This window comes from Peromyscus leucopus, chromosome 7 (genome assembly GCF_004664715.2).
Source record: "Peromyscus leucopus breed LL Stock chromosome 7, UCI_PerLeu_2.1, whole genome shotgun sequence".
NCBI lineage: Eukaryota > Metazoa > Chordata > Mammalia > Rodentia > Cricetidae > Peromyscus > Peromyscus leucopus.
The window spans coordinates 33734292-33806380 of NC_051069.1; the positions used below are offsets into that span (position 1 = coordinate 33734292).

General features: G+C 38.6%; 3 protein-coding genes across 8 annotated transcripts; all 3 read left to right on the top strand.

Moving 5' to 3' along the window:
* Positions 1 to 14023: 14023 nt before the first annotated feature.
* LOC114691126 (von Willebrand factor A domain-containing protein 5A-like) lies at positions 14024 to 37103 on the top strand. Of its 6 annotated transcripts, none has more exons than XM_028866266.2 (21): positions 14024 to 14149; positions 14296 to 14475; positions 15452 to 15558; positions 18233 to 18290; positions 18409 to 18611; positions 18911 to 19133; positions 19250 to 19425; positions 19805 to 19919; positions 23651 to 23820; positions 24053 to 24141; positions 24525 to 24669; positions 25058 to 25137; positions 27429 to 27543; positions 28247 to 28411; positions 28689 to 28789; positions 29030 to 29283; positions 31328 to 31426; positions 31534 to 31641; positions 32119 to 32249; positions 35427 to 35556; positions 36069 to 37103. In XM_028866266.2, exons 4-21 carry the CDS (start codon positions 18248 to 18250, stop codon positions 36152 to 36154), a joined length of 2433 nt encoding a protein of 810 aa, XP_028722099.1. In that variant the 5' UTR covers positions 14024 to 14149; positions 14296 to 14475; positions 15452 to 15558; positions 18233 to 18247; the 3' UTR covers positions 36155 to 37103. The 6 variants fall into 6 exon arrangements, with proteins under 6 accessions (XP_028722099.1, XP_028722103.1, XP_028722098.1 ...); XM_028866270.2 differs by having other exon boundaries at positions 15483 to 15558; XM_028866265.2 differs by lacking the exons at positions 14024 to 14149; positions 14296 to 14475 and adding an exon at positions 15124 to 15234.
* A 9973-nt stretch (positions 37104 to 47076) lies between these two features.
* LOC114691259 (olfactory receptor 149-like) lies at positions 47077 to 48012 on the top strand. Its single transcript, XM_028866520.2, has one exon. It carries the CDS (start codon positions 47077 to 47079, stop codon positions 48010 to 48012), a length of 936 nt encoding a protein of 311 aa, XP_028722353.1.
* A 19394-nt stretch (positions 48013 to 67406) lies between these two features.
* LOC114691258 (olfactory receptor 958) lies at positions 67407 to 68339 on the top strand. Its single transcript, XM_028866519.1, has one exon. The coding sequence runs from the start codon at positions 67407 to 67409 to the stop codon at positions 68337 to 68339; it is 933 nt and encodes a 310-aa protein (XP_028722352.1).
* Positions 68340 to 72089: the final 3750 nt, after the last annotated feature.

A 72089-nucleotide genomic window follows, 5' to 3' on the forward strand; every position in this document is an offset into this window, starting at 1 on the left:
CCAGTTTTCTTCCTTTTTGTTTCCTGTTATCCTCTCTTTCTGATGCCACTTGACCTACATTTGAGGCAAGTTGTTCCTAACTGTGGAAGCGAGGTCACAATGACCACTGGGTGGCTCACCTGCCACGGATCTCTCTGCACAGCCTCCTGGAAGGTTTCTGAGCAACTGCAAGTAAGCTTAACGGAGACTAGTGCACACCAAATAATTGCCATTTAAGTGTTTAGTATTTGAACACATTCCTAGGCAAGCACGTCTAAACATGTGGTACAGAAAACTTTGGGGTGGGATATGTGACCTTTAAACTGTGAAAACTTAAGGAATAAATTAAAGTAATATTTTTTGCAGTCAGAAATCAATATGAATTAAAGAACTAAACTTAAAACTGTGGAATGTTCCTATTATTGTGGTTAGTACATCAGTTCCTCACTAAATGCTCATTATTGATAAACTCATAAAATATCCTCATCCTAGGAATGCTGTGAAGTTTAAGTATCACAATATTCATGAAATAACTTTGAGAGTGATAGAAAATTCTATTGCTAGCTTCTGGGAGAGGAGACCATGAGAGAACAGAGATAAGAAAAACACAAGGTTTTTAAGATTTTTGTCTGAGTTGGCTCTTATTTAATGAATCTGTGCCTTTTATATGCCCCCAGTTTCTAATCTCTGAAAGAATAAAAAAAAAAAAAACAGGTAATGCAATAACAAGACTTCTAAGATCTGAAGATGCTTAGCAAAAGTTGTTTACTCCCTCAATCTAGGTGAGTAGAAATGCTCTTGTTGGGCTGGGGTGTAGCTCAGGGCAAAAGCTCTTGCCTACCATCTGAAAGAATTTAAGTTCTATTTTCAGCAACAAAAGACAAAGACATCGGGGGCTGGAGAGATGGCTCAGTGGTTAAGAGCACTGGCTGCTCTTCCAAAGGTCCCGAGTTCAATTCCCAGCAGCCACATGGTGGCTCACAACCATCTATAATGAGATCTGGTGCCCTCTTCTGGCCTGCAGGGACACAAATAGGAAGAACACTGTATACATAATAAATAAATAACTCTTTTAAAAAAAAAGACAAAGACATCAAACAAGGGTACTTACAATGCATGGCTTGATATTCCCATGAACATCATTAACTCTAAATAACTCAGAATAAAGAGAAATCTTTATAATGTGTTCTTGAACCTCCATTAAGAATACTTAACTTTTTTAAAGGTGAAAACTAACATATATAATGGAAAAGGTTGAAATCCATGATTTAAGGGTTAACTGAATCATTTACTGTCCATATGTAAGCTCTCTTCCAAACCACTCAAAACAGAGTGCAAATATGAACCATGTGGTACACCTGATCAGTGGTGTGCAAGTGGGAGCCATTGCATGACTCTTAGTGCTGTAGCCTCTGATTTCCAGAAACATTAAAATTCCCAACAAGGAAATCTATGAGAATTCTCATGAAATTCATCCCATTGCAGCCTGAGATTAGTTTCCATCATTTAAAGATAATTTAGAGCCAATGAAGTGACTCAGTGGATCAATACAATTAACACTAGGCCTGAGGACCTAAAGTAAATCCCCAGGTCTCCTTTGGTAGAAGGAATTAACTGACTTATTCAAATTGTGATGTGACTTCCACAAGAATGTTATGGCAGGCATGTACCACCACACATGCACACTTACACACAAAATAAACAAATGTAATATAATGAAAACTTTAAAATGAAATCAAATTTCCCTTATGATTTTAAATGTTGCTTTTTTCAAATCCTGAAGATTAACGTATATCACCTTTTTCTACTCATCACCAACTACTCTTGTAGACATCATAGATACATGGACTCAAGAATAACAACTAATTTCATAGTGGTGCATGCCTTTAATCCTGGCACTCAGAAGGCAGAGACAGGAGATCTCTGTGAGTTCAAGGTCAGCCTGTCTACAAAGAGAGTTCCAGGACAGGCAGGGCTGTTACATAAAGAAACACTGTCAAAAAATAAAACAGAAACAAAACAAAAAGAATAACAATTAATTGACAGTATATGTTTTCACCCATAATTGAGGTTCATGCAGCTTCCCTAGAAGATTGAAGTCAAACTCAACTGTACTGAGGAATGAGATAGCAGTGGAAAACTCATAGAACTTGGTCTACAGATCTAAAGACCCACTTTCAAGGTTTGGTTTCTGGTGATAGGACTAAGAGCTGGTCATTTATAATCTCTGAACCTCAGTTTCTTATCATTAAAGAAACTGAAAGAATTTCTCACAGTAGTAACCTCAAACTTAACTAGCCAGCTAAATTTTATTATCCAGTAGTTTACAGGATTAAGGGGTCATTTTTAATAATGGCAAAAAAAAAAAATAGGGTAGAAACAGGAAAGTCCCTCCCATGCCAGTAGAATATTCTCCTTTGCTTTTCAGTCTTCACTTGTGTCCCAGACACCTGTAGTTCAACAATTAACATTGTAACTGCTCAGTGAACACACGGAATGTTGTCATGATTGTGCTTGTTATAGAGTAGGGAGCACATTGTGCTCGGTTTTGGCTAACTGATAATAGTTGCTTCACAAAGTCACTGTCAAGATTTCACACAACAATGGTTTTGGAAAGTGTTGATATACAGTAAGATGTTATCCAATCATTTACTGTGATTATACTTATTATAGGCAGCTTTGCACTAGTGATGTTAAGAAGATACCTGTGTGAAGGCAGCACTTGAGACTTCCAAATGGGATCATTCAGAGAAGCAGGGTTTGGCCAGGATCAAACAAGACTGGCATGCAACTTTTAGAGGAAAATCACACTGTAGGAACAGATGAGAGAAAGTGAGCCACACTACAAAAACTGTTCTCATTCTTCAGAGAGTCAGGGAACTGTCTTTTATACACCCTTTTCTCATAATTATAATTTTCTCTGTGTAAAGAATACGCCCAACTAATTTTTATTCGTAAGTCACTTTTCTTGGAACAGGAACCCAACAGATGTTGAATTAACTGGCAAAGAATAATAATGGTCTGCATTCCCACACACTGTATGCGAGACAGAAAATGGGGAAAGGAGCCCGGCCATCTTTCTGCAGGAGAAGGAAGCCTCCACAGTTATTATTCCACTGAATGAGAGAAACAGTAAGAGAAGCAGTGGGCACTTACATGGATGAGGGATCTTGAGGGACTCAACAAAGAAAGGCTGATTCCCCCTCCTGCTGTTATCAGTTTCTTCTATGGAGTTGTGAGCTCTCCATCCCACACTTTTCTTTTCCCATAGAACTGAGCATCTATTCTGCAGCATCAGATCCCAGGTGGTATTCATTCAGAATCACACTGAGAGGGGGCTGCATATCTGATGGCAAGCAGGGTGATGTCCTTAATGGAAATGAAATCATCTTACTTCTGTGGAACTTCAAATAGTTTCTGGGTCCCTGCAGAGCCTCATCCCCAATCTATCCAAAGTCTCAGAGAGCCTAAGCCCTCTGAGTATAGGGAGCAATTAAATGCAGTGTTAAGAGTTTCACAATAATCAAGGTAATTTTTTTTTTTTTTTTTTTTTTTTTTTTTTTTTTTTTTGCCTATCTGAGGCAAGTATTCTTTGACTCTTAATGTTCTCCACAGACCTTAGGGATTTCATCTGTCTATGTCCAATTTCTCTTGTTTCCAGTTTCTGCCTGATCTTATCTCTTGTCACTTTATTTTCTTCAACTGGTCAGAAATCATTCATAAGGATGTACCTGTTTAATGGAGGCAGGGAATTTTTTGAACATAAACTTACTTCAAGCTGAAGATTCTACTAGTCTGAAAACAAAGGTAAAAAGCCAATATTTTAATATACTAAGTAATGGTATATATCAGAAGGACAGACTTTTGGGTTGAGATATCAAATCTGAAGTAGCCTTGATTTGTTCTCTATTATACTATAGTAATTCACAGAATAAAGATAATTCTATCAACCAACAACCAGACTACACCCTTGAGAGGAGTTGCAGAAAATTATTAAGTAGCTGAAAAATGAACAATTCCTATTACCTAGTGATGTCATAGAAATAAAAAATCATAAAACAACATGTTTCCTATTTGTACTGGTAATAAAGAAATCTTCTGTACTGCCAGACATGTACATGTTTAGTACCATGTTTTAAAATGGAAAAATAATTAATAGTGTAGTAACTACTTTATTTTTAGCTTATATATTTTTATACATTTGTCATTAATCTAGACTGCATTCCTTTTATTTATATAAAAATGAAGCATGCTGGGGAAAAAGTATGCTATCATTGGGTTCATACACCTTTCTTTCCTCTGCCACAAGAGTCCATTGCAAGTAATGGGCTGATATCATCTGAGTTGTGTAAGTACACAAAGTTCTAGAAGAACTTGTGAAGGACCTATTTTTCAGACTGTACTTAGAAATTAAGGTCCATGATAGTATTTTGTTTTCTTTAATCACTTTGCTACCAATATTTTCTTTTTCATTCATTTATTTTTATTACATTTTATTTGTATGCCAAGGTGTGACTGTGGAGTCAGAAGACAACTTTCAGGACTCGGGCCTCACGTTATGTCATTTGGATCTGAGGATTGAATTTAGGCGAGCAGTCTTTGCAAGACTGCTGGATCATCTTCGTGCCCCCCTCATTTATTTTATCCCATTACAGTATAAGGTTCAGTTGGTGGTTTTGTTATGTGTCTAGTGCTGTGATGAACACATTGATGAAAAGGAACTTGGGGAAGAATGACTTATTTGGTCCACATATCATGATCATAGTCTACAATCCAGAGAAGTCAGCGCAGGGACTTCAGGGAGGAAAAGATGCAGAAGGCATGGAGCAGTGCTGAATATTGACATGCTCACTATGGTCTCTTCATCTTGCTTTTTGATACACCTAGGCCACCTCTTCAGGAGTGGCATGGCCCACAATGGGACAGATGCTCACACATCAATCACTTATTAAGAAAATGTTCTATAAATCACAGTCCATGTCTGCAAGAAAACCAGGTAGGCTGCCCACAGACCTTTCCCCTCTCTCTGCTCTCCCAGAGCTAATCTCCAAATCTAGTCCCTAGCACTGCAACAGAATACCAGCTAGGGCTTTGCTTAATCCCTGCCCACATCTCTTGTAGATCCCACAAACCATCACAGCAACCACACTCTCTGAAAACACAGAGGGGAAACACAGAGTAAAGAACAAAACACCCACCCAACAAAGAAAAATCAAGAAACTGATAACTAGATCTTTAATCATCCAATCCCAGATACCTAGGCTACTGTGGATGATTAATTGATAAATAAAACACTGATTGGCCAGTAGCCAGGCAGGGAGTATAGGCGGGACTAACAGAGAGGAGAAGGCTGGGAACAGGAAGGCTGGGGGGAGGAGAGGCTACCAGCTGCTGCCATGAGAAGATGTTAAGATACTGGAAAGCCACGAGACATGTGGCAACTTATAGAATAATAGAAATGGGTTAATTTAAGATATAAGAACAGTTAGCAACAAGCCTGCCACGGCCACACAGTTTGTAAGCAATATAAGTCTCTGTGAGTTTACTTGGTTGGGTCTGAGCGGCCGTGGGACTGGCGGGTGAGAGATTTGTCCTGACTGTGGTCCAGGCAGGAAAACTCTAGCTACACTAGGCCAGCATAAAAACACAACCAACAACAACCAGGGCAATATATCTCTACTAGAGCCCAGCTATCCTACCTGGAATATTCCAACATAGCTGAAGCACATGAAAAAGATCTTAAGACAGCTTTTGTGAATATGATAGAGGTCCTTAAAAGGAAATAAATAAATCCTTTAAAGAAAAACAGGAAAAGGAAAACACAAATAAATAGTATAAGGGAATAAATAAAACTGTCCAAAACATAAAATTGGAAATAGAATACATAAAGAAAACCCAAACTGGTGGAATTCTGAAAATGAAAAGCCTAGGAATTTGAACAGGAGCTATAGAGTCAAGGTTGATCAGCAGAATACAAGAGGTGGAAGAAAGAATCTCAGGCACTGAAAATACAATAGAAGAAATGGATACATAGGTCAAAGAAAATGTTAACTCTAAAAAAATCCTGACAGAAACATCCAAGAAATCTGGGACACTATGTGAAGACTAAACCTAAGAATAATAGATATAGAGGAAGAAGAAGAAACCCAACTCAAAGGCCCAGATAATGTTTTCAACAAAATCATAGAAGAAAAATGTCCTACCCTAAAGAAGGATATGCCTATACAAGTATAAGAAGCATATAGAACACCAAGTAGATTGGACAAGGAAAGAAAGTTCCCTCCCCTCATAATAGTCAAAACATTAAATGGACAGAACTGCAAGAGAAAGGGGCCAAATAACATCTACAGGCACACCTATTAGAATTACACCTCACTTGCAAATGGAGACTCTAAAACCAGAAGGGCCTGAACTCTAAGACACCACAGCTGCTAGCCAGCCCATACTATTATAACCATCAGAAGTCTCAGTCACCATAGATGGAGAACATAAAACATTCCATGATAAAGTCAAATTTAAACAATATCTATCTGCAAATTCAGCCCTAGAAGGAAAACTCCAACCTAAGGAGGTTAACTACACACATAAAAACACAGGAAATAAAGGATCTAACACCTACAAAATCAAAAGAAGGGAAACTTACACACACACACACACCACCACCACCACCACCAACAACAACAACAACAAAATAAAAGACTAAAAACAGTCATTAGTCACTGATATCTCTCAATACCATTGGTTTAATTCCCCAATAAAAAGACACAGACTAACAGAATGGATGAGAAATGAGGATCCATCCTTTCTCTGCATCAAATAAACATACTTCAACATGAAGGATAAAAATTACTTTAAAGTAAAGGATTTGAAAAAGACATTCCAAGCAAATGGACTTAGGAAGCAAGGTGGTATAGTTATTTTAATATTTGTTAAAACAGACTTGAAACCAAAACTAATCAAAAGACATAAGGAAGGACATTACATACTCATCAAAGGAAAAATTCACCAAGATAATATTTATGCCCCAAACGCAAGAGCATCCACTTTTGTAAAAGAAATACCACTACAGCTTAAACCACACATTGATTCTTACACACTGATAGTAGGATACTTCAGTACACCACTCTCACCAATGGACAGGTCATCCAGACAAAAACTAGAGAGAATTACTGAGACTAACAGACTTTGTAAAACAAATGGACCTAACAGGTATTTACAAAACACTTCATTCAAACACAAAAGAATATACCTTATACTCTGCACCTAATGGAATGTTCTCCAAAATTGACCACAGAATCTAACACAGAGCAAGTCTCAGCAGATACAGGGAACTAGGATGATCTCCCCACATCCTATCAGACCACTATAATTAAAGCTGGATATCAACAACAAAAGAAACAACAGAAACCCTACAAACTCATGGAAACTGGACAACTCTTTACTGAATGACTACTATGTCAAGGCATAGATAAAGAAATGAAAGACCTCCTAGAATTAAATGAACATGAATGTACAACATATCCAAACTTATAGAACACAATAAAATTGGTGCTAAGAGGAAAGTTCAGAGCACCAAGTGCCTACATAAAGAAATTAGAGAGAGCTCATACTAACAACTTAACAACAGACCCAAAAATCTCTAGAATAAAAAGAAGCAAGCACACCCAAGAGGAATAGATAGTAGGAAATAATCAAACTAAGGGTTGAAATCAGTAAAATTGAAACAAAGAGAACAATACAAAGAATCAATAAAACAGAGTTGTTTCTTTGAGAAAATCAATAAGATAGACAAACTCTTATCTGATCTAGCTAAAAGACACCAAGAGAATATCCAAATTCACAAAATTAGAAATGAAAAGAGAGGTATAACAACAGACACTGAAGAAATCAAAAGACTCCTTAGGTTATACTACAAAAACCCATATTCCACAAAATTGGAAAATCTAAAACAAATGGATAATTTTCTCAATTGATAACACTTATCAAAGTTAAATCAAAATCAGATGAATTGAAATAGACCTATAACCCCTAAAGAAATAGAAGCAGTCATTAAAAGTCTCCCTACCCCTCTCCAAAAAACTCAGGTCTAGGTGATTTCAGAGCAGAATTCTACCAGACCTATAAAAAAGAGTTTAAGCCAATACTCCTCAAATTATTCCACAATTTAGAAATAGAAGAAACACTGTCAAGTTCTTTTTATGAAGCCACGGTCACTATAATATCCAAACCATATGAAGATTCGACAATGAAAGAAAATTACAGACCAATTTCTCTGATGAACACGATGCAAAAATGCTCAATAAAATACTTGCAAACCAAATCTAAGAACACATAAAAAAATCATCCACTATGATTAAGTAGGATTCATTTCAGAGATGCAGAGATGGTTTAATATATGAAAATCTAAAAATGTAATCTCCCATATAAACAAAATGAAAGAAAAAAAGCCACATGATCATCTCGTTAGATGTAGAAAATGCCTTTGACAAAATCCAACACTCCTTAGTGACTGAGGAAATTAGGAAGTCATGGGACACATCTAAACATAATAAAGACAGTTTACAGCAAGTCTATAGCCAATATAAACATAAATGGAGATAAATAAAGCAATTCCACTAAAACCAGGAACAAGAAAAAGTTGTCCGATTTTTCCATATCTATACCCTATGGTACTTGAAGTTCTAGCTAAAGCAAGAAGATAACTGAAGAAGATGAAGGGGATACAGATTGGAAGGGAAGAAGTCAAAGGATCTTTATTTGCAGATAATATGGTAGCATATATTTGTCACCCTAAAAATTCCACAGGAGAATTTCTATAGATGACAAATACTTTAAGCAATATAGCTGGATACAAAATTAACTCAAAAATCAGTAGCCCTCCTATATACAAATTATAAATGGACTAAGAAAGAAATCAAAGAAACATTTTTTACAATTGCCTCAAATAATATAAAATATCTTAGGGTAACTCTAACCAAGCAAGTAAAAGACGTGTATGCTGTGGGATGCTCTGTATGTCCTGTGGGAGTCCGTTCTTGGGTTCCTCGTGGCTTTACCCAGCAGGTCTGCATAGAGGATGATTAGAATCACGGGCCTGAGTGCAGGTGTCTGAGATGGTCTGCACTTGGCTGTGCTGGGGGATGGTCTGTATGTCAAGTTGCTCTGATTGGTCAATAAATAAAATACTGATTGGCCTGTGGCTAGGGGGGAAGTATAGGCGGGACTAACAGAGAGGAGGAAAGAAAGAACAGGAAGGCAGAAGGAGTCACTGCCAACCACCACCCTGACAAGCAGCATGAAAAGATGCCGGTAAGCCACAAGCCACATGGCAAGGTATAGATTTATGGAAATGGATTAATTTAAGATATAAGAACAGTTAGCAAGAAGCCTGCCACGGCCATACAGTTTGTAAGCAAAATAAGTCTCTGTGTTTACTTGGTTGGGTCTGAGCGGCTCTGGGACTGGTGGGTGACAAAGATTTGTCCTGACTGTGGGCAAGACAGGAAAACTCTAGCTACACTTGTAGGATAAAAATTTCAAGTTTTTGCAGAAAGAAATTGACAAAGATTTCAGAAGATGGAAGGATCACCTATGTGTGTGTATTAGTAGGACTAACATGGTAAAATGGCCACACTACCAAAATCAATCTACAGATACAGTGTAAGGACCATCAAAATTCCAACACAATTCTTCACAGACCTTGAAAAGATAAGTCTTAATTTCTTATGTTAAAAAACAAAACAAAAACAAAAACGATAGCTAAAATAATTCTGAACAATAAAAGAAGTGTTAAAGGTATCACCATTGCTGATTTCAAGTTGTACTACAGAGCTATAGTAATAAAAACCACATATTGTTGGCATAAAAATAAACACATTGACTTATAGAATCAAATTGAAGACCCAGACATAAATCAATACACCAATGGACATCAGATTTTGATAAAGAGATAGAAATACACACTAGACAAAAAAGATAGCATCTTCAATAAATGGCAATGTTCAAACTAGATGCTTGCATGTAGAAGAATTCAAACAGATCCATGTTTATTACCCTGTACATAACTAAAATCTGAATGGATTAAAAATCTCAACATAAAACTAGACACACTGAACCTGATAGAAGACAAAGTATGGAGTAGCCTTAAACTCATTGACAAAGGAGAAAATTTCCTGAACATAACAGTGACAGCACAGGCACTAAGATCAACAATTAATAAATGAGACCCCATGAAACTGGGAAGCTTCTGTAAGGCAAAAGACACCACCATTTGGACAAAAATGGCAGCCTATAGAATGGGAAAAGATTTTTACCAATTTCATATCTGATTAAAGATTAATATCCAAAATATATAATGAACACAAGAAAGTAGATATCAAAAAAACCAACCAGTACAATATAAAAACGAGGCACAGAGAATTCTCGATAGAGGAAACTCAAATGGCTGAGTAACACTTAAAGAAATGTTAAACATAAGGGAAATGCAAATCAAAAATACTTGGAGATTTCATCTTATATCTGTCAGAACAGCTAAGTTTAATAACATAGCTCATGATGGTGAGGATGTGGAGCAAAAGGAACACTCCACCATTGCTGGTGGGAAAGCAAACTTATAGAACCACTATGGAAATCAATATGGTGGTTCCTTGTACCACTCTTGAGCATATACTCAAAAGACATTTCATCCTACCATGAGGACACTTGCTCAACCAATTACCAGAAACTAGAAACAATCTAAATGCCCCTCAAGAGAAGAATGCATAAAAAAAATGTGGCATAATTAGAGAATGCAGTATTACTCAGCTGTTAAAAAGAAATGACATCATGAAATTTGCAGGTAGATGGATGGCACTAGAAGAAATTAATCATGAGTAAGGTAACTCAGAAAGATAAACATGGTATGTATTCACTTATATGGGGATATTATTAGCTATTAAATAAATGATAACCAACCCCAAATCAGTAGACCCAAAGAGTTTAGGCATAGAGGAAGGGACTAGGGTGGTGGTAAGGACACATGGATTTCCCTGGGAGTGGAACATAGAGTATATCTTGTGGGTGCACTGGGACTGGAGGAGGGAGGTGGGAATCAGATGGGGGAGGTGCTGGCGAGATAGTGTTGGAGGGAATGCAGGGAAAGAGAGAGCTCTTATTGAGGGACATTTGAGGGATGATGTGGAAACCTAGGGCAATAGAACCTTCCTAAAATATGTGGAGGTGATCCTAAGGTCTCCTAGTAGTGGAAAAGACAGAGTTCTAACTGGAAACATCTTGTCACCAAATGAGGCTTCCAATACCAGGACTAAGTTGCATTCAACTGAGTTGTTGGCCAAAAGGGCCCTTTGAAAAATCCTCAAACAACCTTGTCTAAGACAGTGGGTTGCTCTCCTCAAACTGACAGCAGGCTTCCTTTGCCAAGGACAACATACTCACAACTCATTGAACATGGAGATGTTGAGCTGGTGCCTACATAGAACCTTCACCCCTAGATTCTAGTGTCTTTGGTGCAGGAAGGTGCTCTACCGGTCCAACCCAGCCACAAAACCTTTGACTTGTAATATGCCTTGCATGCACAATACGCTAGGGCAATGGTGGTACAGAACTTGTGGGAGTAGCCAACTAACATCTGATTTGACTTAAAGCCCACTCTGCAAGATGGAACCCATCCCTGACACTGCTTGGGTGACCAAGAATCTGAGAGTAGATAGCCCAAAGTACTGGGGTAAAGCCAAATTCTACTGGTCAAATAAAAAAAATTAAAAAGGGTTGGTAAAATGACTCTGAAAGATGTTCTGCTACACTTATAGATCAATGCCTTGTTCAGCAATCATCAGAGGCGCTTCCTCCTACAACAGACAGGAACAGATGCAGAGACCCACAGCCAGACATTACTCAGAGAGAGAGAGAGAGAGAGAGAGAGAGAGAGAGAGAGAGAGAGAGAGGGAGGGAGGGAGGGAGGGAGGGAGGGAGGGAGGGAGGGAGGGAGGGAGGGTCAGTCCTTGGAACACACAGCTCTACATGAGAAATCTCCATCAAATCCTCCTGTCAAAGCTCAGGGAATCCCATGGAAGAGGAGGCAGGAAGACTGTGAGAGCCAGAGGGTACAGAGGACACTAGGCAACCAGGCCACCTAAATCAACATAAGCAAAGCTCACATGAACTCCCAGAGACCGAAGCAGCAAGCAAGGGCCCTGCATGGGCCTGACCCAGGTCCTCTGTGTGTATATTGTGGCTTAGTATTGTATGGGACTCCTGAGTGTGCACACAAGTGGGTTTCTGATTGTTATGCCTGCTCTTGGGGCTTTTTTCCTTCTGCTGGTTTGTCTTGTCTAGCCTTGATGTGATTTTTTTTCTTTTGCTTTATCTTATGTTTTATTTTGTCATGTTTGCTTGTTAAAAAAAGGAAGGAAAGAAGCAAGAGAGGAAAAAGGAGGTAAGGGAGGAAGGAAATGATTGTGAAAACTGAATGCTAGGTTAGAGACTATTAGCTAGGAAGATAATTCGTGGCGAAGAATAGAGTTTAAGCATTGATTTCACGCATGTCTGATGAAAGTTCAGAAAGGAGTCTATGCAGAGACTGGTATTTAAAGATAAAGGCAGGTAGCATTCTGAGGCGGTAAAGACATCTGTTCTCAGATTCAAGAGTTTCAACAAATGCCCACTCCAACAACATCAACTAAATTCAAGTGATAAACCTTGTAGTGAAACCAAAGAACACACACACACACACACACACACACACACACACACACACACACACAAATGTAAAAACAGCAAGAAAGGAAATGGAAAATTTTACTCGCAAAAGTTGGTCATTTAGCAAAGGCAGATGTCTCTCTCAGGACAACAGAAATGGGAAGATAAAAATCAAACTGGAATTGAATTCAAAAGACACTCCCTTTTAAAGGTTTGGGAAAAACAAAAATGTTTTTGGACAAGTTGCAGAAGTACTCACCACAACAGACCTCTGTGAAGGGATTTCATCAAAGAGTGTGTCCAGAAAGAAGGAAATGTCCTCAGGAAGGTGCAATATTCTGAGACAGAAAGTGCTGAGCAAGCAAGCCAGCAAGCAAGGGCTCTTCTGAAGCCCAAGGATTGTGCAGAACAATCCCTCTGCCTGGTGTTTAGGAAAGAGCCTGGGACACTGGCAAAGGACGCGATTTCAGCTGGATAAGAAGTGACCCTGGTGAGAGCATCCTGAGGTTTCTGAGTTACTCAGGAAAGGGCAAGGCCTTCTGTCCTATAAGCTTTAACAGTTGAACTGGCTGGTGATTACTTAGGAGGCAGCTAGAAAGAACATAGTTTGGGACTTCTGAACTAGGAGAGACAGAGAAAAAGAGCGAGAAAAACAATACCAAAACTGAACAAAAGAGAGTGAGAAAAACAGTAGATAAAGAAAGTAAAAATGAAGACAGAAACACATGGAAAAAAAGAGCAAAAATGGTAACGATGAGTGCAAATGTCCAATACTCAGAATGAAGAAAAAGTGCGGGTTTTTTTTCTTCAAAACAAAGAAAAGAAAATGTCCCAAAGGATTGCCCACAGGCCAATTTGGGGGGCCATTTTCTCAATCTAGATTTCTTCTACCCAAATGACTCTTTAGCTTGTGCCCAGTTGATATAAAAACTAGTTAATATAGTCGGATAACAATATTCTTATCTGTTATTATTGATAAAACACAAATTTGCACAACATTACCATATATATACATAAATATATAATGTATATGTACATAAAATGACATGTTTCTCTTTCAACAAACCCTGATCGTTGGACTCACTAAAAATTTTATTTGTAAAGATGAAATCATGCATTGCTTTAAAATCAAGTTTGGATTTATGGTTAACTATAAAGTCCTGTTTATTTGTATATATTGTGCCATAAGTGTTCCCCAGTTCTGCTTCTTACAACGTATTTGTCACATCTGCCCTGCAGAAGACTCAAGTCCTAAGGCTCTTATTCCACCAGACTGTGGGGAGAACTCTGCTCACTTTACAGCTTCTGACTCTTGCTGCCAGATACTCCAGCCAGCCAGCAGTGAGAAACAGCACCAGATGTGATTTCTACACAGACACTGCGCTGCCTTTTGAGGCAACACGTGTGCCCTAGACCAATGGTTACCTCGACACGGAAGCCTCTAGACTAGAAGCACAGGGATGTAAAGCTGTTGGTAATTAAGTCTCCTATAAAAGTTTCATTTTCATGCCTTTTTTTTGTTTGTTTATGTTTTTTGTTTTGTTTCTTTGTAATTTTACAGCGTTTTCTTTTGAAAAACAAATTGCTTGTCTTGCCTACCCTCTGCTCCTTCCTCTGCAGAAGCCAGGCAGAGGCAAGCCGCAAGCTGTGAAATTCAAGAGATTCTCTTCTCTGCGGATGCTTTAGTCACGGAGTTGCTATGCTACAACAGAGCCAGAGAAGTGGGCGTGTCTTCCAGGAAAATTCATCTGCAGCTGTTTTCACTTTTCTTGCCTCGCAGCACTGGGATTTCTGGGGAAGGTAAGTGGCAGCGCTGCAGATTCCGGGACCAAATCCCAGACCCTGCTCTAGAAACACACTGCCCTACCCCCACCCCCCACCTAAACTGCCTTCCCTTCCCCCGTCTCCCCAGGCCTTGGAGGCCCATCCTCTTAAGGGGCTTGTTCAAACTGCAGTGAGTGAGTACTTGTGGGAGATTTCTGCGCCATTGGAAGTTTAGGGAAAACTTCTCGGGTTGCAAGAATCACTGAATCATTTAATAGCCTCAAGCAAGCCCCTCTTCCTCTCTGTCTGTCTGTCTGTCTGCTTTCCTGACTGTTGTTTCTCCCCTTCTCTTTCTCTCTCTACTTCCTTAACTCGTTCCATTCCTCTTCTCAGCTCCAAAGTTCCTTTCTTTTCACAGTCAACTAAATTATCAGTTTTATGCAAAATCGTGCTGTAAGTGCAGCTTTAAGCCTCTTACCACAGAACCTGCTTGGAGCCCTCAAGACCTTATGCAAAACAAAAACAAAAACAAAGCAAAAACAAAACAACCCTCTAGGGTACTGAAAATCAAGGGCAGACAATTTAAAGTTGAAATGCCCCCCCCCCTCCCCGCGCCCCCTTTGTTGGAAAGCTATGCTTCTAGCTTCTGGATTTCCCATCAGCCAACTGAGGGGGTGTGGCCAGCTGTTTCTTCTCACTCCCACCTCTTGCCACTGCAGTCTCACTGCTCAAGGGGTCCACACCAGAGCAGATCCCGACTCAGTGAGATTCCCTCTGTCCTCCAGCCGCATCAGGGTCAGTAGTTCTGGTCACACTTGGGGATACTCTTCCCCCTTACATACTTAGAGGCACCTTTCTCAGTTTCTTCCTGAGAGACAGAAGAAGGAAGCCTCCACAACCAACTGTTTATATGAGAAAGGTTGGAAGGGAGGGTGAAATCCCTCGGTGAGGGAAATTTACTCTGAGGTTGGCTTCAGGAGATAAAGGGTTTTTGTTTTGTTTTTCATTATAGGTGATTGTGGTCTGCCTCTCTCCTCTCTCAGCCTCCTGCAGTGGCCACTGCCAGCCTGAGATCTCTGCTGCCAGACACAGCCCATCCTCCAGCTGAGCTGCTCCTGGGTGAGTCTCCTGCTCGAAGCTCCCTGTTGCTGTTGTTAGAAATATATAATTTTTCATTTAAAGGAAGCCCCCCTTTCTGAGCTTGTTTTCCTAGCTGCTCTCTGCTTTCATATACCTGTTGCAGAATATTATTTTAAGGCGTGCTCATCTGCTGCAATATCAAGTGAAAAACCATTTTAACAGCCAGGATTTATTTCCCAGTTACTGAAGAATAATGTGGAGAGAAGAGCCAGAGTCATAGCTGTGGTGGATTTGTGGGAGTGGGGCTGGGTATATCAGATGTGTGATCAGCATGGTGATTGTGCATTCTCTCTCTCTCTCTCTCTCTCTCTCTCTCTCTCTCTCTCTCTCTCTCTCTCCCTCCCTCACCCCCCTCTGTGTGTGTGCATGCGCACATGCTCTGTATGCTAAGCAAATGCTTTATCACAACTCAGAATGCATTTGAAATTGTGATTTAGATGAGGATCACTGGCCCAGGAGTATCACTGTCAAGTGCTCTAGAATCCTTGAGGTGGGGTTGGGCTACAGAGAAAAACTGACCTCTCAAGAGCCTTCATTTTCATGGCTTGTAGGTCCCAGGGAAGGGTAAGTACATGAGTCAGCTGCCCTGGGGCCAACACACCTGCATCAAAGCATCCAGTGGTCCTTAGCATGCTGTGTGATCCAGACAGTGGCACTTCAGCTCCAGAGAAAAGTACCCTTGCTGGTGCCTGCCACAGCAGTGTGGGGCACATTTTGTCATGGCTGGGGAAGGAAAGCTAGGGAATGATCAGCTACTGAATGCTGTCATGGAAAATTTTAGGCCCGTCATTAGTGCTACTGGGAAAATAGGGTTCACTTTCATGGGTTTGAAAGAATTTAGAAGCAGACTTGGAAGGAAGCTCAAGGCTAGTGATATTAGAGATGGAGAAAAAAAAAAAAAAAAAAAACTTGACATATGCCAGGAGGACAAAGAGAGGCCATTGGTGCCTTTTAAATTAGGCATGTAAGTGGCTATAATAGAGGCAGGCCTTTACAGAAACATCCAGAAAGCCGTAATGCCAAGAAAAGCATGCTCAGGCTTTGGGTTGGTATATGAAAAAAACACAAAATAAGTCAAAAGAAAAGTTAAAGCTTCTTGAGTTAATATTCACATAAGTCAGCAGACATTGGCGGCCTGTGTATAGGAGCTCTGTCAAGTTGACACTGTAGGAGGGCTAGGGGCTTGGTAAGGTTATTATCTCATTAAGAAGACAGTTGTTCCTCCTATCTCCTTAGCTGTCAGCCTTCTGGAGAGGTTCCTGGCCAGGTGATTGACAGGCCCAACTGGATTAACTCTTAAGGGAAGGACAATAGTATGTAATGTATGGCACTACCCAGGACCAAAGGTAGAACTCAGATTTTATTCTTTTGACCTGAACAAAGGACCTTCCCTGTAATGGCCTACATAATGGCCTCCAACAAAGCCCTACTACCTCCATCTTTTCATACCATATGTATTTTCAATCCTAAAGTGGGAAAGTGGGACCAAGGTCATGTTTCTCTTTTCAGTTTTACCAGGATGTGGCGTCCAAAGCCAGCCATGAGGGAGGGGTCCATCCTTAATGGACTTACAGGTTGTTAAAATCTGGATAGTTACCAAACACTGAGACACAATCTATAGATCCTATGATAAGGCTTTCATGTAAATCATAACCTGGAAGCATGCACTCTGTCTATCATTTTACAACATAACATATGCTATATTTTTAAAATATTATAATATAGAAATAAAATTATAATACCTTAGGTGTGTGTGTGTGTGTGTGTGTGTGTGTGTGTGTGTGTGTGTGTGTTTGAGACAGGGTTTCTCTATGTAATATCAGTGGCTGTTCTGGAACTCCCTTTGTAAACCAGTCTGGCCTTGAACACACAGATTCTCCTGCCTCTGCCTCCCAAGTGCTGGTATTAAAGGTGTGTACTACCATGCCTAGCAGGATACTCTAGTTTTAAATTGAGGCTATATTGCACTTACCATATGCATATGTATATTTAAAAAAAAAAAAAAAAAACCTTGGACTGAAAACTGGTGGTGTGTTTGAATTCTGACCAAAGCAGCTCGCCAACAAGGAGTCAAAAATGCAGGCATCCCTTGGATTACACAGCTCCTCACATACAGTTCTCTGAATAGTATGAATTAAATAATAAGCAGCAGATATTTATTGGAAAATACAGAATATAACAACAGGAGCACTGCTAACACCTGTCATCATTGACGAATGCCTTCTAAGGATCTTCCCCTCGTCTAAGAAGCTCATCCATATGAATTGACATGCTTGTATGCTGGTGCTATGGTTCTCATCTTAAAAGGGCCTACTGATATTCTGAAGGGCTAAACTTATGGTACCTGTTCAGTATGCATGAGATGTAGTATTATTAGTCACACTTTAGAGAAAATGGAATTGAAGTGTGAAGCAACCTTAGAGAGTTCCTGTTTGTGGGCAATTCAGGATTCCTGCATCTTCCCACCGGGGGTACCCTTTAATAGAAGCTTATCTTGGACATTTCTGTCTTCTTTACCCCACACCTCTTCTTCCTGGCTCTAAAACTGCCCCTCTGCATGTCTCCTTGCACTGTGCCAGAGAAACAGAATGGGTTGGTATTTGAATGGTCGGCTTTAACCATCTACTGTAGCAGATAATGTGTTTTTTCACAGAAACACAGTGTCAACATGGTGCTTGCTACTGGCTTACTCACAGGTATAAAGGACCCAGGTAAGCAAGAGTCAAGACTCTTAATGCCAAATTCTTTAGACCCTAGCTAGTTCTAGCCTGTGGGTCTGACTCTAGCACATCTTGTTGAACTATTTACTGAACACTGGTCTTTCCCCAGTGGCACTGAAGAGCATTGCTGTGACTCTGTCCATCAAGGATTTTGTGGCTGGTGTGTCTGCAACCTTAAATTATGAGAATGAGGAGAAAGTCCCCTTGGAGGCCTTCTTTGTGTTCCCCACGGATGAAGATACTGCTGTTTACAGCTTTGAGGCCTTGGTGGATGGGAAGAAAATTGTGGCAGAGTTGCAGGACAAGTACGAGGTCTGAAGGATGAGTTCACTCTCGCCCCTGCTTGTTTCCATAGGACTTTCTCTTTAGATTTTATCAAATGCAGCAACTTAAAAATTCTAGTATTGAATGTTCTTCCCTTCATTCACTTCTAATCCATTTGTCTATAATTATTTGGGACACGGATAATTTTTAGTCACCTAGAGTGTAGCTCTACCAGTTATAGCACCTATCAAAGTCCTTCTGAAACAGTCTGAGTTTTATGTATATCCTGTCTATTCATGAATGTCTTCTTTATCTTATTTTCCTACCCCTCCCATTATGCCCCCTAGGCCCACTTAAAGTATGAAGAGGACCTCTCTGGGGGATTTTATCCTTACTTATTAGAAGAAGATAAGTGCTCCAAGGATGTCTTCCGTTGCAATGTGGGAAACATGCAGCCAGGGTCAAAGGTGACACTCACCCTGAAATATGTGCAAGAGCTTCATCTGCAAGATGATGGGGCCCTGTGTTATGTGCTCCCAGCAACCCTGAATCCTAGATACCATCTCTCTGGTGAGTACCTCTCCATTTTGGATACCTGTCTGTGGTAGCATATGTTGGGAAAGCACTGTAAGGTTTTGGAGTGCTTGATGTATTGACAAGGAACAGAATTAAGGTTCCTTCTGTAGATCAATCTGTGGACAGTTGCCTGGATCTGAAGACCCCAATAGTCCCTTTGGAGGACCTGCCCTACACACTCAGCATGGTTGCCACCATCAGCTCCCAGCTTGGTATCAGGACAATCCAATGCAACTGTCCCTTGAGTTCCATTGACTACACTGGAGAGAACAAGACCTCTGCTCAGGTAAATAGTGTGAGAGTTGCCAGTCCTCTGTGCCTTAGCTATTGACCTGGTCCTAACTCAACCTTCCTGGATCCTCTTCTGAACTGGTCCTAACTCAACCTTCCTGGATCCTCTTCTGGCCTGGTCCTAACTCAGCCTTCCTGGATCCTCTTCTGGCCTGGTCCTAACTCAGCCTTCCTGGATCCTCTTCTGATTTGGTCCTAACTCAACCTTCCTGGATCCTCCTCACTTTCTGAACTACTGCCTTTTTGTACATACCCTTTGGACAGTAACTCTTTCCATGCTGTTCATGGAGGCCTGTAGTCCTAGATCTGATTTCAAACTCTCAAAGCAGTCAGTGGTAGTTCTGATGTTTCTTCTCTGCTGGTCTCTTACTCAGGTATCCTTGGCTGAAGGACACAAGTTTGACCAGGATGTGGAACTCCTGATTTTCTACAGGAAGGTGCACAGCCCCTGTGTAACTGTGGAGATGGGGATGCCTGAAAGAGAATCAGGTATTTTCTTCCTCACTTATAAGTCACCTCCTAGAAGGACACTCTGTCTTAAAACCACCCTAAATTTTTCCCTTCTCATTGTTTTGTCAAGTGGCCAGGAAAACATTATCAGTGCAAAATACTGAGCGTCTTTGCACTTCTATAACCAAAAATAGTTTAACGAAGAATAAGGTGGTTGTGTCTTATAGACAAATTTAAGCCCACTAATAAATAGTTGGAGAAAAAATGTGAACAAATAACTCAAAAGAAAAAAATGTAAATGGTATAAACATGAACCATAACCAGTCTTGAGACAGATACAATTCAAAATAGTTCTATAACATTTTCACTTCTCAAAATATCAAACATGTCCAATCTAATAATGCTTCATGCTTCAGAAACCAAAGACATGATTTTGGGACGGAACTTGTAGTAGGTTAAAAGGTGTTTGGTAGGGGAGATCTAAGGGAGTGTGGGATGGTGAGTGTGACCAGGATTTGTTATATGCACATAAAAGTCATCAAAATAAATAAAAATATATTTTGAGAACACTAAAAATAAATATGATAAAATTTGCCTGTTTCAAAGTCAACAGCAAGATAACTTGGCATTGTAGGAGAATTTGGATCAGATGTGTTAACATTCATGATAATTTAGACAATTCTAATTTTTGGAATCTTCAGGAAACAAATGTAGATATGAGTAAACAAGGCAGAGGATGCCCCCAACATTTTGGTAATATAAAGTATTGGTAAATAAGAAAATACCACTGGAATAAAATTTCCTGTGCCCCCAACAACATGCTTTAAAGTATATTTATTCAAATAATACTCATTGACAAGTTGAAATAATTTAGAATAAAAATCCTGTAAAAATGGAAAGCAAGGAAAAGGAACTCAGAAATAACAAATTACCGTGTAAAATAGGGAGATTAGAAGGAGTCATTTGTAAATGTACAAAGTATGAAAGTAATCATTGTGGTTAGGTTAGGACTGTTTAGCTCTGCTTTTTAAATTCAATAAATAATTTTTATCAATTGATCACATAGGCATGTAATCTCATGTGAAGTTCAGTATTTTTCATATCAAAATAGTTAAAATGCTAAAATTTGATGTTTATACTATCTTATCTGCCAAGCTCTGTGTCCTCCTGGTTATTAATTAAACCATCATCATCTATCTCTGAATGGTTTGTTTTCCTCTAGTTTTTTAATTTCTCTAATATAGTATGTAAATTTCTCTTTAGCTTCCTAGTAAGTTTAGTCTCTTGATTTAAGGTCTGTCTTTTTCCAAATCTCAAGTGAGACAGACAGACAGACAGACAGAGACAGAGACAGAGAAACAGAGAGACAGAGAGACAGAGACAGAAACAGAGAGACAGAGACAGAGACAGAGAGGATTTCCTTGTAACTCTATCTGGCATAGCACGTGTCAGTCTTTTATAATCTTGGGCCTTCCTAAGCCACCATTCATTATGCTGCTTGGTTCAGTGATCCTGTTGCTTCTGGGATAGTTTCCATGCAGGTGTAATTCTGCATCGTTAGGGACAGTGATAATCACAGTGATGTCTGGGATTATGATTGTGTGTCTTTACAAATGCTTTAAAGATGTGTTACTGACAATCTTTGTCCATACAGGTCTGCCTGGCCTTTTGACAATGTGACATGGCATCATCATCTACAAAATTGACCTTTGAGAACAATACACTTGATTTACATGTATATATTGGCCATATTCTTAGTTGTTATTGGCCGTGTGTGGCCCATTGGTTGGACTCATTTCAATGCCATCTCAATCTCTCATCGCTAACATTTGTCCAATACAGCTTCACATTTAAATTCACCAATATGAACCTTTGCAATCATGTTTTCATAGAGCCAGCTGCCCATCCTGAGTTTCCCGAGACAATTACAGACAGCTCGCTAGAAGCAATTCCTTTCCCATGGAGTTCCATTCCTTGTTTGTACTTTAGTTGATCCTCTCCTATGCCTTTATTGAACTCTTTCTTTAGCAGCCATGAAATACTCCATCGGTGAGCTCATCTTATCCAGAAAAGTAATCTATCTCACACACATTAAACAAAAAGCTGTTGCCACATTATATATTGTATATCCTAGTGTTGGATTCTGTAAAAATTATCTTTTCACTAATATCCTATCAAATCCTTCTTAGGTAATACTTACTTATTATGTTATCCATTTAATTATTTGAGTATACAATGGGTAAGAGAATAAACTGAACCCGTTTATCTATGGTCACACTGAGCCAAAGCCCTAGTAAGAATTCAGACCTGACATCCCAGATTGACTTTGTAATGATAATACAGTATAATTGTGTAATCTCATATACTTTCTAAACAATCGTTCTGGGGTTACAATAACCCTGCCCTTCTCAATGAACTTACATCTCAATACTTGTTTTTCAATTCCATAATTAATTTTCATTAGGTTTTAAATAAAAAATTTATCCATGACTTCAAAAATGTATGCATACAGAGCAGTCTTTTTCAGACTATTGTTTCAATAAGGTGCTTGGAGTTCAACATGAATTTCAAGACACCTCTTTCATCTGTGGAATATTAGTGAATACATCATAATCCAAGCAGATAGACTTATACTGGCATACATAATTGTTACCAATGTTCTTATAATTTGTCAACCTAAAAATTAAATTCATGAGCATTGTCATCACTTTTCAACTGTACTTAGTCTTTAAAACTTTTTTTTCCCCCCGGAGACAGGGTTTCTCTATGTAGCTTTGCGCCTTTCCTGGAACTCTCTTTGTAGACCAGGCTGGCCTCAAACTTACAGAGATCCGCCTGGCTCTGCCTCCCGAGTGCTAGGATTAAAGGCATGCACCACCACCGCCCGGCAAAACATTTTTACTATGTTTTTATTTACTCTGTGTGTGTAGATGTGTGGACTTGTGTGCCATAGTGCTGTGTGTGTGCCATGGTGTTCATACGGAGGCCAGAGGACATCTTGTAGGAGTCACTCCTTCTTTCCATGATGTGGGTCCAGAACAGCAACTCAGGTCTTCAGGCGTGGCAGCAGATAGATTTCCCTGCCAAGCTATATAAGACAATTAAAGTCTTAATGGCCAATGAAGTAAATTCCCATGGCTTTGATTTGTTGAGGGCATTCAAATTTGTTGGCTGATTTTGGCAGATGCTAACCTAGAGTGCCTCACCAATTTGTTGAGGTGCCAGGAAATGGACATGCAGCAGCACTGACAGCATTGTCACTGTGACCTGGGCATGCCAACCCTCTTTCTTCAGGTTCACATCTCTTCGACTTCTATCTCTTGAATGTACGTAACTCACCTCCAGCCCTTTGCAAGTAGACTGTTCACAAGGAAGAAAGAAACAAAAAAATAGGGTTTGAGCTTGAGTTTTTCCAGCTCGCTGTTCTGGTCCCAATAGCCATAGGGAGATTGGTGAGAGTGAGTGTGTGAGAGTATGTGTTCTGGGGAGTGGATCCAGAGTCTTTCACATATTAGGCAAACTCTGCAGCTGAGCTATATCCCCAGCACTCTTTTTAGTCCTTTTTTTTTTTTTTGCTTTGAGAAAGGACTTCATTAAATTGCCCAGGTTGGCCTTGGACTCATTTTGTAGCTAAGATTCCTTTGAACTTGTAATTTTTCTGTTGTAGCCTCCCAAGTAACTGAGATTTGCTGTATTAGCAAAGTGTTCTTGGGACTTTAGGATTCTTGAGTTTCTATTCGTCTTACAAGGTCCATATTCTTTCTTTATAGATACTATAATGGGAGCACCTTGTGCAATGGTGAGTTTCTATCCAGATATACCAGAAGTGGAGACTTCAACAAAATGTGGAGAATTTGTTTTCTTTATGGACTGTTCAGGAAGTATGAAGAAACCATTGAGTAGACAGAACAGGTCTCAGCTGAGAATAGATGCTGCTAAGGTAAAAACAGCTTCTTTCTTTCCCATTAATAATATGCTCACTGAGGATGAATCTGAGGGGTTCAGTTAGGGTCTGTTTGAGATGGAGGTATGTTCCTTGTCTGAGTTTTCAGGCTTTCCTTAGAGTAGAAGGTGGAAAAAAGGAGCATGACAGTCAACCTCCTCAGTTGTAGCTGGCATTTGTGTTATGTGTATGCCTAATTACTCCACTCACTCTCCTTCCTCACCTTCAGGAAACATTGATTCTGCTACTGAAGAGTTTGCCTTTGGGCTGCTATTTCAACATCTTTGGATTTGGATCCACTCATGAGGCGTTTTTTCCGTAAGTGTCTAGAAGGAGACGTCAAGCAGAAGTAGGAGGACATACCACACGGGTAGAAATACTGACCACCCTGCTTGACAGCCCAAGTGTGATCCCCAGGGCTCACATGGTGGATGGAGAGAATCAGTTCCCACAAGTTGTCTTCTGACCTCGCACCTGTATGCTCTCACATGCGTGTGCAAGAAGGCGTGCACGCATGCACAAGCAGAATGTTGTAAAATCCTATAAAATATATTTTAAAGGGAGGAAGCACATTGTGAAAAGGTTGGTGAAAAGTTGACTGGGCTTGGGGGAATTTGGATAGGAGTGTTATTTGATGGGGCTCCTCAGCCCTGGCAACCTGATGCTGCCATCATGTGACCACATGCGCTTGCTTCTTTCAGGAAGAGTGTGAGATACACTCAGGAATCCATGGAGAGAGCGGTGGAGAAAGTAAAGCTTATGCTGGCAGATCTAGGAGGGACAGAACTTTTAACACCACTGCGGAAAGTTTTTAGGAAACCCCCCATTCCAGGGCATCCCTTACAGGTAAGAATTGGAACAAGACTAACAGAAGGGGTGGAGGGGATGAAAATTCTCAAGAATGTATGGCTTTGAATATTAGTGCAAGACTATGGAAATGCTGTGTGTAGTTCAGGCTTCTACTATATGGGAGAGTGAAAGGAAGATTGTCTTCTTAACTGAGACAAACTAATGCAGGTAATGGCTGAAACTCCCAAGGATTCTGCATCTGGCACCGAGACCCTGTGCAAACCTTCTACATGACACAACACTGGAGATTAGGAGTCTCCTGCCTGTTTAAAGAGGCACCAGAGACTTGGATGTGAATTAGTTGAATTGTTTCCAGTTAAGTTCTGTTCTCTTAATCTGAACTTGACAGTGGCCTGATGGGTGTTCTGGTGTTTGTTTTGTGCAGGTCTTTGTCTTCACAGATGGAGAAGTTGCTGAAAGTTTTAATGTAATCAAGGAAGTTAAGTTCCACAGCAAAAGGCACAGGTAGAAGGCCAGTCTCATTTCTACTGGGGAAACTGAGTTTTAGCAAGGCCAATAAAAGCAATATTCCAAACAACATCAATTACATAAAAAAACTAATTTGCCTTATTTTTTCTAAACTGACAGTAAATAGATCAATGGGTCATTTTATTTTCCTCTTTACTTTTTTTTATCAACTCTAAATGTTTTATAAAGAAGATGCTTCCCATGACGAATTCTAGTTCTTTAATGTCTAAGTGGTACTGTTCCTCTGAAAGCTCTTACTCTCCTCTCCGAGTTCTATAGCCCAGCAGCTGACAATATCAATCTCTCTAGAGCCTAATGAATTTCATGGTCTGTCCCTTTCCAAGTCACCTGAACCTTTTGACTATGTCCCTAGAGGATTTTTGTCCAAAACTCTATTACAAGGGACACTGCTCATTGAAAGCCCAAGCTTACATTTTTGCCTGTCCATTTGTATTTGTTTCTTGTTCCAGAAGGTAAATGGATGCCTTCTAAGGTCTTGACCCATATGTTCTTACTATCTTGGTAAAGACATACTGCAGTTATCTTATTTTTTAATGTTCTCAAATGGTATTTATTAAAAACAATACTTGGCAGAAATTTCAGCATAGCTGGGAGAGACACGCACTCTCTACCTGCGAAGTTTGGGCAAAGGGACACTGCTAGGGCAGGGAAGTGAGTGTGTTTCAGGGCAGTGACCACTGACAGGTTGTCCTTGTGCCAGGGCATGGTCTTACACCCACTCACATATGGACAACACTGACTGGACTCATTGGCCTATGAAAAGAAGATATGAAATTGGCAGGGGAAATGGCTGGAGCAGAGGGCCTGGGAGGACTTGGAGCAGGTAGTCAAGTGTGGACATGATCAAAATACATTGTAGACATGGATGAAACTCTCAGAGAATGAAAGGGAAATATTTGTAGATCTTTAGCTTTCTGGTTTAGGAAATGGCAGCTAGTGTTCCCATGAGCAGAGCCCACAATGAATGTTTGAACCTAAGCTATTTATTTAATTCCTGTAAGTTACACTTACGTAGTTATTTGCTTACTAAATGATGAGTTCAATTCAACTCTCTAAGCTTTATATTTTTTTCCTGAAAAATGGAGAAAGTAATAGTATTTATTAATTGGTTCGCTGTGATTGTTAAATAATAAAATTATATAAACATCAGGAATTATCTTTATACAGTTTAAGTGTTATGAAATTTTGCTATCATTGTAATTAATGTTTTTATTAGCATCCATATGAAGCACTTTAGTGAGTTCTAGGCAAAAAGTCTAACACTACAAGCTTTCAATTTGATCTTATCCATAAAGATAATTTATAGTTTAGATATAAATCACAGTTGAAAGTTCATATTAGAAATTTTAATAAAGATCATGATGGGATGTGTTCTATAGGATGAGAAATCCTAGTCAGTTCTCTGTAATTAAGAGCTGGTCCTGGTTTTTGAATATTTTAGAGCATTGCTCTTAAAACTGATGTCACTGAGAGCTGTGACTTACACTAACCCAGTCAAGAGAGACCAATGAACAGTCCTAAGTTACAGTGGGTTGATTTACAATGAACATTGTTTGATGTCATCTAAAATGCTTGCTAGTTTTACCAATAATATACTATCTGTGTGTATACTGTTCTTCTTGGGAAATTAACCCATGAATAAAACACTGCTTGCCGTGCATAGACTTGGACAGAATGTGAACTACCCTTAGCAGGGCAGGGAACATACTCCTCATCCTGACATTGTGCCTGCCAGGACAAGCATTATGCAGTGTCAGGAAGGCGCTGTTGACATTTTTTTTTTTTCGAGACAAGTTTTCTCTGTGTAGTTTTAGTGCCTATCCTGGATCTCTCTCTGTAGACCAGGCTGGCCTTGAACTCACAGAGATATGCCTGGCTCTGCCTCCCCAGTGCTGGGATTAAAGGCATGCGCCACCACCGCCAGGCCACTGTTGATATTTTATATCTTTTTTTTTTTTTAATTAAAGAGAAACTGTGTGTGTGTAAAGATCAGCTGTGGGGTATGACTTGGGACAGATTTCTTTAATTTTTGTGCTCCAGATCTTGAAAAATATGTGTAAAATGAAATATGAGATTATCTCAGGAGACCCCTGATAGATAAATTGTAACTGTGATATATATTATTATATATCTTTAAAATAGAACATAATCAGTGAATGACAGTTATTCTTTAGTACATTGTCTTCATATAATTGTTGTTGATGATGCATTAATTTGGTAATTCCAATCAAGTTCTGTCTTTAACCTCCATCTTCTTACATTCACAGATGCTTCTCATTTGGCATTGGAGAAGGGGTCTCTACCACCTTAGTAAAGAACCTTGCCCGGGTGTCAGGGGGTACTGCAGAGTTTATCACAGGCAGCGACAGGATGCAGTCCAAGGTGGGGGGGCAACATGTGTAAAAAGTGGGTAACATGAATCAGATCTGAGACAGAGTGGGGGTATTTCTTCAAGGGCAGGAGTCCAGCTTCCCTGCAGGGCAGATTTCCTCATGTCTCCAATATTTAGTTCCTGTACTTAGTGGGGAAAGTTCTAGCCTATGGAAAGAGGGCCCAATATATTAGGTGGAAAAACTGTCTTTAGTCCTCTTAGGCATAAGCTCAAAGATGTGTTGCTGAGAGTTGAGGGTTTTGTGTTGACACGAGAGACAGACTAAGAGCTTTCATTGTCGTGCCTAAGAGTCCAGGTCTGTACTTTAGGGCCTCTTCTAGTGTTATAGTCAACCATCACTGCAAAGGATGTCAAGTAAAGGAGAAGGGTCAAGTGGGCAATGTATAATAAAATCAAAGTGACTTCCAATTAATGCACCATTTTATTCGTATGTGCAAAGAGAAACCCTCTTCAGACATATGCCTAAGCTTCTGCCTCACTGATATCATCTTTACTAAATCTCTCACAATGATGTGTTAAATCTCTTAACTTTAGATTGCAAAGGAGGAGCAATAAGGCCGTTTCTCTATACAGCAGTAGGATTTAGACATAACATTCATTATATCTTATGATCCCTATGTACAGTAGGTCATTAATGGTACCAATCACTATCATTGCTTGCTTATATTGACTCGGCCTTTTCTTCTCCTCCAGGCTCTTAGGTCCCTGAGACGTTCTTTACAGTCTATAGTAGAGGATATCTCTCTGAGCTGGGATTTGCCTCCTGGGCTGTTTGTACACATGCTATCTCCAGAGCAAACTGTTGTCTTTAGAGGTCAAAGAATAATCACCTATAGCCTGCTGGCTGGACAGATACCGGTGAGTCCACAATATTAGTCTCTCTTCTTGGTGCAACTATTGCCCTGACAGATTCAGTAAATAAAGTAGATGATTTTGAATTTTAGTAGGTTATTGTATTTGCTACCTGGAACTGGCCAAGCATTCTTCTCATCACACCAGGTTTCTGCTCTCCTGAACACATGGTTTCTGGATAGAAAGTTGAATATATAAAGCTGGGAGTGGAGGGGACTGCAGCTTACATCCTCACCATCTTCCTGGTGATGCCTCTCTTTTACTTTTTTCCTCTAATTTATAGCAAGACGAGGCTACAGGTGAAGTGTGTCTCAAATACACCAGTCATGGCAAAAGTTATGAAGAAAAGGTGACATTTTCTCTACATCCCAAGCCTGATGACAAGTGAGAATTCTGTTTTCTTCCCCTTCTTTCTTTTTTATCCCTATGGTTTTGATGGCTGAGTTCCTTCCCTTGACTCTGAACCCAACTGCATCCCTAAAACCATGTTTTGTTTCTTGCCCATTCACCTCTTTCCTCCCCTTTGCTCTCACATTCCTTTACTTCTGTGATGTGTAATTTTTCAGAGTTCCAACTACAAGGCATGTGGGTTTTCCTCTTACTCTCAGTAAGTTTTTATTTCAGCCTCACAAGTCATCATCTTGCCGCAAAGTCCATGATCCAGGCCAGAGACTTTGGCTACAAAGAGACAACACTAATCTTTAAGAGAGATGTGCTGAACATCAGCTTAGAGTCTGGAATCATAAGCTCTTTCACCATTTTTGTTGCTATCAACAAGGAACTCAATGAGCCAGTCTATGGGCCCCTGTATCATAGAGATATTCCAAGGCCAATTCTCTTCAGTGCTTCCTATATGAGGGCAAGGGGTTATGGTAATGGTAAGTTTTATCCCATAAATACTTCTATGAATAAGGATTTTTTTTACTCTCTGAGAATATTATGTAAAGAAAATATTTAAAACATTCTCAAGTTTCAAGTTCCATGTTATTTCTTGTCCCTCCATATTACAAGTCTTAAACATCCTTCTTCCAAGGAAATAACACTCACTCACACACACACACACACACACACACACACACACACACACACACGTATGTATATGGAAAGTTATTTGAAACCAGGTGTTGTGAAAAAAAAAAAACAAGGAAAATTTGAAAATGTCAAAAATGCATATAAACCTTGAATGATCAAAAGTTAAAAGCTAAAGGTGATTTGAGTTTTGGATGACTAGATTGTTAAAGAGCACAATGACGACTAATGGTGGAGACCATCTGAAATATAGAGAAGAAAAGTCATTGAGCAGGAGTAGATTGGAAGAGCCACTGGAGACAGTTGTAATGGAATGTTCAGAGAGAAATACGTCATTTGTTCAGGATAAGGATACCCTTAAAACACCTAAGGACAATCATGATCTGGGGTACTCATTTCAGCAATGTGTAGCATGAATCTTAAAAGATCTTATTAATAAAAACAAACCTGAAGCCAGGTGTTGTGGTGAATGCTGGAAAATTAGAGAAACAGAACAGGTCATAGCTAATCTTACCTTGCCAACTTCTCAGCTGATCCTGTTTCCTCAGACTGGAAGCCTCTGTGTCCTCATCCGAATGGCACTCGGCTGAACTGCTGCTCAAAAGTCTAAAAGCTTAACCAGCTCTAGTTCCTGGTTTTCATGCCTTATATATTTTTCTGCCTCCTGCCATCACTTCCTGGGATTAAAGGCATGAGTCACCATGCCTGGTTTTTTCCAGTGTGGCTTTGAACTCACAGAGATCTGGATGGATCTCTGCCTCCCAAGTGATAGGATTAAAGGTGTGTGTGCCACCATTTTCTGCCCTCTATGTCTATCTAGTGGCTGTTCTGTCCTCTGACCCCAGATAAGTTTATTAGGATGCACAATTTATTGGGGGACACAATATATCACCACAGCAATGCTCATTCATTTCTGAATAAAAATGACATGGATATAGTTTTGATTTGATTCCAAAATTAGAATTTTTGCCAGCTAGATGTAATGAAAAGGAAATAACTGATGGGAATTTGTGTAGTTGGTAAGTGTGTGCAAAGTATTGGACTGCATAAAGAACAAAGGTGATAGCGAGGAACTTGATGTGAAGGGGGAAAATAGAAGAACAAAGGATTTAAGTAATCTAAAATGTGGACAGGGACCAAATATAATGGTCTCTGAGTTAAAACACTAGACACACTGTATATAAATATCAATGCTAGTTAATTTTTGAAAAGTAGAAAAATGCTGAATGAGTTCATCCTGAGTGGGGAGGCTGGTGCTGAAGTAGAATAGAGGCAGAGTCCCTGGATTTGAGGAAGTCGTGTCCATTACCATTAGGATGTGGCATATGCTACCCACAAGGGTAGCAGAATTCTCAACTTGATGGCAGAGGTTGAAATGGAGTAGAAGTCAGTAGCCTGAGTTTCAGATAGTTCAGGAGATCATAGGAAATAACAAAGGAGGCTGAAATGTGAAGACAGATGGAAGGTAACCAAAGTGAGAGAGGGAGTGTCATGATATGGGCCTGGAGAAGCTGCCAACACCACTCCTTCACCCTTATTCTTACTGACACAGTCCACTGGCAAGGGCATTTGGGGAGTGATAGCAAGTTTATGGGGAAAAAAATCACTTCAAGTGAAGACATGGTTGAAAGGAGCTCCCTGGGATGAATCAAAAGACAGATGAAAGATTATTTCTTGCATGTTAGGGGTTTCAGAGGGAGGAAGGTAGAAAGCTGGGTGGGTCAGAGAGGGCACAAGAAGGCCGCACATGGGAAAAGAATGAGAGACATAGGTGCTGACTAAAGCTGAAGAAGATGGGAGTGCTTGTGTCTCAAATCGTCCAATTTCACTGTCATTGTCAGCTTCAGACAGCAAGGATACTGCAGTGTAAACATTTGTATTGGTGTCTTTCAGGTCGCCGCACACTTCCACCCAGCGCCAATGCTCCTGGAGGCCAGCCTCCAAGGAGTGCAGGCACAGGTAACAGCACACTCACAGCGCGCGTGCCAGATGGTGAGAATCTTTTAAGTTCAATGTGTTGTAATGGTCCTTACAATCTCAGTGGTCATTTTCCCAAGGACATTGTCTTACCAAGGTGTGTCTCTCACACATCCATTTAGGCACACCCCAACAGCCTAGTTACCCCCAGACGACGACGAAATGCGTGATTCACACAGATACTCGCCCTGAGCTGCCCAACATACTCAAATTGCACACTTACGAACAAGGTGAGACAGACCTTAGTTTGTTTCTCCGATCTATGGGTATTAAAGAACCGTTCTTCCAAGTCTCCCTACCAAGAAATCTACTGAGCACACTTGATAGCAGGTAAGCTTTGTCCAGTACCTGTACTTGCCATGGTCAGCCCAATTCCATTGGACTACAATATAGGATCTATAAACCTCTAATGGGCGCTGCTGGTGCCTTTTAGACTGACAAATCCTTCTTTGCCATCTCTTCCTACATATACTCCTTTTAGGCAGGGCCTACAGAACTGAGCTGACATCTGATTTGGCTCGTTCTATCCTGGCCATCCCTTCACATTTGGGGCATGAAGACACCACATGAGAATCTCTGAAAGGCTTTCTTTCTGCAGCACACTCTTGCTACTACATGGCTCAGAATTCAGAAAGCCACACAGGTAGGCCAAAAATACAGCAGCAACAGAATTTCCCAACACTTTACCTTTTTTTCTCTTCTCAAAGGGAGCATGGAGCATACTGTTGCACAACTGATCCTTCTCCAAAATGCAGATGGTTCCTGGGATATGAATGAGGATTTGGCTAAGGTTCTAGGTACTAGTTTGGAAGACATAAAGGCTGCACACCCTACTGAGGTAAAACCCCAAGAAAATGGTATTTGGTTTTGAAGTTAATACTGGTAGTGGTAAAACTTAGTATGAATCAAGGTCTGTTTAAGATAGGAGAATATGAGGGTGATATGGACTAGATTAATATCTAGTAAACAGAGATTGATAGTTTTTGTGATTATAATGGAACTGTAAGAGCAAGAATAGACTAATATTCATATCAAGTTCATTCCAAGGGTATGGGATGACAAAAGAAAACCTCAAATTCTCCTCTACATCATTTATGTTCTATGTCAGTTATTTTAGTTGTAAAAGTAAAAATTAGCTAGCTAAGCAATTAGCATACATGTTACTTGTTCCTCACATCAGTTAAGTAGAGACGTTTTCTTTTGTGTTGCTATTTATAGATGTAAGTGAATGTTACAAACGCCATCTGCCAGTGATGGGTAGAGTTGCATTCAATGCCAGTCTGTATCTTAAGAACCCTAATAACAGTCCCATTATGGCGTCACCTTCGATCAAAGGATATGACCTACACTTTACTCAGAGTTTATTGAAGTTATAATAGGCTGACCAATTACTTTAAATGTATTGAATTAAGGTGATATGGATGAATTACACTGAAAATTGTAAGATAACTTGATAAATCATCTAACTGGTGAGCAATTCTTAAAATATAGGACAAATTACAAGAAAAATGAAGGACAAATTTTATTCTGAATAATTTCTAAACCTGGAATGTGATGAAATAAACTCCATGTAGTCTCTAGCCACACTGTTCAGTATAGTATCTACTAGTGGTAGGTAGCTACTGTATCTCTGGAATGCACACCCTATGTGACTAATGGAAAATAAAGAGCCACAGTTATAAACTAAAGTACAGTGTGTTGAGCACATAGCTATTTCAAAGAATCAGCACAAAAATACATTGCAGAACTTATTTGCTTTGGATTACATGTTAAGCTGCTAATTTGCAGTATCTGGAGTTACAAAAAATACACGAGCAACTCAAAGATACAGTTCCCAAGTATTTATAGCTCATGCTGGCCAAGTATAAGACCCTGCAATCTGAAGTCCTCGAAACAACAACAACAAAATGCTAAAATTATTGTGCTGTTTATTTTTACTTTTAAAAATGTGGGTGTTTGAAAATTTTAAACGATATATGTCTAGCATTGTGTTTTTTTTATATGAAAATGCTGTTTTAGAACAAAGAATCAAAAGGATAATTTATAAAAGTTGGTAAGATGATACAGGGATCAAGAGATTTGGCACAGATTGATTGAGAGCAACACATATGAGATGAACATGGAATCCCATTTGAAGATGGCAGCCAGGCTAACAGAATGAAGAAATCAAGAGACCTGGTGTATAATATTTGAGTACAAGAGATTTTATTGAAAAAAATAAATATCTGGACCAAGTACAAACTCATTGAAAATCCATAGCACTAAATAGTGAATGTATTTTAAATTGTAGTTTTTTAAAAGTATTTAAACTAAAATGTTTTTTAAATACACCAAGTTCTGCCTTTTTTTGTAAGTTAGTATTCCCAATGAAGTTTCTGATGAACATGTAGGCCCAAATGTTCCTATTGATGTATGGCAGAATTAAGAGATAAGCTATGCAATAGAGTTTTGATGTACAAAGTAATAGAGAAGTGTGTCTGGATTCCAATAGCATTAGATAAGATAACCTGGATTTTATTTCATAAAGTGATCACAACATATAATATAAATAAAAGCAAATACAGGTATTGGTTCTAAATTCTCACCCATACAAGGAGAAGAAAGACACAATTTTTTTTTCAAAAGCAAATGTCTTTTTATTTCAAGTTAACTTGGGACTCTCCATCCATCTGACACAGCAGCAGAGCAGGAGAGACCCTGAGTAGCAATGGGGCAGGGTTGTTTTTATTTTATTTTATTTTACAATATAATTTAATTCTACATATCAGCCACGGATTCCCTTGTTCTCCTCCCTCCTGCTCCCCCCACCCACCCTGCCTTCCCCTCAGCCCACCCCCCATTCCCATCTCCTCCAGGGCAAAGACTCCCCTGAGGATTGGGATCAACCTGATAGACTCAGTCCAGGCAGGTCCAGTCCCTTCCTCCCAGGCTGAGCCAAGGGTCCCTGTATAAGCCCCAGGTTTCAAACAGCCAACTCATGCACTGAGCACAGGACCCAGTCCCACTGCCTGGTTGCCTCCCAAACAGATAGGCAAAATGTTTTAACAGAAGTTATTTGTGAAACCAGACATTTCAGCTGGCTGATAACGCATCAAGAAACAACAGGTTTGAGAGTTGGTGGAGGCCACAAGCTAACTTGTAAAGTCCAATGCTTTTGCTGTGGCCAGAGAATTTCACAAATATGTTTACTTCCGGATGTGGCCATTTCAGGTTATATTTTAAAACTGTCATGATCTCTTAGAGAAGGAGAACAAGCCTGGCATTCTTGCTCTTCCATGAGCAGCTTTTCTAGGGAAGAAGCCAAAGTACTGGAATGGCATTATTCAAAGGGGACAAGATGGCTGCTTCTGAATGGGGAGAGTCAGACTCTCAAACAGGAATGTCCATTGTTCTGCTGAGTCTCAAAACTGAAATTCTAAGAAACAGTGGGCTACAACCCATGGGTGATATTATGTTACTGAGGTTTTCAATTCAACAATGTGATTAGTAAAAACTCATTTGGTCTTCTGTCCCACTTCTATCATTCACTACAGGATTATACCGGGTAAACCATTTTACTTTTGTATGACATTGTGTGTGTGTGTGTGTGTGTGTGTGTGTTATAATTATTGAGTTGACATTATTTTTTCCTGTTTCCCCCTTCCATAGTGGAAAGGGGTAAGAAGATTCACGTAACCAAAACATTTTAAAGACAGCTATTTATGTATGTTCTTCTCTGGGCCCAGCAGGACCATCCTCTTCAGAAGTGTTTGATGGGTTCCCATAGCTGACCTAGTGGTTGCATTGGACTTACAGCTAGAGACTTTTCCATCCTAAGACTCAGTGGGTTGTTAACCTGATAATCAGGGAAAATGTCTGATACACGAAGTACAAGGTGGGGTTAGAAGGGAACCAAGGAACTCCATGTAGCAGCAGTTTGGGGATATGTGATAGGGAACAAGTGAAGTTTTCTTTGTGTCGTCTTGAGAGACTTCTTGCTCCATCCTGGGCATCAGGGTCTTCACTATCTGTGCAGGTGCTGGAACCCTCCTCAGCTTGGGCCACAGTGCTGGCTGTGATCTGGCTGCATGCCAATGGCAAAGAATTGAAGGATGAGTGGGAACTTCTGGAAAGAAAGGCTGTGGTGTGGCTTCAGAACAATGCAGGTAGGAGCACATTCCCTGCCTCTTTCTTTCTCCTTTAGGAAGCCAGCTCCTGTGTCTCTAGGCCTAGCAGAGAGTGAGCACTGAAGAGTACCCCATGTACCTCCCCCATGCTGACTCAGCTTTCCTGGTCCCTTAGCTTGTCTCTCTATGGTGAAATATGGTTGAAATGTGTAATTGGGGATGGAAAGAGATGAATAAATGGGGAAGGGACATGGATGGGGAGATGGCAAGGACACAGGGTAGCAGTAACTGTCCTTTCTCACTCAGTACTGAGCTGAGTGTCAATAATTGTGGACTGAGAACAAATACTCCTTGGGCATTCATTGTCTCCCTGCTGACGAAAGTTCTGAATTAGAGTGGATTAAAGGCAAATTGGGGCACACAGAAAGGAAAAGCCAGGAGGAAAGATATAGTATGGATGAGCGTGATGTCTTGAGAGGATGAGAGAGGTCAAGGAAAGCGCTTCCTTCGTACCTGCTATCCCAAAGCCCTGACTCTTGTTCTCCTCACAGTCCGTGACTTCACCAAGCTTATGAGTACTGCCAATAAACTCTTGAAGACATCTGTGAGTTCCTCGATCTTCACTTTTAAAGACTGATACCCAGGAGAAGGAAGTCTTTCTTTTTTTCCCTGCCTCCTGCCAAGTCCTTCACCTTCTCTTCTGCTGAGATGCATTTTTGTCTTGAGTACCTTATGGCCTGTATCCTACTATAAAAGGGAAAGACAATTACACTGCTTTGGCTATCTGTTCTAGCTCCCACTGGATACAAGTTTCGGTGTCTGTGTGTCCCCTCTGAAAAGTGCTGGTAACCATAGAAACTATTTCCTGTCTTGGAGTAGTACAAAACATTTGCATGTAGTGATGTTTCTCTCAGCCTTTTAAAAACAGATTACACTCCGGTCTAAGAACTGTAGCATTGCTGCTAGAGAATGCCTGGATTAGATAATTGTCTTTATCCCTTCTCTACTCTCCTGCCATTTTACATACTTATCATTTATATGTTATATACTCAAGATGATTTGAAATTTTCCATTCTTGGAAGAAGTTGGAGGTAAATTGAAAGCCAGCTTCAGGGGCAATGTAACTTCAAGATCACAGAGACTCAAGGTTTCATGTTGCCTATTGTTACCGTTGGGAACATTCTTCATGCCCCCTCATTGTCCCTCTATACTCCTTACCACTCTCTTTCCTGCCTAAGTGCTTTGAGTTGAGTCATATTTGTGAATAGACATCCATCCTTAACCATTAATCATCCTGTAAGAGGTTGATAATGAAATCCGTAGAACTAGCTTTAACCCACTAGGCCTATGAGTCTGGTTGTGGCCTGGTTTACTCCGAACTAATGTACGTTGTGCTGTGCTGATACCTGCATATATATATATATATATATATATATATATATATATATATATATATTTTAGTGCATGAAGAACGGTGTTCCCACAATCTCTCGAACACTCACTTTTCACATACCTTATCCTAGCAAATGTCCTTATTCCCCCAGATTACTGTTTTACCAATATTAAAGTGTCTATTTGTACTATGACTTTGCTGTATTGGTCTTTTGTTGATTGATTCAATTTTAAATTGGAGAAGTAGTGACAGTTTTAAAGCAGCATGTTTGCTATATTACTATTTTTTTCTTCTTGAGTTTCCATGTGAGGAAATGTTTCATCAGTTGTACTTTCTTCAGATCCAGGGGCTGGTGAGCTGGTTCAGTCCTTAAGTGTGCTGGTTTTCCATCAGATTCAGGTTCAGTTCCCAGTATCCAAGTTGCTTGAGCTCTAGAGTATTAAGAACTCTCTTTTGGCCTCCATTGACAATTGCACTTATGTGCACATATCCTCACAAAGACACACAGGCATACACACATAATTAAAAAAAAATTATTCAGGCCAGACATGGTGATGCATGCGTTTAATCCCAGCACTCAGGAAGCAGAGGCAGGAAGATGTCTGTGAGTTTGAGACCAGTCTGGCCTTCATGGTGAATTTCTATATAAAGAGACCCTGTTTCAAACAAACAAATAAGCAAACAAGCAAGCAAACAAACAAACAAACAAAAAACTTCAAATGTGGTTAACTGTCAGTTTTCACAATTAAAGTACTGTTTGCCAGGACAGGAGAGATGGCCCATGTGGTCTAGAGTATGTGCTGCTCTTGCAGAGGACCAGAGCTCAATTCCCAAGACTCATATTAGGTGTCCCACAGTTGCCTGTAACACTAGCTCCAAAGGATCCAATACCCTCTTCAGGCTTCCACTGGCAACTGTACTCACATTCACACACCCTCACAGACATACACACATTCACATAATTAAATATAAAAATAAATCTTTAATAAAAGTTTTATTTGGGGACATTTGTTGAACTGTTCTTTCATGGATGACATTTTTTTTTTTTTTTTTTTTTTTTTTTTTGGTTTTTTCGAGACAGGGTTTCACTGTGTAGCTTTGCGCCTTTCCCTTTCCTGGAGCTCATTTGGTAGCCCAGGCTGGCCTCGAACTCACAGAGATCCGCCTGCCTCTGCCTCCCGAGTGCTGGGATTAAAGGCGTGCGCCACCAACGTCCGGCCATGGATGACATTTTTATGTCTCCTGAACATTAAAGAGCCGTACATGCTTTAGAAAAGTGTTTCTTGTTTCCTATGTGTTACCATTACCTTGGATTTGTTTTCTATCTGCTGGAAGTTGACCACAGGAAAAAGACACACCCACTACTGCCTCAAGGTTCTACCATTAAAACTGAAGAAAAGCCTTGTTCTATGTAGAATTTTTTTTTTATTCAGTCGTTGTCTCTTCTTTGACCACAGATCAGTCTTGATTCCATCCTTTCCTGCCTTCTTTATGTTTCCTTCATCCTCACTGTCTCCACTCCATGTGCTTCCTTTTGTTCTACTCCTGGATACTGCCTAGAACTCTTCAGTCACCCACTTGTTTGCACTTAGGCCACGACTGCCTCTGATGCTGTAACCCTTGCCGCTGCTACATTCTGGCTGAAGACAAGTTCTACTCATGACCATTTGAGACACATTGAAAAATGCACTTGATGAAAGCCAAGACTTGATGAATGCTAGAAAACCCTGTATTCATTTTCATCCAGGCCACAGGGGGCTCAAGAGAAGACACATGCTAGTGCTAATCTCCATTTACGTGAGGGGCTGTGATACCAGCACACTTGCTATCCTTTATTATTTATTTGTTTGTTTATTTGTATTTATTCTTTTTTCCCCGTAAGTAGGACAATCTGAGCTGGCAGTGAGAAAACGGCATTGGGCCGACAGTGGCAGCAAGAGAACAACACTAATAAATTGAGGCTAAGAGTTCCAAAAGCTACTCAAGACAGAGACAGCAGGGTTAGGGATGGATGATGAATGATTGTAAGGTATACACAAGGATGTGGCAAGGGCCTCTAGGCTCTGTTTGCTAGAAAAGTTCTAAGGAACTGCCAAGCCCTAAGTGTTCAAAGTCCCAAATAATGTATCAGTCATTATTAGGAGAGAAGGTCCTACAACCAAGCTATTGGAGCTGGAATTGGTTGTGAGTGCTGACATTGCTCATGTAGGGAAGTGCTGGGGATTAAACTAGATGCCATTTTTAGGACCGTGGGTGGTTCAAACCCAGAAGTTTCTTATAGTGCCTAAGCTGTGAACCCCAGATTCTGGGTCTCAAAACTATAAGATTCTGTTCATAGTAACAATAGCTATTAAGTCTATGTCCTTTTAGCAATCAGGGTCATGGAATACCAAGACTGTGGATGTCCTGTTTGTCTTTTGGTGATTTCTGTCCATACAGAATCAAAACCACCACATCTAGCTGACTAACATCTGTAGTACACATATCCTGTACACACACACACACACACACACACACACACACACACACACACTAAAGAAACATATATATTCATGTGATCATTGTATTTCCTTATTTATGCTAAAAAAGAAAATTGACTGAATACTGAAAAAATACTATTGGGGTTAGATAAGTGGTTCAGCAGTTATAAATAAAGGCAACTGATACTCTTCCAGAGGACCTGTGTCCAATTCTCAGCACCCACATGGTGGTTCATAACTTTTTGTAACTCCACTTCTAGAATATCTGATGCCCTGTTCTGTCTTCCACAGGTACCAAGAATGCACATGGTACAGAGATATACATGGAGACACAACACAATACACGTAAAATAATAAAATAAAAATCTAAAAATATCATTAATATAGAATTGTAAAATTATTAGAGAAGTTGAGCATGGTGGCACACATTTTGTTGTGGTAGTTTCAATGTCAATAGCCGCCATTGTTTCATACACTTAAGTACATGGTCCCCAGTTAGTAGAACTGCTTGGGAAGGATTAGAAGGTGTGACTTTGTTGAAGGAGCTATGCCATGGGGGTTAGTCCTTGAGTTTTCAAAAAGACACATGCCATTCCCAGTGTGTTCTTTGTCAACTGATTGCCGTCCAAGATGTGAGCTCTCAGCTGTTCCTACCTCCCTACCTTCCCTCAGCCTTCACGGACTCTAACACTATGGAATCACAAGCCCAATTAAACACTTACTTTTATAATTTGCCTTGGTCTTAGTGTTTTATGGCAGCAATAGAAAAGTAAGTAAAACACCTGTAATTCTCGCATTTCTAGTTAAAAGAAAAGCAAATTCAAGGACCTCTAGAAGATCCAGTAAGACCCCATCCAAAATAATTAATGAAAGGAGGTATCTACATATGGAGAATAGAATGAACGGAGTAAAACACACCACATGGATTAGAAAATCAGGTCTGCATAGCAGGGCTTCCATGTTTGACCAAAAGGCTAAGACTTCTTCCTACGTTTTCCCTAAATGAATTCAATGACGTATTACTATCACAAGACTAGAATTTGGAATTCATTCTGTGAGAAGAGGAATAGCATTTTTCGTTATTTATTTATGCTGAGGTGGGAAAGGGATTTAGTGTTATCTATTACATAATCTGCTTAGGAAATAAAAATATCAGTTATCTTGATGGATTTCCTGTGCTTGTCTTAATTCTTCCTCAAGACAATTCAGGCTTTTCTGTTAAGCAAGTCAAATGTTATTTTTATTAGTTTTTAAAAAGTAAGTGACATGTATTTTCCTTTTATGGAAATACAGATGTTTCATGTCCTCTTTGGTTAAATATTTCACAAGGGTCTGAAATCATATTAAGTCAAGTATTTTAAGCATTCTCTGTTTTTGAAAGACATGCCAAAATAATCTCTTAGATTAACTTGTTAACCTAGATTCAAAATTGAGACTTCTCCAAATGCTCCTAGAAATCCCAAAGAATATTTTCTCTATATATGAACAAAAGTTGAATTAATTAGACACATTTGATATATTAAATTCATGGTAGCATTTTCAACTACAGGTAGCATTTTTCTATGTAAATGATATTTATATGAAGATGTCTTAGAAAATATTGTTTGCAAAATTATCTGTGATACATAGAAGGGTGTTATTAATTTTATGACATTTCTTCAAACTGAGCATAATTTGTTGAAATTTTATAAAGTTATTTTACAAGTAAAAATATATTTACTTTTGTTTACTCATGTTCTTTCAGAATTTAAGTCTATAACATAATATTTGTTTTGTTTTGTTTATGGTTGTTGTTTATTTGTTTTTAAATAGAGTCTATATAGCCTTGCCTGACCTGAAACTTACTATATATATCAGGTTGGCCTTGAAATCACAGAGAGATGGCTGCTTCAGCCTCCAGCGTGCTGGGATTAAAAGTTTGTGTCACCACACCCAGCCTTCATTTCATAGCATTGTCTTCATGGCAATATGCTTGTTTACATTTAACAAGAATCTATTCTTGCCACGTTATATGACAGGGCATTTCTTTGGCTTGCATGTCTGCTCTACAGAGGGTTCTTTAATTCTGCTTTAAGGGACCATATCACAAACTAATTTGAAAAGTAAAGGTTGGGTCCAGAAAGCCCCAGTTTATCTTACATAATGCCAAGTCTTTTGGTGAAATGTCAATTTTTTTTTAAAAAAATGTGCATTTACAGAATATTTTTCTTCATAGTTACATAAAGTATAGTAGAGTTACTTTGCAAATTATCTTAGTATTACTATGACTAATTTTGAGAAAAGGCAAGTGACTATATAAGATTAATGGATCTCTATAGAAAAATAGTACATATGTCATCAAATTCTGGTATTGTTCAGTAATTTGAGGTTTCAGAAAACTTGTTTAGATCTCTATAATGAACCCATTAAGTTTATTAAAAGCTCCCTCCTCTTACAGAGACAGCTGCTTTCTGCTTAGAGTCATTTTAGGAATCAGTGATGATGTAGTGGAAAGTGAGCTAAGCCTGGGAATATCTGGGATCTCCAGCAGTCTATCTTTAAGAACACTGTAACTGTTTTGAGTTCCAGTGCCCTTATTTATTAAAGGAGTTTAACATGACCCATATTACACAATTGCTGAAAATTAATTTAAACAATCTAAAAGTGCATAAGGAAACTCCAGTAACTGCATATGACAGGTGTGGTCACTTATGAGTGAGGATTTGAAAATCAGAAATAAAATAAACACTTTGTTTCTCTTTATAGCTCAAAGGGGAGACAATTACAGTTCCAGATGTAGGACAAAGCTCTATGGTTATTTCGATTTTTATCACTTTGGTTCATTTGCTTAAGGTTCTCAAGACTAAATGTATACTATAAAAATAAATGATATATAAGTCTGGAGAGATGACTGAGCAGTTAAGAAAAGAAATGGCTGCTCCTCTAGAGGACCTGTGTTCAATTCTGAGCACCCTCATGGAAGTTCACAACCATCTGTAATACAGCTGCAGGGGATATGATGTCCTCTTTGGGCCTTCACAGGTACTGCATGTGGGTAGTGCACAGGCATACATGTAGGCAAAACACCCATATACTCAAAATCAAATGGGAAAGAAATGAGATAATACTTGAATGATAACTTTATGGGACAATTGGAATCATAATGCCTAGGGTGCCCACCATACAGAGCCAATACTCAGAAGGACACTGACAGTGCTAGCTTTAATAATGCAGCCTAGTAGCTAAGACTTCTCTCTTGGGAGGTGATGGCGCACACTTTTAATCACAGCACTTGGGAGGCAGAGGCAGACAAATCTCTGGGTTTGAGGCCAGCCTGGGCTATAGAGTGAGTTCCAGGACAGCCATGGCTTACATGGAGAGACGCTGTATTGAAAATCCACCCTCATATCCAGTCTGATTCTACCAGCTTCAGAGACAGAGGTTAACATTTTCTGGATATAGTTTGATGATAATTAAGTTGTTTTACCACCCAATGGTTACATTTGCAACCACAATGATTATGTTTTTAGTTTTGTTTGCCCTGGAAGCTAAATTGAATGATAATGATTCATCCAAAGATCTTTTATTTATCGTATTAGGCTGGTGACATTGAATAGCTTTACAGTATAAATATAATCTAATTATTTCAACATGAAAAAGAATTTGCTGTGACTTGCCTTCATATTGTGAATGTCCTCGGTGGCATATATGAATGATGGTCATCTTTATTTATTAAGTACACCCAATAGCAAGCAGATAAATACATCATGAGGTTGTTTTAATTTCATTTTGTAATAAATAATTTCTTTCTAATTTGAAAATACGTCTATCACATAGCCCAATTATGAAAGTCCTCATGGAATAACTGTAGCATGAATCTTAAAAGATTTTATTAATAAAAACAAACCCAGAGTCAGGTATTGGGGTGAATGCTGAAAGATCAGAGAAACAGAACAAGCCACAGCCAACCTCACCTCACCAATTCCTCAGCTGATCCTATTTCCTCAAACTGGAAGCCTCTGTGTCCTCATCCAAATGGATCTCAACTGAACTGCTACTAAAAGCCTAAAAGCTTAACAAGACTCTAGTTCCTGGTCCTCATGCCTTATATACCTTTCTGCTTCCTGTCATCACTTCCTGGGATTAAAGGCATGTGTCACCATGCCTGGCTGTTTTCAGTGTGGCTTTGAACTCACAGAGATCCGGATGGATCTCTGCCTCCAGAATGCTAGGATGTGTGTGCCACCATTTTCTGGTCTCTATGTCTATCTAGTGGCTGTTCTCTGACCCCATATAAGTTTATTAGGGTGCACAATATATTTGGGATACAATATCACCACAGTCTAACTCATACCATATCTCTGTAAACATTTGAAGATCATGTTATGCCTTTTGTCTTTCAAAAGTTTCCAGTTATGTTTCTTTTTTATGTTTTTTTGTTTGTCTGTTTCTGTCAGGATCTCACTATTTAGCCTTGGCTGATCTAGAGCTCACTGTGTAGACCAGACTGATCTCAAACTCACAGAGATCTGCCTGCATATGTCTCCTGAGTGCTGGGATTAAAGGTACAAATTGCAATGCCTATCATCAAATTATGCTTCTATTTTGAATAACATTATTTGTTAAAGGTAATCATTTAGGCCTAAAGTATGCTTGCAGTCTTTTAAAAATTTTGGGATAAATGATGTTACAGGCAAAAGTTTTAAGGTATAAAAGGCACCAAAATATAGATACACCATTGGAGGTGACTGTGTTAGAACTGGAGTCTATTTGGTCCACATGGACACGTATCCCACTTTAAAGCATCTCTTTGCAATAATATCATCACTGTTATTTCATGATTGAATGATGAAAGAAGAGGATAAACTAATTGTCCCCTCAGAGCTATCCCCAGCTAACAATGAGGCCTTAAGGGGCTCTGCCACTCTGCCAGACACTTCCCAGGAAGCAGTCTATGGAGAATGTTCTGATGCTTGTTGTAAAAGTCCCACGGGACTTTCTGCTTTATTAACAGGGCAATGAGAACTCCTTTGTAGTGCTTTTGGCTCTGACAAGAAACATAAATGTCAAGCGCTGCTATTTCCATGTGCAAAACATGAACATGGTCTTAGGAGGCTGACGTGAGTACTCCTGCTTTTGTCCAGGTCTACTCTAGGACTTCCTCTCACACTAGAAGGGCCATGCATGGGCCCTTCTTTGTCTTTGGGACACCTATTTCTTCTAACGGACTTAAAATACATGAGATTATAAAATCAGAATACCATGGTGTCTGAGCATAAGCAACAAATACATACATTCCTCTGAGGGCCTCTGCTGATCAAGGAGAGAAGATGCAAAACACAGAGGAACTTGACCTGCTTAGAGAGATGATGCAGGTGTGGCTAGAATTGCTATTGAGCAGCAGTCACCCACTTCCAACTGTGTAAAGCCACTACTTTCATTTTATGGTCTTTCTTTTAACCAACTGGGGTGTGAGATTGGGGAACACAGAATGGCTCATATTATTTTTAGAAAGAGAAATTAGGGCCATTTGATCTGGACTCTCATGCTGAATATCAAGACTTAGAAAAGATACAAACTTACCAGTCTGAACAGCAATGTCAGATTATAAAACCTTTGCCAATGAAACCTTTGAGTGTGCTTTTAACAAGGGACAACTTTCTTTCTTATGACAGGCAGCAGCCTGTTCTATGTACACATATCAGATGCTCCAGTTGCCTGCTTCAGGGTACGTCTACTTCCCTCCCAGAAAGAATACTTTCTGTAGGGAAATAATTATCTTCTTTGCCTAAGACCCAAAAGTTTCTATTTTAAAGATAATACTGAATTTAGTCTTTAAAATTATCAAAAAAGGCTATTGCATGGTTTCTAAAACCAGATGAGATTTTAAGTAAGTATAATTAACCTGGAAGAAGTAAGGCATAAAAACTTTTTCCAACATTCAAGAAAAGCAGGCCTGAGAATCTACCTGCAAAGGTGTTATCCAGAATTGCAGCAGAGAAAGACAGAAGAGAGATTTCTCAAACGTTTAAGGGTACAAAAAATGGAACAAAACAGGTCTCCTGTATATGACTTTTGAAACTGGGACACACTCTGTGATGTAGCTGGACTTCAATTACTAATCTGCAGGTCTGACTAGTAATAGTAGTTGCTACTTTCATGGATATATTTTTGAAAATAATCGTATTTTTAAATGTATCTATCTTTGGAACAAAATAAGTATTCATTAATTTTTGTGTAAATAAAGGAATAATGGAAGGAAGAAAGGCATCCTGTTGGTAATATTGCTACTGTCACTAATACTAGGTGAATCATGAAAAGGGGCCCCTGCATCTTCAAGGATCATATACTCCACTTACAGTGTAATTAATCCCAGTGATGGTGTTTCATGCCCTTATTCTACTTCCATGTGGGTCATTTTTTAACTTTTTTGTCACTTTAACATGGTAACCTGAATTTGATGCCTTTTTTGCTGATATTTCTTTTGGCTAATATTTCTGAGTTGTTTCCATCTACTTAGCATAAAAGGGCCAGAATAACCAGAGATACAGCTAAGGACAGACCTGGGCATTTGGGCACTCTCAATTCTAAAGAGATATAATATGAAGAGATGAGGTATAAATCAGTTTAATAATGTTATTTAATAAACATATGGGTCTGAGATAGGTCCTCTGCATATACATATGGTTGTGTAGTTTGGTGTTCTTGTGGGACTCCCAACAGTGAGAGTGGGAGGTGTCTCTGGCTCTATTGGCTGGGCTTAGGACCCTTTCCCTCCCACTGATATGAAGGTTTGTGCCAAGCCTTGTGGTATCTTGTTAAGCCATGTTAGGTTGATATCTCTGGGAGGCCTGTCCTTTTTTTTTTGTTTGGTTGTTTAAAGGGAAACAGAGAAGGAGTTCATCTGGGGGTGAGGGAAGGTTACAGGGAAAGCCTGGGAACCATGGAGGGAGGGGAAACTGCAGTTGGGATTTAATGTAGGAGAGAAGAACAAAAGTTAAAAAAAATGTTTCCTTAGCTGTAAAATAAATATATAAGTAAATAAATAAATCTGTCTAATAATGTTATTTAACAAACATTTATTTTCAAATAATTATAAAATACTAATATCAAATTAAGGAACTTTCAGTGGTAGGTGTCAAATATGTAAAATGATAAAGACTCTAATTAGAACTCACAGTTTTGCTAGATACATTCACCGGTGTTACACGATGCTACTGTAGCACTAAAGTCTGTTTGATGCTACTAATTCTGTTAAGTAACAGTGAAATTCATTTTACAGATGTCTATGAGGTATTGTATAAATTATTTTAACCAATAAAACAAATAAGAACTGGAGTCAGGATTGACATTAGTTGTCATAATTTATAATACACACCTTTTCTGTTATTCTGCAGAAGGAAATGCATAGTGAAAGTATGTTACTTAAAGATGTCACCAGAATTCAAAATATATATGCTCAAAGCAAATGCCGTCAAACAGATTTCTAACCTGAAAATGTTTTTAATATACCTCTAAGCTGCTGCTCTTGGCAAAGAAGATAATCATTTCCCTACAGAAAATATTTCTTCTGAGAACTTGGCAGACTTATCCCGAATGAGGTAATTGTAGCATTTGATATGTGCACCTAGATCACACTGCTGCCTATCGTAAGAAAGTTGGCCCATATTAAGTACACTCAAAGCAGTCAGCAAAAGTTTTAAAACAATGAGGAATCTCTCTGTAGTGACTCAGTTTATCCTGCTGGGCATCCCGAACACAGAGGGTCTGGAGACCATGTTCTTTGTCCTGTTTTTGTCTTTCTACATCTTCACGCTGATGGGAAACTTGTTAATCTTGCTGGCCATTATCTCCTCCACTCGGCTTCACACCCCTATGTACTTCTTCCTATGTAAGTTGTCTATTTTTGACATATTTTTCCCTTCCGTGAGTTCTCCTAAAATGCTCTTCTACCTCTCAGGAAACAGCAGAGCTATCTCCTACGCAGGCTGTGTGTGCCAGCTCTTCTTCTACCATTTCCTGGGGTGTACAGAATGTTTCCTGTACACAGTGATGGCCTATGACCGCTTTGTTGCCATATGCTACCCTCTACGTTACTCAATCATCATGAGCCACAGAGTGTGTGCCATCCTGGCCACGGGGACATCATTTTTTGGCTGCATTCAGGCTATCTTTCTAACTACTCTCACCTTCCAGTTGCCCTACTGTGGTCCCAATGAAGTGGACTATTACTTCTGTGATATCCCTGTGATGCTGAAGCTGGCCTGTGCAGACACATCTGCTCTGGAGATGGTGGGGTTCATCAGTGTGGGCCTGATGCCCCTCAGTTGCTTCCTCCTCATCCTCACCTCCTACAGCTGCATAGTCTTCGCTATTCTGCAGATCCGCTCTGCTGAGGGCCGTCGTAGAGCCTTCTCCACCTGCAGTGCCCACCTCACTGCCATCTTGCTTTTCTATATGCCAGTGGTCCTCATATACTTAAGGCCAACCCCAAGCCCTTGGCTGGATGCAACTGTGCAGGTCTTAAATAATCTGGTCACCCCTATGCTGAACCCATTGATCTACAGCCTCAGGAATCAGGAGGTGAAATCATCACTGTGGAAGTTCCTACATAACCCTAGCTTCCTTCCTGAGCAGCTGTAAAGAAAGACCAGTCATGAACATTTTGTCTGTACGTCATGGGTGGTGTAATGTTTTTATTTGGTTTTCACAAATGTTTTTGAAATCATCCTAGTTTTATTATATGAAGGACTAAGAGGCAAAGGGCTGCAATGACTTTTCAAAGGATGGCTTGGGAATAAATGGTAGAAGGGAGACTCCAGGCTCTGTGATCCTAGAAACTGCACTCTCTGATGGCTCTTACACTATTGACCAAGGAGGAAGGTATCCCACCTGGCAAGCAGCATAGCCTATGCCTTCTGTTTGTCTATACTTTTGTTGTTGTTTTTGTTTATTTATTTTTATGTATTTACGTATTTATTTATTTTATTTTGCAATATAATTTAATTCTACACATCAACAACGGATTCCCTTGATCTCCCCCTTCCCACCCCCTCCCCTTCCCCCAGCCCACCCCCATTCCCATCTCCTCCAGGGCAAAGACTCCCCCGAGGATTGAGATCAACCTGGTAGACTCAGTCCAGGCAGGTTCAGTCCCCTCCTCCCAGGCTGAGCAAAGTGTCCCTGCATAAGCCCCAGGTTTCAAACAGCCAACTCATGCACTGAGCGCAGGACCTGGTCCCACTGCTTGGATGCCTCCCAAACAGATCAAGCTAATCAACTGTCTCACGTATTCAGAGGGCCTGATCCAGCTGGGGGCCCCTCAGCCTTTGGTTCATAGTTCATGTGTTTCCATTTGTTTGGCTATTTGTCCCTGTGCTTTATCCAACCTTGGTCTCAACAATTTTCGCTCATATATAAGCTGGTGATAGGATGGCCAAACACCCTAATTGTCGTGCTAGAAACCCCACCCAATGACTGAGGGATCTGGATGCAGAGATTCATGGTCAGGCCCTGGGTGGAGCTCCAGGAGTCCAATTGGCGAGAAAAAGGAGGGTTTATATGAGCGAGAATTGTTTTTGTTGATTTTTGAGATTGTGTTTTAATCACAAAACTTCCCTTTCCTTTTCTTCCTTTCAATGCCCCCCCAATAGTCCCTCCTGACTCTGTTCTGTGTTTGCCCATCTTAATTTTCCGTATCTTTTTTTCACCCTTCCTCCTTTTCAATGCCCTCTTTGTGTGATGACATTTCATTTGGCATGAGTTATAATTTTCTCAAATGTCTGCATTAGATAAACAATCTTACAATTTCTAGTTAATGAAAAGAGGCACATCCTTGTGGCTTCAGGTAGCATCTTGTTACTTATGAGCCATAAAAAGTTCTATATAGAGAAAAGCTTTGGGTTAGGTCCTGACGATGGATCTGGCCAAAGCAGAGGTACAAGTGTGCTAGGGTGACTTAACAAACCATGCTAGGTGAGTTGAGGCCTAGTATTGACTAGAATGTTTGGCATATGAATGAGAAGTTTAAATTAAAGGAAAAGAGCCTAAGGAGGAATCTGGAGGAGCCCATGAAATGGCTCAGTGGTTAATATAGATTGCCCTTACAGAGGATTCATTTAGGACCTGTTCAGTTTCCAGCATCTCCATCAGGTGGATCATAACCTCCTGTAATTCCAGCTCCTAGGAGAGTTAATGACTCTGGCCTCTAAGAGAGCCTACAAGCAGGTGCACATACACCCACACAGACACATACTCACACACATAATTAAAAAAAATTACCTTTAAAGGGGAATCTGGAAATATGTGTCAGATTATTCCATGTTCACTGCATGTCAAACCTTTCCCAGCTTTATTAGGATCTATCCATCCCCTTACCTCATTTCCTGCCTGTAGTTTCTTAGAGAAGCAGGGCAATTTGCAAGAATAAAAAAGATGAATCTTGTTCACTTTTCCTTTTCACTCATTTCATTTCCCAAGTGACTCTGCTAAGACAAGAGGATGCAGAGGCAAGGATTCTAAACCTGTCTGCTGATGGTGAAAATCTTCAGGTTAAAATGTAAAAGCGGACATGCAACTAATAGAGAGTTCAAGAATAATATTGTGACCTGGGTAGAAAATAAAGCCAAAGAAATAGTTTCCTCTAATTCTCCCTGGGGGAGGGTGGGGGAAAGGAAATAGTTTCACAGAAAGGGAACTGATGATTGAACACCTGGTTTATTTGAATGCTGCATGTCAATAATCAACATGCTTTTGTCTCCTTTGGAATGTGAGTTAGAATTAATTCCTTGAGTTAGAATACCTTATCTGTTTGCCACTTAAAAGGGAGTATCTTCTGCAGGAAGATAAAATTCATTATACCTTCTCTTTGGTAGGCTCATATACAGCTCAGCCTCTTGTTCTGGATTGGAGGAATGGTTTTTCCAAAATGACTGCCTCCTTAAACAACCCAACCTCTCTTGAGCTCAGCTGCTCTTAAACTTGCCTGAAGCTCTTTTGTCTCCATGGAGAATCTGAGTGGCCTCTATATGTAAACAAGCCACTATCCTGGTGGACATCTTTCTAAACTATATTTGTATTCAGATACTAAAAAAATGGAAATAATGTCAAACAATGTTAAGTATAAAGAATAATTATAACATGTGTGGTCCTCTACATACACAGAGGAAATGGATTTCCCACCAGAGCTATTCTGCTCTCATAACCTTAATTCCCTCTGGAAGTATCATTCTCTCATTCTATTCTTTTTTTTTTTTTAGTTTTATCATATATGTTTGTTTCCCTAAATATTGTATTATAAGACTTTGATGTAATTCTATTGAAAATTTATTTCTTTGCTTTAGTGTTCCTTTTTGGATTTCTATATATTTGTATATGTCTAAAATTATTTTCCATTATCAAAGTGTGGTAACCCAAACGTATGCCAACTTTGTCTCTGGGTAGTGTCCCATTATATCAGTATTTGTTCATGTTACACATAAATAAAGAAGCATAAATTTTGAAAATCAAAGGAATCCTTCATTTGGAATTGCTATACTATTTTGATAAGTTATTAATGCTTTCCCTGTGTGCACATAAGACACAAGAACTCCACCTCCAAACTCTTACAGAATTTCTTCCATCAGGGAAGAAGGAAAATTGGTCATTTTGTTTCATTTAGATTTTCCAATAACTTACACTGACATGGGATTTAGGTATAGGGAATTCATTTGAAAGATTCACCCAGGAAGCCGAGTGTATTTTCTGTCTTCAATGTCATTGCTATGAGGACAACATACTAAATTTAGCTGCCATCTTGAGATGGACTCTGGTTCCCTTCAACATCGTGAGCAACAACTGCCATATTTTAGAGCAATTGCTTTCTAGGACTAAACAATCTCTTAGGCTTTCTCCTTTTACAAGGTGGAAGATTATCTGGTGGGGTCTTGCCTTGAAGGCACCTTCCCATGGTTCCAAAGCAGAGCAGGAGGCATTAATAGTGCTAATCTACTTAACAATTACAGCTTTTCTTTCAGCATAGCCTTGGTTCTAGAATTGAATGACTTCAACAACAACTTTTTCTTCTTTTTCTCCTCTTCCTCCCCCTCTCCTTCCTCCTCTTCCTCCCCCCTCCTCCCCCTCCTCCTTCTTCTTTTATTTGGAGACAGGGTTTCTCTGGGTATTCCTGGCTGTCCTGGAGCTCAGAACTGCCTCCTGAGTGTCCGGCTCAGCAATAAACTTCTTAGTCTCGTTGCCTCTCCAAACTGCATAACTTACATTTTCTTTTGTCCCACTTATTCTTTTTCATTGTAGACCTGCATAAAGATTATAAGTAGTAACTATTCCACAGACTTAATCTTAATCTTATGCTGTCTTCAACTTTCTGCTACCAAAAAATAAAAAAAGAAAAGAAAGAAAAAAAAACCCATAAAACAAGTCAATTACTTTTTAATTTAGCCTCAAACAAGTTCTTAGACATAGGCAGAAGGTATCCAGAATCTTTGTCAAAATATCAGAGGAATTGCCTATACCTCAGTTGCCAATAGAGAGCTTATCTTAACACCCCACCATGAACTAGACCTCTATTCTCTACATTATTTTCAACACTACTTCTAGGCTTTTGTTAGAACAGCTTTTTGTTTTGTTTTGTTTTGTTTTTTTCAAGACAGGGTTTCTCCGTGTAGTTTTGGTACCTGTCCTGGATCTTGCTCTGTCAAACTCACAGTGATCCACCTGCCTCTACCTCCCAAGTGCTGGGTTTAAAGGCATGCCCTACCACCGCCTGGCCTAGAACAGCTTTTTATATTCTTCTTATAGCATTCCTTTACTTTTCTAGTCCGAAGTTTCAAGATCTTCCACTTTCTTATATATATAAAAAAAAAAAAAAAAACAACAACAACAACAACAACAAAAAAAAACCCCACAGGAGTAGGTTCTTCACAGTAGCGCCCCACTCTGCTGGCGCCACCTACTGTATTAGTTATTTTTTGTTCTGTGATAAAGAACCATGCCTGAAAGCAACTTGCAGAAGAAAGAGTTTTTTTTGGTTTATGGTTCTAGAGTGACGACTCGATTATGGCAGGGAGGCATGCCAGCAAGTGGCAGACACAGTAGAAGGAGGAAGAGCCTGAGAGGTCACATCTTCACCAAAACCCAGAAAACAGAGAGAATGAACTGGAACTGAGACAAGACTACAAACTCTCAGAAACCCTTTCCTATTGACATACTTCCTTCAGCAAGGCGCCATAGCCGGAAGGTTCCCAGCTTTTCCAAACAAAGCCACCACCGTGTAACTAAGGGTTCAAATGCATAAGCGTATGGAGGGTAATTCTCATTGAAACCACTACAGTAACTGACCTCTTTCCTATTGGAATACAGGCCTGCTCCAGAGGAGGGCATTTCTTTTCTTGACTGTAATTCTAGTCAAAAGTCCATGGCTTAGAGGGCCGAGTTAATACCAGTTCACAGGAGGAACTCATGACTCATTGAGTCTGAATGCAGAGCTTGGCCTTGGATCTCTGTGTAATCAATCCTCAGAAGGAGGAAAAAAAAGTGTCACTGACTGCCACTGTTGTGGCTGTGTCAAGGGTGAGAGTCAAACCTTCAGGGAAACACTCGCAGGGGTCTGAGGATGCCAGATATTTTTCTCAGCCAGATCTTTTGTTGTTGTTGTTGTTGTTATTTTCTCACTTTGAAGTTTTTATGAATTTCAAGTATGGACTGCTTGGCTTCTTTCATTCAACTTTTTTATTTTTTATTTTTTTATTTTACAATACTATTCAGTTCTGAGAAGGAAGGCAGGGAGGCAGCCAGGAAGCAGGTCTTCTCCATGGTTTCTGCTTCAGTTCTTGTCTGACTTCCTGTCCTGACTTCCCTCAATAACAGCCTATGACCTGGAGGTACATGATGAAGTGAATCTTCTCCTCCCCAAGTTGCTTTTGGTCATGGTGTTTATCACAGCAGCAGAAAAGCCAACTACAACAGCCATCGTATTAAAAGTCACATACCCTGGAAGGAAGGAGGTTTGTAGAAAAGAGCCAAGAAGAAGAAGCTGAACAGCCAGGTCTCACTGGGCTTTCACTTTACACATTGCTATAAGATCATACCATTTTTGAGTTGTATTTCCATACAGATGTTCATGCGTCATCGAACCTAACCATGAAATTGGTCAAATAAATTTGTTAGAGCTTTAAAAAAAAAAGAAGTCCATGGCTTAGGAAGCCACAGGTTTTTAAATAGAATCTGCTATTGTTATTTTATGGAATGGTCATGTTGCCAAACTGTCTTTTCAATATGTATGTTTATCTATCCATTGACTTGGGCTATTCTCTAAATGAGTCAGAGAGGCTTCTTGTTTTAGGGAACAGAAGTCAATGCTTAGAGGCATAAACTGTCAAAGGACTGAAAATAAGAGATTGAGTCCTCAGTCCTAAATGGGCAACTTTTTCTAACCTACCTTACTACCAACAGTGATTAAGAAACATCACAAATGAGGAAGTAGGAAGAATGTAAGAGCTGGAAGACCTGGAAGAATGTTGTGAATTTCCTTCTTCTAGACATGACAAGGCTATCATAATCATGATATCACAGCTGTTGTGTTGACTTTCACAAGATCAAGACAGCCAAAATTTAGCATAAACTGTGAAGGTGCTCTTCAGGGTCCACCATTTACTGAAGAGACATTGGTAGTTAATAGTTTCTGGGGGAAGAAGAATTATTTTATTTTGAACATGTGGCCACTGGTAGATTTTCCATGCTCCAGTGAGTGGGCCCATATCTTTGTATATTTGGACAACAGTAATTGGATTTGGTGCATCATAAAGAGAAAGAAGACTAAGAGAAGTGGGAGAAAATATTTGCCAGCTATACATCAAATAACTAGAATAAAAAAGAACTAAAAATATGAACACTAAGAGTGCAAATACCATAATAAATTACTTATATTGACTGTGCAGTGCATATTAGACTTGATTGGCTTAATAAAAGGACACAAAATTTGTTATGTAGAGATAGGGGTATGTATATGGGAGGAGTTGGAAGATGATGAGCATGATCAAAATACAGGAAAATATTATCAAAGAATTAGTATTTTTTTAAATAAAGGGACTGTAAACATGAAGAAATGGTTATGAAATTGAAGTGTTCTGAAAACAAAGGACCACATTAGGCCAGTAAATATTTTGAAATGTGTTTAACATCACTATCCATCAGAGAAATGCAAATAAAACTACTTTGTGATTCCTCTTTACCTCAGTAAGAAACAAATGGTAATTCTTACCTCAAGAAAACAAATGGTAATTAATGCTGATGAGGATTTGAGAAAAAGGAAACAGTTATATACAGTTTGGGACTTTATATTCTACAATGAAGATATATTTTCACAGTCTCTGCTGTTCCATTCACAGTGTCTAAAAAATTTAGTCATCCTAGATGGTCATCAAAAAATAACTGAATAACAAAAATTATGGCAAATTCACATAGTAGAATTATATTAAACACTAAAGAAAAATGAAATCATGAAAATTTCAGTTAAATATATGAACTGAAAAGAATTATACTGAGTGAGGTATTCTAGAATCAGAAAAAAATGTTACATGTTCTCTCTCAGCTTTGACTCAATTTGTGTTGAGCTCAGGATATTAGTAGACACCAGGAAGACAGTAAGAGAAGACTGTAAGAAAATAGTTATGATAGAGGAGTGGCTAAAAGGGTAGTGAAATGAAAACAGAAGGAGAACTTTTGGAGTGGTATAATATAAACAGGGAAAGGGGTAGGAGGATAGCAGAATGGAGGAATGTGGAGAGTATTTGCAAGAACTAAGGATGTAAGAATAAGACACATAGAAACATATTACCACGTAATTCATTTAAAATGCATTAAAAATAAAATGCATTAAAATAATTTGTACAGAGGATCCCTACCTAAGTAGATATTACTAATTCTAGGAGTTATGCATGAACAAATGACATTTCAGAGCAGGTATGCAGTAGCTTCCTATGGACTGTTGATCAGTGAGACCCAGAGGTTGTAAGAACAACACAGGTTATTGCCATTGTTTTTGCCTGCCCAGGAACTGAATGGTAAGACCTTGTTGATGAAGATACCACACACTTTGGTTACAGGACAAGAAAAATTGACCTGGAACAGGACTGAAAGTTTCTTCACTGTTGGTTAGTGTATATAGTGCTAGAAAGTCCATAAAAGGGCTGCTAGGAGGGAGAATTCATCAATGATTTTACTACACAAGGTATGCACTATGTGTCCACTGGTACACAGTGACATGACTACTAAAGTGGAAACCAACTGTTCTCTGCTTAGATTTTAGACTCACTGCATATAGACAAAACTGTGCCTGCTATTGTAAACCTGAAGGTATAATTATAAACTCATTTGGATTTGACTGTGAAGGCCTTTGAACAAGAAAAGTCAAGCATGTAGATTCCAATTTGAGGGCAGGAGTTCTATGGCTGAGTTCAGCTATTCAGACTCTCAAAGTTTTCTTCTACATAGTGCTTCTGTTCGGTAGACCTTCAACTAATTAAAGAAGGGCTACCGACACAGGGTGGGTGACCTTCTTTACTTCGTTCACTGGTTGAAATGTCAACTTCATTGAAAACACCTTCACTATCATACTTAGAATAGTGTTTGCCCAGGTATCTGGAAACTTTATAACTCAATCAACTGACACACACAATTAACTCTCTTAATTACTGCTGTTTAGGGTAAGGCATTTAAATTTAATTAATCATAAAATATTATGTACATTAAGTTATGATCACACACACACATATTAGATTGAAGCAAAATTGAATGAGCATTTCTCATTAAAATTCTACTAATTTTGCTTCAGATAAGGGTACTGAAAGGCCAAACCCACGAGCATATGATCCAATAAAAGTAATAGAAATTACTTTTGGAACTATATATTTTATGTCACTAGGACATAAATTTGTGTTATAGCTACAATTAACAGGTTATGAGCAGATATATAGAAATGCTTAATTAAAAAATAGAGAAAAGGACCTTGTTTTCATTTGCCCCAAATTCTCATTAAATACCAAAAAATGAAATGTTCTCATTGGTAACTACTATTGGAAATTAAGAATCTGTCAAAGTGATCTACTAGTAGCAAAACTGTAAGATTGAAATACATATTAAGATTCATAGGGCTTGAATCAGGTGAGAAAGCCAATGGTCTTGTTAAAAATTATAACTGTATATAGAAGAGAATAAAGTACACTGAGTTAACACAAAAATGATAATTTTGTTGTGATTTGGTTAAGACACAATGAGGTAAATGCTGTAATGAATCCTTTATAAGCATATTTTATTTATTTTAACACTTAGTCTGTGAAATAAGTGCCTACTGCTTTGTCCGTGTTTCACAATTCAGAAGTTTTGACTGACAGCCGAGGCAGCTTTCTCAAAATTACTCCTATGGTCCTGCTCTCATTAACCATGAGTTTGTCTTAGTCCCAATGCTACCTGTCTTCTCTTTCCTCTCCTGTACCGCAGATGACATGTGTGCTCTGTGATAATCTCTATTACCATCATTTGTTAGAATAATGGGCCTTAGTTTTAATTAGGCAACTAGAAATTCATAATGGAAAACACATTTACAGAAATTTCTCTTACCACTTACATCAAACCTATAATGTCTCTCAAAGGGAATGACAGAAGATAACTTTTTAAAATAATTAATCTCAAGAGTGTCATTCCTGTGAGATGTATCTAATGCTCATTATGACTGTGACTTTTTCCCCCTACTAGTTTCTGATTCTCCTGTGTGAGGGAATCATGGGGCAAGGTACATTAATAAGTCTGGGGATTGGCTTAAGAGATGCCAATCCTTGTTAAAGTGTTTATGCCTTTGATTCTTTCTGGAATGTTTCTCTAAGGAAAAATTATTTTTTAATGTAACATACACATCCTAACACACAACTTCCTCCACACACATGCTCACAAACTAATTCACTGACTTCTATTTTTTCAACACTTCTATAATGAGGCTGATTGTTTCTAAACTACTGCATTCAAAGGGATCACTATAACTTTCCTTAATCGGAGCTCATGATAAGAATTCCCTTTGTCACTTGCTATGCCACTGAATAGGTTTTTCTAGAATTAAAAGAATAGTGAGCATTCAGAATTTTTAACACAGCTCCTAATAGTTGAGTATTCTCCATGCAGACTCCTTTCACCTCTAAGAAAAAAAATTAGTGGAATTTATCAATCATATTTCAGTGGTCAGAAATGCTTTGCCCAGCACACAGCATAAAGCAAAATTAACACTAGACAGTTTAAACATGCAACAGGACCAGGGTAAGCAATTTGAGACTTGGTGAATTTCAAGGGAATTCATAGATGGCCCAACCAACTTGAAAACCATGGCAATTTACATGGTTTGAAGTGCATAGCTAGTTGGTGATTACTTCAAATACTCCATCCTTTTAAGGTACATCATATCACTGCTCACTTCTGAAAACTAAGTTTAGGTCTAGTTCATATTCTTAGATATTTTCATGGAAATAAGGGACATTCATTATATAGAAATACACAAACAATACACACATAGATTTATAAACAATATAATCAATGCTAATAAAAATAATATCTATGAAACCCAATAGAAGAGAAACTATTGTTTAATAACATTGTAAAACCATTCAGAATCCAGAATAAATAAAAATCTGTCTTGTGATAGACTTATAAACACTATGTCCTTTCTGAAGTGTTTTGAGACAAGTAGCATTTTAATTATCATGTAAAGCTATTATTTCATATGTTCTACATCAGCAGGATGCTGAGAGGTGAAAAATGAAAAACTGGTATCTCAGGAATGGTTTGGTATCAAATTTAGGATTTAAATGTAATACTGTAGATGACAGTAGATGTATACTGTCTGCTTTAGAATAAGAATTTATATTATCTTGTTGCTTGTCTTATGAATGCACCTAATAAAATTTCCAGTGAACAGAGACTTCATGCCTCCATGCACCTAATGCTACCAATTCCATCTTCAATTTTCCACTGTGGCTCAGCACAGAAGGCTGAGCACAGCTGAGAATCTTTAGCTATTTGTAATATGGGGCTGGATATCTTCTTGTAAGTGATATCCTTGTGTAGCTGTCCCATAGTCTCTGCTAATTATACTATTTTAGAGTGATGTCTAAGAGCTTGGAATTTAATGGCGATCAGAACTAAACACAAATATTTAGACCACACACACATGGTTATATTGTAGTTATTTTTTAATTCTTGACTCTTAAACAGGAATTTCTGCTAGACAGGATCTTCATTATGGCTAATGCTAAAATGCTTTCTAAAGACAAGGGAAAAGAACCACACAGTGAAATGACTGTGCATAAACTTATATGTACCAGTGAAGGACTTCTGTGTCCCACCTGGGGACTTGGGACTCAGAATATTTCTATTTGTTTTAATGAACTAATACATTAATTTAGAAAACCCTTATGTATTATTGAATAAGATTGTGTGAAAAAAACTACAGAGAATAAAAATATGAACAAGACAGATTTTCACTGAAACTATTTATGAAACAAATTACACACAAATGATCATAGGTCAGTAGACTTAAAATGTGAACAACAAAACCAAAAATAAATAAATAAATAAATAAAACAAACAAAAACTCTGAATTTTCTTTTCCTTTCTTTCAAATTAAAAAAACAAACAAATAAATCAAACCAAAACAAAACTAAAACATAAAACAGAGCCAGCTAGATGGTCCAGCAAGTAAGAGGACCTGCCACACGGCTTGACATCCTGAATTTAACTCCCAGGATCTATGTAATGTAAGGAAAGAACTAACTCCTGTATGTTGTGTTCCAAAATGTATAGTTTTCAGTGGCATGTGTACACACATGCACATGCATTCATTACAAAATTACTAAAATATAATAATTAAAATCTGCAATACAGACTATTTAATATTATGTGTGGCTGATTACTATTATTAAGCATTAAAGACCACATACAATCATTCTCAGTTAATGATAGACCACTCATAAGATAATAATGAGGCACTGGAGAGACAATGGCTTAGTGGTTAGGAGCATTGCTGCTCTTGCAGAGGACCTGGGTTCCATTCCCAGTACCCACATGGTGCTCATAACCATCTATAACTGCACTTCCAGGAGATCTGACATCCTCTTATGGCCACTTCAGACACCAGGCATTCACGTGGTACACAAACATACATGTACACAAACACACATAAAATAAAAGATAAATCCTAAAACAAAAACCTAATTTATAAGCTGTTTCAAAAGATAATAATAAAACTTGGAAAATTCCTACCACCTGGTGACATTAATTAAATGTAACATTACTCTTGTTACATTGGTAGTGGGGCAGATGTAAACAAGCCTACTTTACTGCCTGCCATTCATATAAATGTGCAGCACAAACATTATTTGGTGAATAATTCTCAATAATGAACTGGTGTTTCACTGGTTTATATATCTACAGCATTATACAGTTTATGGATTTATGAGAGTACAATTTTACTCAGAAAAATATAGGCTTTTTGCAAAACAGAATGTCCTATTCTGCTGGTGACAACCTGATTCATCTTGTGTTAATGGTTTCTTTGAATTGCATCTAGGTTTGTTCAAATATACTCTTGTGATTTTCCACACTAACATAATTGTCTCATCATGTTTTCTGGGCCATGTCTCATATTTAAGTGCCACATGACTATGTGTTACTTTTGCTTTATGATATTATTATATTATTATGGGATAATATTTCTAGCATTTACCTTAATTACAGCATATAAGAGATTTGTAAGCCTTTGATATTTGTTGGGCTAGAAACATTAGCTCTTTGTTAGGGTCCAAAAAAAAAGATATGGTAGGCTTAAAATTAATGTTAATTCATTTCTGTGTGTGCTTCTCTTTGTCTCTGCATTTGGTTTCCATGGATACCTTTCTGAAGAGACCTGGTGAATCAGCAGCAGATAAAAGCTAGTTCACGGGGCCTTGTGAAAGGAGACATGATGGGGATAGATGAGGTCAGTGAAAACGTGGCCAGTGGAAAATACAATGGCCAGATAATTGTCAAAGTTCATTAAAAGTAATGAAGGCAATTATCTGCCAGCCATAATTCTCCTCCTGTATAGCACTCAATCAGGTTCTTGGTTCACAGATATACGTGATAGTAAAACTGATAGCACTGTTGTAACTCGTAGGGAGCTACATTTAATATGTATCATCCACATCGACCTCCATGGCTTCTAAGACTAACCTACCTCAATTCTAGTCTTCATATTCTCCTGTGGCACATTTTCTCCTTATAGCCTCCTTTGAATTGATGGCTTTTCTTCAAAATTGAATGTATTTACTTCAAAGTTTAAATATCCAGTAAAATACATTTTAAATTTAAAAGATAATTTTTAAATTAAAACATAAGGCTCTGGCCTACTCCAGTAATTAGATTAGTGAATACCCTGTCATCATAGAGCCTTCATCCAGTAACTGATAGAAGCAGATGCAGAGAGCCACGGCCAAGCACCAGGCCGAGCTCTAGGAGTCCAATCGATGAGAGAGAGGAGGGATTCTATGAGCAAGGGACATCGAGATTATGATGGGAAAACGTACAGAGACGGGCAGTCAAACTAGTGGAAACTCATGAACTGTGGACCAACAGCTGTGGAGCCCACATGGGACTGGATAGGCCAGACAGTTGCTTAGCTTGAACTGTTTAGGGGGTCCCCAGGCAGGGGGATCAGAATTCATTCCTGGTGATTTTTTGAAGCTCAGTGCCTATGGTGGGACACCTTTAGCAGCCTTGGTGCAGAGGGGAGGGGCTTGGACCTGCCTCAACTGAATGTACCAGGCTCAGCTGACTCCCCATGGGAGATCTTGTCTTGGAGGAGGTAGGAATGGGGCGTGGGTTGGTGAGGAAGACTGGGGGGCAGGAGGAGGGAGAAAAGGGGGATCTGTGATTGGTATGTAAAATGAATAGAAAATTTCTTAATAATATAAATGAGAAAGAAAAAAAGAAAAAATTAAACATTAAAAAACATGCTTTAAGAAATAAAAGTAGCCTAGAAAAACAAACAAGAAATAAAAGTATCTTTATGAGAAGAAAAAAATTTAAACTTTAATGAAGAATCCAAAATAAAACCATAAGGCTCACAAATATTTTATTAAATCATTCAACCTAATATCAACTTTTATTACCAAGTATAATAATTTGATTTTTTTCTAAATAATACAATTTTTTCAATCAAATTAGTGCTTTATTAGAATTCCTTTTGTTCTATAGTTGTTTTTTATTCATTAGTTCATTTTGTTTTATTGTGGAAGAGATGTTATGAGCAAGACTTATTTAAATCCAGTTTCATTTGAGAAAAATAACAGGAAAGAAAGTCAGATTATTTTTCTCTTTTCATATTATTCAAATGTCAACAATTCTGTTTGCTTGTCTTTTTCTTTTGTTGGTTGTTGGTTTGTCTTAGTTAGGGTTACTATTACTATTATGAAACACCATGATCAAAGGCAACTTGTGGAGGATGGGTCTATTTGGTGTACATATCCTGTATCACAATTCTTTGAGGGAAGTCAAGGCAAGAAGTGAAACCAGGCAGGAACCTGAAGGCAGGAGCTGGTGCAGAAACCATGGGGGAGTGCTGTTCACTGGCTTGCTCCTGATGGCTTGCTCAGTTTGCGTTCCGACCCACCAATCTAGGAGTGACACCACTCAGAATGGGCTGGGCCCGCCAATATCAACCACTAATTAAGAAAATATCATAGAGTCTTGCCTACAGCCCAGTCTTATGGAGGCATTTTTCTTGATTGAGGTTCTCTCCTATGAGATGACTCCAACTTGTGTCAATTTGACATAAAACTAGCTAGCCAGCACAGTTCGTCCCTTTGTTTCAATCAGTTTCAGAGACTTGAGCATGTTCAACAAGTACTGTATTTCTGAGCCAAACTCCCAGCTATATATGGGCAGTGTAGACGCAGCATTTCACATCTGGGTGTCTATCCAAGAGAACAGACATAGACATTATGTGCACACAGACACAATCCCTCAGGCTCCTCCCTAGTGCTGAAACTTAACACCAACTGCAGCCTCCCTTTGTTTCTGTCCATGACTCCTGTGTTTGGCTGGTGTGTTCACAGGGTGGGTGAGGGTGGCTTGAAGGAAATGGTTGTGAGATCCACAGGACTCGTGGACAGGGACAAAGGGAGGCTGCAGCTAGTGTTAAGTTTCAGCACTAGAGAGGAGCCTGAGGGATTGTGTCTGGGCAAACAGAGAGCAGAGAATGTCTACAGAAAGCCCACCTGGTCTTCTCATGTTTTTTCTTTCATGTAAAGCTGGTCCTTAGGGTAGGAATGATGGCATGAAAAACAAATCAACACCCATGCAAGGAATACATTCATTTATTCTTTCATCCATTCATTCATTCAACAGATATCTGAGAACGCTTCCATGTCCCAGCTTCATTCAAGCCTCATTAAACCTGGAACATTAGCTTCAAGCCTGAGACTACTTTTTCAGAGACTGACAACTTGAAATGGTAAATTACTAAGAATCCAAAGAAATGAAGAAGGAGACAAATAAGAGCAATGCTTGCACATTTTTAGAAAGATGTCTGGATTGCACATATTATATTTGGCATATTGCAAACAACAAAACAAGGAACATTTTCTAGCAGAATGAAGGGACAAACTTTAATGGGAAGAGATTGTTATGAATGAAATGGCCTATGTTGAAAGGGTGGCATCACTTCTGCATGCTACATAGGCCACTCTAAGATGTGAATAATGGCAGTGTCAAACTGGTACTTTGAAAGAACTTCTGGAGGTTCCAAAACTATCTAATATTCAATGCGTTATCCAAAGTAGCAAAAATGCTCCTTTTTTTTCAATAAATTTTGACATACTTATGAAAACATTTCCCCCTAACTAAAAATGTCTGACAGTGTCTGTGCATGGTAGATTGAATGGGCATGTGCTTTTGAGGATATGGGGGAACATAGCTTATATTTTACTTATTGACTTGCTGTCAGTGCATAACAACATAAATCTCAGGTTAACTTACACAAATGCTATGTATACTTTATAAGTATATTGACTAATCCCTAAAATAGGAATCACAAAATGTTATCAAGATTATAATTGATAGATAATAGATAGACATTCATAATAGCATGCGTTGATTCACATTGATTTAAGGAAGCATCTTCAGCTTACCATATGTTGGGATTTCAAAATGTTGTTAAATATACCGTAACAATTATGTTCATTCTTTTAATTTCTTTTCCTGAGTATCTAAGCTGTATACATGTCTATAAAAATAGAACTACAAATGAAAGTCCACATTTTTACTTGTCTAATATCAATATTATATCTATATATTTATTTATTTATATTACATTGGGATTTATTTATAATTTACCCTTTTATCTTTAATTGACTCTTTAATTTTTATAGCTTTATTTTTCACTTTTGATTCTTTTATCTACTTCAAATTGAGTTCTATTTGGATAGGGTAAGAAATTATGTCCCTTTGATTTTGAAAAATACAACTATCCTGTTGTCTCAAGATGGTCAATTATTTAGTAGATGACCACCTCCTTTACTGCTCTGCAATGCTTCTGTATCTAAAACCCTTTTTTCTTGTATAATTTACTACTTGGATTTAGTATCTTGGCTCTAGTGACAGAAGGTGGCAGGGGTGATTGAATATCTCTTCATAAAATTAGATTGTAAATAGCTGTGCCTTCCGTTCATCTAGATGGTGTTTTCCACCATGAAGCATTTTGGTTTGATTGTCTTGAAGAAGCCAGTCCCCATGTTGGAAAGCAGTCCTGTCTCAGGTCCCAGTAGGATAGTAGCCCCTCGAGTAAGCTGGGAACTAGGTTCTTCCCTATTGGTTACTTCAGATATGACTGAAGTCCCAGCTCCCAGATGGCAGCTTGACAATAACCTCATAAGATTCCCTGGCAGAACTCCTTATACCCAATTAGTTAATACCTGGATTCCTCACCCATAAAACTGTGAGATAACAAGTGTCTTTCATTCACTAGCATTTTAATGAACTAGTTGCACAGTTGGAATAGAAAGTAATTCATTCAAATATTTATATTTCTATTTTTTTAGTCAGCTTTTATAAATATTTGTTGCATTTTTGATAAATTATTTTTATTGAGTGCTTCACATCTAGCTGCTCATACATGCTTTTGTTTACTTTCCTTTTGCTCATTATTTATGAGTGTGTGTGGTGGGGTGTTTTTGAGAAATCATCATCAGGGAGGAATATTTTTCAGTCTTTTCAAATAGCTAAATTTTGTCATCATTAATCTCTTGGTTCCCTATTTCAATAATTTGTGTTTTATATATTTTCAGTTATTTGAGAATATAAAGTTTGTGTTTTGTGGGAAAAAGAGATCAGGTTATTATTTTATGAAATCCATGTGAAAGAGAGTCTAGATTACAACAATTTTTCTTATTTATTACAGTAACTTTTCTTAATATTTGTTGAATAATGTGCATATATATTTAATTCTGGAAAAGTCATGTGGTGACATATTTTTTGATTTTGGAAGTCAATTGAAAAACATGTTTGTTGGGAAGTCTAGTGATTGGAGCCATATTTTCAAATCAAACTAATAGAACATGTCAGAAAATTAGAAGTATTTTAGTTTACTATACTTTTCATGAAGGCCTGCCATTGACACTTGGCATGAACAACCATCCAAGATGCAGGCTTGAATCAGGATTGATTTACAAAGCTGACATAGCCATTTTATCACTGTGTCCTCAGGTGCTGGGACACAGGGAATGGGAAAACGGAGAGAAAGCAATCTGGTGAGCCTTGTTTTATATCATAATATTGCTTCTATTGGATCAAGATTTTACACTTATAACTTTACTTAGCTTTAATCAAGTGCCCTCACACCAATACGATCTAGTGGTTTGAGGTATTATATATGTATGTTTTTGGAAGACTCAATTGAGTCTGTAGCAAGAAGTACGAAAATTTTAGCTTAAAATATTTGAAATTGAACATTTAAAAAAGACAGAGACACTTGGCAGCTTAGTAATGTATACTTACGCTGAGGAATGATTTCTATATGTGCCCTAGATTGAGTTATAGCTTTACATTTTTCTCTTCCTAGGTTGGTCATTGAAATAGGATGTGTGGGTGTTACTCTACGTCTTTTATTTTTATTTTTTAAAAATAATTTCAAAGTAATGCCACCAGAGGAATCATTATCAGATGCACTTAGATCTCTTAGTGGCATCTGATTACTCCCTTTGTTCAGAAACCTGATCTAATAGTACACATTCACTGGACCGAAGAGCTACAAAGACATTTAAGTTTCCACATATAATGAAATAATGAATCTGTTACTGCCCAGAAGACGTCTTTGCAGAAGACAGAAACACACCAAGTTTTATGTCATTGTCTCAGTTTCTTGGCTAAGAAGAGCTTTAACAAGCATGGGGAAAATGCTTCACTGGTTTCTATGGTGATCTCCAATTTCAGTGTGAAGTAACAATCACAGAAACACCAATGGACAAAAGGTTAAAGAGCAGACTTCCTCCTGTAAGTCATGAAAATGGCATGTTCATATATGCTCATACTGCATGTATCCAGAGAGGAGAATTTGAAGTGTTTGTTTACAAATATTCTCAGAGTTCAGGATGAATAGGATCATTCTTTGAGACAAAAATGAGTTAGCAATCGCTTTCTATTTTATTCCACCTTGCTCGTACATCAGCTCACAGATACCATTCATAACATTTCCCTTTGCAAATGAGAATTTGTACTTGATTCAAATAATAAAATAGAAATTCTCTGTAATTCTCTATCTAGATAGCTTTATTTTCATTTCTATTCAAAGTGTGATAGTCAAATCTTTTTGAAAGGAGTATTATATGTATATGTGTAGTTCTTGTTTGGAGACTGCTTGTTTTTTGTAGAACAATAGCAAGAATTCTCTAGTTGTGAGAGCCAAGTAAGTAAATATTTAGTGGAACAGAGTAAAAGAGCAGCTAGAGAGTATCAACTGCTTTACGGTGTTATTTAGGAAGATTACTATCTTTTACATTAGTCTTTGTAAAGAAAAACAATGATATCCAGTTCTTTTCTAGGCACTAAATTATTTCGTTTTGAGAACCAGCTTTGTGCCCAACATTATTCTTTCCATTACGGATATAGTTACATGTAACAGAATCTATTCTAGACTTCCCAGCGATGTGTATGTGTGTCTATGCTCATGTGCATGGCAGCTAAAAAGACACATTAATCTTCCATTGCTTGCAAAGGAGGCAAGAACATAAACAACTTTTGTGTCTGGTTCAACAGGGACAGCAATGCCAATATTTCATCACAGATGCCGCACAGTGGAAAGATTGCTATCTACAAAAAAGATCTTAGATCCTGATGTCCACCATTGATCTGGATTCATCAGAGTTGCCTATGTTATCCAATACTCAAGTATTTCTTTTTTTTCCAGACCCAAAGCATAGAGATTCTGTGAGAATTAAGTGACTGAGATTAAATACACCTGTTTTGAGCTGTAAAGTAGTTATCAGTCAATCTTGCTTCAAGACTTTCTTTATCAAGAACAAACAGATAAAACACAAGGCTGTTATTAATAGTGTATTGCAAATACAATGATGTTGAAGTTGTAATTCATACTTGTAGTGATGTGAACATTTTAGAAATTATTCTGAGGCTTGATCTCTCTTCACCATGGTGCAGGAGCAGCATATATTTATGTGAATTTTGTCCTTCCTTTCTCAAACATGATCTTTTCTGGACATTAACTTAACAAGAAACATCTGCATTTGGAGTCCATACAGGAAAACTCTTTAGTGAACAAAACACTCAGTTGGCTATGGCAAACATTTTTATAAAGCTGTCTATGTTGGATCACAAGCAGTCTTTCCATTGCATAGAGCCAAAACACTCCCACTTGCATTTCATTTCCTTATTATCTGCAGCCCATTTCTGCTAAGCCAGGACATTCTCCATCCCCTCTGCTTCTTCCTCTCCCAGAAGTGGCTCTTGTGGAGATGAAGAACTGCTCTATGGTGACTGAGTTTATCCTCCTGGGAATCCCCCACACAGAGGGCCTAGAGACTATGCTTTTTGTGTTATTCCTGCCCTTCTATGCCTGCACCCTGGTGGGAAATGTCTCTATTCTTGTGGCCGTTATTTCCTCCACCCGCCTTCACACACCCATGTATTTTTTCCTGGGGAACTTGTCTGTGTTTGACATGGGTTTCTCCTCTGTGACCTGTCCAAAAATGCTACTCTACCTTATGGGACTTAGCAGACTCATCTCCTACCAAGACTGTGTCTCCCAGCTCTTTTTCTTTCATTTTCTTGGGAGTATTGAGTGCTTTCTCTATACTGTGATGGCGTATGACCGCTTTGCTGCCATCTGCCACCCTCTCCGCTACTCTGTCATCATGAACTCTAGGATCTGTGTGGCTCTAGCTGTGGGTACATGGCTGTTAGGATGCCTCCATTCCAGTATCTTGACTTCTCTCACTTTCACTTTACCTTACTGCGGCCCCAACAAAGTAGATCACTTCTTCTGTGATATACCAGCAGTCTTGCCACTGGCTTCTGCTGACACATCGTTAGCAAAGAGAGTGAGCTTCACTAATGTTGGTCTAGTCTCCCTTGTCTGCTTTCTCCTGATTCTTGTGTCCTATATTAGAATCGCCATCTCAATTTTGAGTATTCAATCAACGGAGGGACGTCAGCGTGCCTTCTCCACCTGCAGTGCCCATCTTATTGCTATCCTTTGTGCCTACGGACCCATCATCACTGTCTACTTGCAGCCCACACCCAACCCCATGCTGGGAACTGTGGTACAAATTCTGATGAACTTGGTAGGACCCATGCTGAATCCTTTGATCTACACCTTGAGGAATAAGGAAGTAAAGATAGCTCTGAAAAAAATAGTGCATTGGAAGGGACCTGATTCTGAGGGCTAGGAAGATAAAAGGGTTGAATCCATTGCCCTAGAATTCTTTCTATGCCAAGATGTGAAATTTTAATGTGTATTCTTTACACAGGATGGTAACTTGGAACATTGAAAGCAGAGGAAATGATTGGAACATTGTACAATATTATCTTTTTGTATATTTATATGCTGCTCATCCATCGCCATTAAAATAGCTTAGTCTTGGTTGTTGTTATTTGCCTTTCTTTGAAGTACTATCTACCTAGAAAAGGAGATCTCTCTCACAGAAGCATGATTCACTATTACCCATTTAATCCCTTCATACTACGTGTGAGTCAAACTTAAGCAGAAAGCCAAAAATTAGGAAAAAAAGAAAGAAGTCAGTAATTGAACAAGAGTATTGGCATATTCTTTAATTTTTTTCACATATACATATATATATATATTTATTTCTTGGGAACAGTTTTTACATACAGTTACAATAGTCGACAAACTTAGTTAAGCTTTTTAAATTTTAGTTTTTATTTTCTTTTAATTTTTAGATTATAAATGTAGTTACATTTCTTCCTTGCCTTTATTTCAAACCCTCCCTATATTCCTCTCCACTTTTTTTCAGATTCATGTCCTCTTTTTACACTAATTGTTATTTTTTTTTTGTGTGTGTATGTGTGTATACATACACATATATTTCTAAATATAACCTGCTTAGTGTGTATAATATTACTTGTATGCATGTTTTCAAGACTGACCATTTGGCACTAGAGAACTAATCGGTGTGCCCTTCCCTGGGGAAAAACACCTGCTTCCAGCTTTCCTCAGTTGCCTATAGTTCTCCATGTTCTGCAACCCTACATACACCAAGTACTATATAGCTATATTTTTATGTACAAAAACATGTTTTGACATATGTACTTATTGTGGAATGGTTAAACCTAGATAATTTACACATATACTCTCTTGCTCATAATTTGTAATGAAAATCAATTATCAGTACTCTACAAACATATAATACATGGTCACTAGCTATAGTTACCATGCTATGCAATAATTTCTTGAACTGATTGCTCCAATGTAACTAATAATTTTGTCTTTTTTTAAGATTTATTTATTATGTATACAGCATGTATGACTGCAGGCCAGAAGAGGGCATCAGATCTGATTACAGATGGTTGTGAGCCACCATGTGGTTGCTGGGAATTGAACTCAGGACCTCTGGAAGAGCAGTCAGTGCTCTTAACTTCTGAGCCATCTCTCCAGCCCCCCAATTTTGTCTTTTAAACATCATTTTTTCTCAAATCCAAAGCCCTTATTCTAGTTCCTTCATTTTCCTCTTTGTTTGAGAGCATTGAAGTCTTTTAGATTCCATAATTGGTGTTCCATATTTAGCATTTGCTTTCTAACCTGGCATTGTTCGCTCCACTATCATCCACATGGACTCCTATGATTCCTTAGTTATCTCACATCTTGCTTTGTAAGGCTGAGTAATACTTCATTACGCACATGAGACACATTTTCATTACCCACTCATCTGTTGATGGACACTTAAGTTGATACCAGAGTCTGTTACAAATAATGATAAAGTGATCATAGGCATACAGACATCTTTTTGGCACTTCCTTTACATAGTCTTACAAATCTGATAGTGTGATTTAGTGGGATTATTGGATCACATGGTAAATTTACTTTTGAAGAAACTTAACACCGTTTTCAAAACTGGGTGCATCTTTTAATTTGCATTCCTACTTGCACATGTTGCTTTTCCTCACCATATGTGCTACGGTTTGTTGTTTTACCTTTTGCCTTTGTCATAATAACTACTCTTATAGATGGGACATTCAGTCATTGTGATTTTAACTTGCATTTCTCACTGTTATCAGACTAAATGCTAGCACTAGAAAAAAAAGTGGTTGTCCCTTTCCCCCAACTACCTGGAAAGAAAATAATTTTCAATGACAGTTTCTTTCTCTTTCCCATGTTTGACCCCACATTTAACTTCTTTGCTTAAAAATCCCTATATAAATAAATGATATTAGCACCAACCTTATGAAAAGTGAAATGCATTCTGTCTAGTATTTTCTACTTGGTCCCATTCCCATTCGATTGCCATTTCATGTCCCCATTAATGTGATGGTTGCATTTTTACATCAAATCATTGAATTGGCTGTTTTTGCAAGTACTCAACACAGGATCCCAGCGAATTTATCCCAGTATTCCCACACTAACCACTTCTTTCTTATCTACTCTATGTGTTTTATTTCTGGAAAGGATTCTATTGGAAAATACTTGAAGGCCTCTGGACCTCACAGTACTTTGTGATACTAAAAACATAATATAGTGTTTTGTAAAACTTTAAGGTTTTAAAAAATAGCTGAAGCCCAGCTTTATCTTTTTGCTATTGTTTTTGCCATGGTAGATTGGACAAGTTTCTCAAGTATATTCAGTCACCTGCCAAACAAGAAAGAAACTGTCAAGGAGCATTTATGATTATTTTGCTTCTTGGAACTTCTTTAGTTTTTTTATGCATACCAAATGCTTTTAGTTTTGTTTATAAAGTTCCTGCAGGGAATTTTTGTGGGTCACTTCCTGGACATACATACCAATGAATATAGAGAACTTTGGCTGGATCATTTGTATTAACTATGTAGTGTACATACAGCTTCAACTATTTGCTCCTTTCACCTAAGTTGTAAGCCATTGTTACTGAAATTCAAACCTCCTGGCTGTATTAGAAAAACATAGATGAATTCAGTCTTTCTGAGGAAGACATGGCCATGGCCATTATGCCTGAAGAACTCAATCTCTTTCAAATCCTCCAAATCTTTTCAAGTACCAGAGGGTTTTTTTTTTTTTTGATAAATAACCTCTTCCTTAATGCAGACTTCACATTTATATATTTTGTGCAGTAACATGAAAATTGTCACTTATGAAGTCTTTGTACTTGTTGGGTATTGTGGCAGATATTACACAGAATTAAGTCAAATTTATTTGCCTCTTAGATGCCCTGGGAAGTAATTCAGTTCACAATATTAAATTCTATGTTTATGAATGATATTCAACTTCCAGGTTAAATCTCATCATAATATTGTCACTCTATGCTGTTAGACTCAGCCATAATAGAATTCTCAATGATAAAATATGAGACCAGTTCACACTGCTTTGGGGCTGAGCATTATATATATATAGTATTTTTCATATGCACAATGCTTATCAGAATACCTTTGATTCTGTGAAGTTATTATATTCTATACACATGAATATAAAAACAGTGAAATTAAGCTATTTCTCTTGCTAATAGTTGCACAACTAGAATTAAATCACCTGCAGACTGACTCCAGTGCCCTTGTTTTTAGCATCTTCTTTACACAGGCATCATTAATACAGAGAAACATAAAGAGCAAGAAGTAACTGATTGTTTCTGCTTGCGGGGTCCTCTATGAGATTTTTTTTTCTATTGGTGAGGGGAAGTGCTGTGTGATCTAAGCTGTGAGGAATAAATGGATGTGGAAGATTATTAAAAACAATAAGAGTAGGACAGTGAGCAAACTAGAAAACAATAGACACCCATGGAAGCATTTAGGCAGAATGTGCATATTGATTTAAAATAAAACTGTATGGTTAGACTAAGAAATGAATGGATATGAAGGATGTTGTGAAGAAAGAATGTAGAGGGTGATAAAAGGAACAGTAACTAGACTAGTTGGTTTCATACCATGAAGAACACTAGATCAAGGTGAGTCATATGTCCAGTTTTACCAGGTAAGATCCTCCATGATGCTTAAAA

Coding starts and splice junctions, on each gene's coding strand:
- LOC114691126 (XM_028866266.2), top strand. CDS start 18,248: ATGGTGCTTGCTACTGGCTTACTCACAGGTATAAAGGACCCAG. Junction 31,427..31,533: donor CACAGCGCGCGTGCCAGATG/GTGAGAATCTTT, acceptor ACATCCATTTAG/GCACACCCCAACAGCCTAGT. Junction 31,642..32,118: donor ATTGCACACTTACGAACAAG/GTGAGACAGACC, acceptor CTCTTCTCAAAG/GGAGCATGGAGCATACTGTT.
- LOC114691259 (XM_028866520.2), top strand. CDS start 47,077: ATGAGGAATCTCTCTGTAGTGACTCAGTTTATCCTGCTGGGCATCCCG.
- LOC114691258 (XM_028866519.1), top strand. CDS start 67,407: ATGAAGAACTGCTCTATGGTGACTGAGTTTATCCTCCTGGGAATCCCC.